The sequence below is a fragment of the Patella vulgata genome, chromosome 4, assembly GCF_932274485.2.
Source record: "Patella vulgata chromosome 4, xgPatVulg1.2, whole genome shotgun sequence".
Classification (NCBI taxonomy): domain Eukaryota; kingdom Metazoa; phylum Mollusca; class Gastropoda; family Patellidae; genus Patella; species Patella vulgata.
In genome coordinates this window covers 70226968-70299056 of record NC_065882.2, presented here as the reverse complement: position 1 = coordinate 70299056, position 72089 = coordinate 70226968, and the positions used below count along the sequence as shown (strand labels likewise).

Genomic DNA, 72089 nt, shown 5'->3' with positions numbered 1-72089 from the left:
CAGCAACACTTGACTGATACACCCAACCCTTGTATTTGATTAAAGCATTCTGTGATAAAGATATCCACTATGAAAGAAACGCAGTGTTACAATAACTTGTTAACATCAATCAGAAATAAAAGATTAATAGCTTAACCTTCCGCATGCAATTTCGATTTTCTTGCAACAGGCCACTAACAGCTGCTGTGCTGGGCTTCGTTTTATCCATACTGCGTTTTAATGCACACCAAACAGACTTGGTATCATATGAAAGAAGAATAAAATTGACTATTTGGCAGTAGTCAATGATTGATGGCTCAACTAAACATGGCCTGGTTTCTGGAGGTGTATTTCTACCATTGCTAATCAATCAGATGTCGATCGTCTTAATCAAGACGTTTCCGATCTGCACAGCTTCAATTAAAACTAGAAAAAATACCAGCTCGAAAAAACAAATGGGTCTGTAAAGGAATTGCTATAAAACCAAACGTCAGCTGTGGAACTTAATCAAAAATAACCATGGTTACTATGTTATAGACACATGGTGGGGATATTTTTCTGTCAATAGACAATGGTTCAATACCCACACTGCACTTTAATGATACGATCACATTCAGATTCAAACCTTTGGGTAATGTTTGCTAGATATGACTACATAACACCCAATCACCTTGTGTGTTGACAGAAACACGACATCCCTACTCACAGAAAATAAATATAGATTTACACGTGGTTAGAGTGTGTAACTACCAAATATAGACATAAAGATTTCCATCTCTTCTGCTTCTGGTCGTCTGGGCCTAACTAAAGCCTATACCACTCTAAAAGATTTTTCGTCGGATTGAGATATTTATCTGGCGGTTTATAGCTGACAGGGCGATTTTTGTCGAATGCAAAATTTCTATTTTAATCAGACACCAGACGATTTCTTATTTGAGTTACGTCAATCAAAGCAAAATCAGCTGGAGTTTGAAAAAAAAAAGGCCAATGGTTTTGTAGGTTATGGGCTTTAGCAACGATGGCGTGATTGCTGACCACAGACATCTTCATATGACTATCGACTATTTTGATCATTTAAGTATTGGTTCGAGTTCGTCTGAACCAAAATGTAGAAAGATCGCCCTCGTATCGATATTTATTTCCAATCTAGAGTGTTGATTGTGACATCTAAGGATCTACTTCCATTGTTTACAAGACAATACAAAACTTACGATCCATTGTTAAGTGCAGTTGAAATAGTATCAGATCAAATCGATGAGAAACAGAATCACAATGGTTTAATTCATATCAAGTAATTGCAACGCACTACATAATTTCAAGGAAGGAAAATACAATTATTGTAAATGGAGCTTATAACATTGTGATCAAATGGAGTCCGTAATCCCCGTAATCAGTATTTGGTATGGATCAACACAAATGTTAGCATGACATTGTTAAGTGGTTAATTTTACGTTGCTATTATTGAAAATGGTCATGTTCATACAGGGTACAAAATTAATGTGGTTAGTAAAACCAAACCAAAAGGATGCCAGACAACCTCAAGCTATTTTCCTGATTAATGCAGCAGTTATTCGTAATGCGAGATGTCCTGTACATGGAGAGAGAGGGAGAGAGAGAGAAAGAGAGAGAGATGGGAGTAGTAGGGCAACTATACATCTTGTCATTTACAAGATTAGTGAGGAATCGAAACCACGTCACTTGACTCAATCACAGATCTTATGATCAAGAGCGCACGTGTTAGACCATACATCTGTACATGCAAGTGGGTGCCCACTCTGTATAACACCTCATATCAATTCTCAATTGATAACAATTTTTTTCTGATCCTTTGTTGTTCTTTTTGTCTGGTAAATCACCACTTTAATTATCGATTCAATAGATACGTGAAGGGGGGGGTAATAATAGAACACTCGGTGCAACTTCTCATTGAATGAATTCTAACACATCATTTGTTATATTGGGGGTTGGGTGGCCGAATGGTTAACGCGTTGGCGCGTGCGCGTTGGATCATAAGGTATGTCATTGAGTCAAGTGACGTGGTTTCGATTGCCCGCTTGTACGGGACAAGGTAGGGTCGCCTGCCCAACCTCGTGGGTTTTCCGAATTATTGAAATTAAACTGGACCATATGTTAGTCCCGACACTGTTGATGTAATTTTGTTCAAGAATTTCACGTCTCCGAATTATCCGAATAGTATTCGGATAGCCAACAAAAGTATTTGGATCACAAATCTCGATCCGATAAAATTGAACCATGTGTTAGTCCCGAAATGACCTAGTTTATGCACAGTGGAGGTTAAACACCCTCTCTCTCTCTCTCTCTCTCTCTCTCTCTCTCTCTCATTTGTTATATCAATGTATACGAGTTGAGAGTCAAGCCTAATTTACAATAATAGATGTGTACATCATATGTGGTCCAGGTGACCAACTACAAACATGCTCTTTCCTCCATTTCTATCATTGTTCTCGTCTGTAATGGTTGTAAAGGTGATACATTATGTCAATGGAGGATAGTTTACAAAGTTTTATCATTCTGTGAACATGTGTTTATGATGATACAGGCATATTGAACCGTGCATAGACATGTTGGATCTTAACCACTCCTTTACATACAACCGTTAAACGTGTACAACATGGCGATGTTGATGTTACTAAACATCTTCAACTAAAAACAAAAAACTCTTCTAGTTTTTTTATGTCCAGATCTGCGAGAAAACAATACTTTTAGCCACTCCCATCGTAAGATAAAAACAGTTGTGTATACTTTTAGTACCTATATCACCTTTCTTTTGTTATATATGTAGATGTACAAGGATTATCGTTTCATCTGAAAGCTGCCAAAGATAAAACAGACCACAAGGATTGGTGTGCAAGGATAAATATTCATTTATATCTGTCATACTGCATGAGCTCATCCATACGTACAGGTAGATCAGATTTCTTGCAGACCTGACAACTAAAACGTGTACGTTAAGGAATATTTCTCTTATTGCCTACACTGACAATATCCTTGTTAAAGGAGCTAATTCTTTAATCTTTGGCACCTAGACATGGACACAAAGGGGTCGCAACACATATAATAATGTAATATGAATGTATATAAACTGATTTACATTCAAACGTTTCTGATTTTATTGTAATTTTTAATCCAAGAGTTCCGATTGAGTAGCATTCTTTGACTTTTGGGATATGCTTAGCCCCATTCATCGACTCGCGTCATTACAAATGGCATTCAAAAGCATTCTGGCACGTCATTTGTGTGCCAATTTTAAAATTTTAAAACGGTGAGATAACAACATCAATGTTGATATAAATTAACCAATAATTCGTGTTTGCGGTGTCAAAGACTGTGGATGATATTGAGTTAAGACCTAGCTACATTAATGTCCATGGCTTGATAGTTGTTTTGTGTACAGGCGCCTGTAACGTGGACAATTATCAAATAACTGGTCTGATTCCAATTTATAACTCAGGGGCAAATAACTCGTCTGAAACCGATTCTCTTTCAGTAGATATAATAATACCAAGGTGAGAAACGGATTGGAATTAAATAATTGGGATACAAGTTCAATACTCTAGATTCCGTCAATCAGTGGCAACACTCACTAAATTTCGCTAGGTAGACAATTGAGTCTACGATGACTTTTTAAAATTATCCATGTGACCCTCTTTAAGTCACGTAGACAATTTTGAAAGTCATCGTAGACTCGATTGGAATCAGACCTGTTATTTGATAATCTCGCTTACAGACTTTAGACATATACTTAGACATTGTTTGATGTTATTTTTGAAATATTTGGCACGTTACAGGCGCCTGTGGTTTTGTGTGGTGCGGTGTCTACGATCCTCTTGGGCTGAAGTCATTCATAAAAGACAGACGTATATACGATTTTTAATAACATTACTTTTCATATTCACGGCCTTAAAGTTTGTATTTAATCTATATTCCGGCATTTTGTGGCTTTTTAAAAGCGGCTTTAGACTTACCCTAGGAGAATATCTACGCGAATGCCTAAAATGTATTTGTATTTAATCAGACAAAAACGAACTAAAATCCATATCTAAAATACACCATCGTCGTGTGAAAGACATAATGTCTTAATTAGATTTTTTTGTTTGGTTCTAATATCACCAATATACCTAAGGCTAAAATATTATTGGGGCCTTTTCCTAGAAATGTGATTATATTATAGTTACGCTTCGCTTAGATTGATCCCACTTTGGCGACTATACAAGATACCGGTGACGAATTGGCTTCTGTATTGTACAACAGAATTACCCCATGTCCTGAAACACCAATCTGGCACCAATGGATGAACACAGCGGTTTCCAGTTGTTTAAAAATAGGTTACACTGATTCCTGATAATATAAAAGTCTCAGTGGTCGATATATAGATGTAGAATTATAGAAAAGAAAGATGTCTAGAATTAGCATGTAGGTTAGCACCGGGGGGACATTTCCTGTTTGATTAGTTAGACTGAGTAGGAGGGTTCATTAGGAAAGGCATATATAGAAATAGATTAATTATCAATGTATAGTAGTAAGTAGGTTACTCACAGTTTACCTTTCGTTTACATGATTTATACAATTATTGTCAGTATGGTAGCCTACTACTGGCATACGGTGTTCATCCCAATACCACGCCCCTTTCCTCCTTCGTTATATGAGGTTTGGGTGGCCCAATTGCTATAAGCGTACGTGTTTGATCATAAGGTCTGTCATTTAGTCATAAAGAGTAGGGTCACATGTCCAACCTCGTGGGTTTTCTCCCACTGCTAAAGACCCATAAACGCTAGCGTATCATTGAAATAGAATTGAACCATACGTTAGTCCCGAAATGACCTAGTTTGTGTCGAGTGGACGTTAAACCCCATTTCTCTCTTCGTTATATTGTCTCGTTTTAAGAATTTCCCTTCTGCAATACTGTTCAAAACACAGCGGAATTATTTTATTATATACAGCTGTGTTTCCTTAAGTGGGTTTTCGTACTATCCGAACAACTAGACACTGTGGCCTCCATCATACACCACTGACAAGGATAAACCACGCTAATAGCGAACAGCAGGTTTTTAAACCAAACAGGAGCCCCATAAAAACATCATTAACAGTAAATCCTTTTTATTCTAGTAAACACATAGGAAATTCTCTATAAATCAAGAAACTCACGTCATTCTTATTGTAAGTTTTGAATCTGGGCAAATCACAGAAATAGCACCGTGTAATCAGACATCAAATATTTGTGCTTGGTGTGGTTTGTTAGCTTTCCACAGCCCCAAGTAAACTCATTACTAGCCTTCTAATTATAAAGTAAATGAAATAATTGATTGTGGGAAGCTAGCTTTATGTTTTTATAGCGTAAATTGTGTAAAACAAATAAATACATGATTCTTTTGTGTGGCCAAAGTCAATCGGGAAATAATTGTACCGTGGGTTATCTCCCTTCTGTTCAGATCATAGAGGATGCTCGATTGCTTTCCGGAACGTTCCGAATTGACCGGAATGCAATCGTGTGACGTGGAATTCAGTCCTGTCACAATTCTGCCAGTCCCGACAACCGAGGTGTTGTAAGTAGAATCGTGACAATTAAACACAACGAATACGTTTCAGCTGTCATGGTTGGTCGAGATATTTTCTCATGCATTCGGCGCATGCGTTCTAGCCCCAAATTCTTATTTTCACTCGATTGTCATTATTTTTGGTTTTGGCAGAATTCAATTCCGGAACGTTCAATCAAGAAGGCATAATCAGTTTGCAAATAATGTCTTTAAATTGGATTATGAATCCAATACAAATTTACGAATTTGTATGATGCACTAGCGGTTTCAAATTTTCGGAAAACATGTAAAGCCTATTAGCTTTAGATTTTCTTAACAAAGAAATTCCCTTAAAACTGCGTAAAATGGTGCACCTTACTTTATCCAAGCTTATTTACATATTGGGTTTTTTCTTCTTTCATATTATGTTTTGAAAGCAAAAACTTTAAATGTCTTAAATAGTTGATACTTGATCCACGGCCGTTATATAGCCCACCTACATTAAGAACAAAGGATGTTTAAATTCACATGTCAAAACAGGCAGGTTGAAAAATAATATTGAACACATTTCCTCAGGAATGTTAATAGCCTTGATTCGCTGTTTCGTTAAAACATCACATACGATCCTGTAACATCAATGATATCAGATAATTAATTTTCAGTTAAACGTGGGGGACATTTTTTTATTTTGAGGTGTGGGTTTTAAAATGCAATTGGTCAAAGTTGGGTAAGAATATTTCGATGTAGGCTATCTAAGACCACGCCCCAAGTTCACACAAGCTTCTCGGACTTAAGTTAAGAATTTACTCAAAATTGTTCGTTTTATTTTAACTAAAATATAGCCCTTCATAAAATTTTTGTCGTTTTAATGTATCAAATACATCAATAAAAAACCATGTGCAAAGTTTTGTGTATATAAGATCTGTCATTGAGTCAAGTAGCGTGGTTTTGATCCCATATGAATGTACGTGACGAGTGAGTCAGTCTGACTGACCAGAATATGGGTCGAATAGATTCCCTGTCCCTGCTAAATACCACTAAGCGCAAGCGAATTCTTGAAATAAAATTAAGCCCTGTAGCCGTGCAATAATCCAGTTTGTGTCGAGTGGACGTTAAATCGCATTTCTTTCTACGCATACGTACTGACGTATCTGTTTTAAATCCATTCGGTACACAACGGTTCTGATTAATACTATCATAATTCAGTTTAAACTAATAAACGGAAACAAGGTATGTGGTACTAGAGATAACCACCTGATTTTTTCAACTTTTATTGAGTTTTGGTTGCCATCAATCTATAGTTATCTGGTTTGGTTGTCTAGAGGGGTGGATGGTCGCCATAGTGGTACATTAATCACGGATATCAAATTATACAAACTGGCTTAAATAAATGGCGACCGGGAAAATAAAGACAGTATTGAACACATGTAATCTATTCAAGTAATGGTAAGGACTGTCTGGACACAAGATAAATTGCACTTAATGAAATTGTCTCTATTTTGTCTTGCTGTCCGGGCGAGATTTAATGAAGGAACATTAACTAAACTCGAGTGGAACAGTTATTCAGACTATCTAAACATTTCTTTCTCATATCAAATTATTTAGCAAATATATCAAAGAATTAAAAACGATGTGCTTAGTAAGAACACCCTGTGTATAAATTTGAACTAAACGTCACCGGAAGAAACTAAAGTTTGGCGAAATTGAAATTACTGGTTGTGATTAGGCCAAAATGTAGCGCGGTGTTTAACGTTTTACCTTTTTGCACCGAGCGGTCTAATGAAGTCGGGGGGAAAATGTTCTGGACTATGGCCAGATTACTGAGTGACAATCAAACTAAAATGTACTGTAAATGACAATATATTGAATTTAACATGTTAACTTTTAAGCGATAGCCGCAGTGGCTCGGTGGGTAAGACCTAGAGGCTCCGCTTTCGATCCCGGTGTTGACCAAGAAAGTGCATCGTGGTTTTTCGCCGTGCCCCTCCTCCTTTTACCTCTTTGCACCGACCGGTCTGATGAAGTCGGGGGCAAAATGTTCTGGACTATGGCCAGATTACTGAGTGACAATCAAACTAAAATGTACTGTAAATGACAATATATTGAATTTAACATGTTAACTTTTAAGCGATAGCCGCAGTGGCTCGGTGGGTAAGACCTAGAGGCCCCGCTTTCGATCCCGGTGATGACTAAGAAAGTGCATCGTGGTTTTTCGCCGTGCCCTCCTCCTTGTCAGTGGTGCAGGATGGAGAAAGGCCTGGCAAGGGACAACGTATAGTCTTTCGGATGGGACGGAAAACCCATGTCCCGTGTACACATTTGAAATAAGAGTAGGTCGTAGCGCCGCTGTCCAGGCAAAATTTCCCTTATTAGCCCAGTCGGTGCAAAAAAGTAGGACGTTTTTAAATTTTAACTATTAATCACCAACCAGTCTAACGAAAATAATTTGGCCGCAAGTACTCCTTTCTCCGGGTTATTGCGCGCAAGTAATTATGCGGTTAGACACAACGACGCCTGGTTTTAACATAGATGTGAGACTTCTAGGGCGTAGGCTTTCAGAAGAAAACCCTGCTATGCTCTATACTGATCCCTGGGTTGTGAGACCCCTAGTTGAGAGGATCACGATTAGTTAACTGAACAGTCGATCTTTATTTCAACCTCATCTCACTTCCGTTGAATCTATGACAGATTAGGTAATTTAAAAAAAAAACGATGGGATAGAGTTTTTCTCACACTCTTTCTTTCTTTGTGTCCCTTATCCATCAAAAATGTCACTGCTATCAGTTATGACCTGTTGAAACAAGCGGATGACATGCAAGATACGCCCACATTTTGCAAGAAATGTATGAGGAAGAGGTAAGATCAATAGGGCTCATCCTCTCATTCAAGATCTTTTGATCCTTTACATATTTGTTAAGTTTCATCAGAATGGGACAATTATAGCCCCTCTAAAGGGCCTACAGAATTCATACATATTTCACATTTTACGTAAAAAGCTGGGGCCATAGCTCTAGAATATAAGGTATGACGCGTACCAAAGTCGAACTCATCCAAGAACTTTTGATCCTTAAGACATAGTTTAAAGATACATTATGGGAGATTAGAAAAAGGGCTGGCATTTCTCATTATAATAGTCAAAAACTAGATAATGTAAAGGGAATTTACTGAAAATTTCAGTCCAATTGATCCACTCTGAACCGAGAATTTAGCGAATGAATTTTGAACCTAGTCTCGATCATCATTACTGAAGTCGATGCAATAAAAAAAATAGTCTCGATTATCCATTTTTTTGATTTAATCAGCAGCAGCAGACCGGGTTCTCATCTAGTAAATATATCAGGCTAGCGATGACATCGAGAGTTGATTATGGTCTGGATAAGTTAATTAATTAATGTCTAATTAATAATTTAAATAACATTTCAGGCCTAAAGAAAGACCTGCACTTGACAGATTTAGCTCTTGCATAATGTATGTTTAAGTTTCATCTCATGAATTGGACAAAAACTGTCGCCTCATTTTTCACATTTTGCGTAAAAGGCAGGGGGCCAATGCGCCCCAATAGTGAACTCATCCAAGAACCAGTGATACTAGTTTTAAGTGGCATCTATATCGGGAAAAAATTGTGACCTCTAGATGGTCAACAACTTGGGCATTACATGCTTTTATACTATGTGCGTAAAGGGAAGCGGCCATTTGACTGAAAGTTTCGGTCGGACTTTCACGATTATTATGTAACGGTGATATATGTGAACGGTTTTGAAAATAGGATAAAAATGGATATTTCGTACAATCAAGGGTGATAATCCAGAAAGTTACGGTCCAATATCGAAAGGAACCCAGACCTTTGGGATATATCAAATTGGATGAAAATTCGAACCTCTGGGTCCGATTTTTTACGAAAATGGTGTAACGTTGGTATATTTGAACGGTTTTTACAAAGGTCTACAAGTGACGGTCCTATATGCGTCAATATCGAAAAGAACCCGTGATCTGTCGGTTATTAATATACATTGTCAGTTTCATCAAAATCGTATAAAAATTGTGATCTCTAGAGTGTCCACAAGCTTGGTATTATTATGCATATATTTGTCAAGTTCAGTGACGCAGGAAACTACCATCGACTGTATTTGCATGGTAAGGGATTTAGAAAAGAAATAAAATTCTACTTCATTGCTGAGTAAATCTATCGCGGAAATCGCCCAGAAAGCGTATCTGACATTCTAGACCCAAGAAGCTTCCGGGGCCTGGGCGGCCCCTGAACCCTCACCTAAACTCCTAGGATTGTAAATCCCCCCCGCCCCCCTGGACGGTGAAAATACTCTGGACTCAGTACCACTATCTCTTGGATGAACACAAAATATGGAATAGAGAATGTTTCTAAAAAAAAACCATACATGAACTCGATATTTTAAAACGAAATTTTCTCGTGGAAAATATGAGTTTTATTTGCTGACATATTATGTTAAGAAAGTCAGTATTTCTAGCTACTATTACTGATAAACGGCCCAATCCTTGTATTGTAAGGGTGCCACGAGTATTGAAGCTACACAAATTGCATCAATTTCCTATCCACTTGATGGTTACTGATTTGAATCAACGAGGGTCATCGGCTTCATTAGGAATTTTTCTCTTCAATACGGACCTTTGTGTGGAGAGAAAATACAGCTTGCCATATCCTTGTGGACTCAAATGGCCTCTATTAACTTAATGGTGCGAATTATCCAAATTTTCAAATACAAACCAAACAAGACGCAATGTCAATCGCTTGTTGGATCTTCTCTTTTGATTGATTGTCGCCATTTCACCAAAAAACTCCCCTCCGCATTTATCAATAGTTATTAGAGTGTAATGTGGCTTGACGCTCATATCATTAGATTCTATTGCCAGAAATAACCCCGCGTATCATAAAGTACGACACAATTTGTCATTTGCTGACTTGATTCTATAACGCTTGTTACATCCAATTCCAGATCATCTCTAGCGATATTTGTGTAATTTCGATTAAATGCGATCTTTTCCTTGTTGTTTACTTTAATCTTGATTGGTGAGTCATAATTCATTGACTTTCATCTCGTTATGTTTCCAGTGAAGGAATGTAACCCTACGGCGAATGAGTCCCGTCTTGATTGCGGGTCAGGGGTCAGACACACTTTCTTTTAAGCACGCGAGAGTAATACATGCATCAAAGATTAAGATACATGTAGTTGGTAAAAAGACAAGACATATTTATGAGTGATTTCTCAAAACTAGGCATGATAAAATCAACCATGAATAAATTTGATTATCTTTCTTGTAGATTAAAGAATGACAAGTGGAAAAAGTGGGAGGAGATGACCCATTATCGATCTATGGTGGTCGGTAGATTAACAGGCGCCATCACGACATGCAAGAATCTTGCACACTAACAGCCGTGTTACTGGAACATTTTAACACCATTCCCTTGCATCGGATCAGCTCAATGATGGGTGTAAATTGGACGTCCGTTGGGTCCATTAAGCTGGGGTCACACTGGAAACCTAATAGAAATAGGATGTTTGTTTACTTGCATGTATTAAAACGTGTTAAAAGTTATTTAAATAAATATTTGAAAATGAAACAGCAAGGCGGCAATTTTTCGATTTTTGTATCCAATTGGGGGATCATGAATACGATACATTTTAAGAGGGATCTTTGCATGGAACCAAACTACTTCAAGTAAAACAACAGAACCAAGATCCTTTCCCACCTGGGATAATGCCTGTGCCTGTACATATCTTAAAATTTCAGCAGCTTAGGACATTTCAGAAAGCAAACTAATGTCAGCAATCCTAATAATTAACAATACTGCTACAGTTCAGAATGTTTCTGGAAGAAAGTCACGCTAATTGTTTTAATGACTCCGACAAACATCCCAGAAAGACGCTGCTTTAAAACCCTTCCATATGCATGTATATTCATTGTTACTCATTTTTGACTGGCTAAAGTAAAAGTCCTCACTCTGTTGGTAAGAAATCTGATGATCATAAATTATTGCTAAGCAACACTATCTGTTTCTAAGATACATGACATTGCTTAGTTACTGATCACACTTCTTGTTGCCAGGAAACAAAGGGCAGCAAAAACATTATTTATTTTCAAAGACATTTATATTATTACCATATTTCACTTTCAGAAAAATAATATCCATAACATATACAAAACAATTATAAAAAATGTTCCCATCTTTAACTTATTTATAGAAAATAACAACCACAAACACTTATAGTGCTTTAAACATAAACAATTATCTATATAATATTAATGTGATTATATCTACATATTAACATGTAAAAGATAACAAGTTTTAAACCAATAATAATATTATATACACAGTATGAAACTTAATGATAAATAAATGTTAGTTATTGTTATAATAAATCCCACGGCCAACTGTTTCTTAGACCAGGAACTTGGCGCCAAGTGCTACTCATCTTGTTGTTCTTCTTGGAGGAAGACCTCCTCATAAAAAGCCTACGGTTCCATCAATTAAAGTATGGTCGACATGAAACTTGCCTGTTCCTTGGACAATTGCACAACGATTGACGTCATGATCGGTCCCTGATCTATATAGTATTATTTATAACACTAGTTTAATCCATGTTTTTACAATTTGCTGGCACCAAGACAGCTCTTTCAATTTATGAAAACCAATCCCGGTCAGTGACATTGCTTGATGTGACTACTTCTGTGTTTTTTAATCATCTCATTTATTCATCCACAAAAAAATGTTTATTTCCAGGCATAATAAGTTGGTTAGAAAATGAAAACAAATCGTCCAACTAAACAGTCTATGTTTATTTCCAGACATAATAAGTTGGTTAGAAAATGAAGACAAATCATCCAACTAACCAGTCTAGATATTACATTGTGTAAAAATTTGTCAGGTGTTCTCCTCAAGGAATGCAATGATAAACTCATTTAATATTTTAAAGCCACTTATGAAATAGACTACTTTTATCTAATCCTAATAATAGCCTACTTGGTATACGAGTAAAATAATGAAGCATAATTTTTTAATGATCATTTGCCAACTTGATTAATTCCAAATAAAACAATTCTAAGTTTATAATGATTAAGATCTATAACAGTCATCAAAAATAAAGCTAAAAGAAACCAGATGGAATTCTAAAACTTCAAATAAATCTTTGATAAAAATGAGACTTCGTAAATAATGAATCATTTATTAGTTGATATTGATACTAGACTAATCACGATAACACTGTCACATCTAAACAAAGATATTGTAAGTGCGTATAACATATACTTTGCTCATATATTAATGTATATAAAATGGACCAAGCTGTTTGCAAATTAATAATATCACAGATTAATACTAACCCAGTTTGTTCTATCCCTCAATAACTATATTTAAAGATAAACAGAATTTAAGGTTTCTATTTACAATGGATGTTACATAATACATACATTTTAATAAATTGATAAAGAAAATCTTAAAGCGCCTCTAATGATTAGTTTTGCATGTTTTCATTTGTAGTTTCTGAATTGCTGCAGCAGTTACCAAATCTGAAGAAAGAAAAGATATAATTTATTAATAATAGAAATATAAGAAATATACAAAAGTCAATCCATCTGCAAGTCATCCTTTAAAGATGGCTATAAAGTAGAAGTTCAAAGACAAACAAGACATTTTCTTGGAGAAAAACAGAATCTCATAATTTTTACAGTAAAATATTTCTGTCAAGAATTGCACACAACGATGATTGATATTTTCTTGTGGTAAAAAAAAAATGCTTTATTAAAATGTTGCATGATGAAAAATGCTGCATTAATTTATTTTCTTTTAAAAAAAAATCATTCCAGAAATAGTAGAGACAAGTTTGAACATCTGGATTAAGTTCAAGACCAACAAGTCAAAGTTCCACGTTCAGATCACAGAATACTTTATTTGTTCCTCTTTTTGTATCATTTTCAAACCAGTGATATGTTGTCATGTTGAGCCTACTAGACAACCAGAAGGGCTGAAATAAGTCATGACATCATGCTCTGCTACAGCAGAAGGTAATTTGTACTAATGCTTTCTCTTTTTGAAATATTCTGATGTGTGACAGACCAAAAGAGATGAAAGTTGCAGAGGATGACAAGCTAAAGGCAGGTCTTCTTCAAGATGAGAAGAAGCCCCTTGACAAATATGCCAAATCCATATTCATGGCAGAAATACATGGACACTGATCAATGTTTTTCAAATCATAATTTCAAAGTAAATCTGTCACATACAATTTCAAAGTAAACAGTTTGAATAAAAGCAACTGCTTTGTCTTGGGCCTCTTTGCAGTCAAAAGAGATTTCATACATCAAAAAGCCAAACAAACTGCATAATCTTCCTTTCTCCTTAATCATTTCAAATTATAAATACAGATAGCATTATGATCAATAATCTGTGGACCAATTGAGACTTTTGATGGATTCTATCAAATGTAACGAAATCAAACTGGTTTGAATAAACTGAAGTGAATAGAAGAAAATGAAATATTGGTAAGATTGTAAGAGCTAAAGATATCAGTATTTAGACAAGTTACAAACAAGATAGATTAATCCAGTGAATAGAGAAGGAAGAGGGGGTAGGTAGTATAACTTGACAAATAGCAATTCACTATATGCCACTTATATTGTAATGTAATGGACCCTTGTGAATTAAGTCAATCAAGTATAATACAGCCCAGACCTGCTGTAAATTATGGCCAATCAGGCTGAATATCTCCATCCACAGTCATTTTGACATCATGTAATTTAATTTGTCAAAACCAATAGCCATTTTTACCACTGACAAACCCCTCTCCTGCATTCCATGTACATAAATTTGATACCTAATCTCTCAGAATGCCCCTTACGGGGGAAATTCAAGCCCAGTCCAAAACACTTTTTGTTCATCATTTTTAGCTAAATAGATTTAGCAAACACAGCAAATAAGATCCATTTGGATGTTAATTTCAAAATAATCAGTTGAACATCGCACATATAGATATCAAGTTGTTCCCTGGAGTTAGAGTAATAGAGATATGTTAATACTAACTTCAAATTATTTCACATATACAGTTAGCAATGGTCCTATCAATCAAAGTGTTAGGTTATTAATTTCCTCATCTCAAGGGGAATAACTTATTCAAAATAAATTGAATATTCAATACAGTACTACCAAGTAGATAATGTAGATCTTTTTAACGAGTCATAATGATACTTATATTATTTTAATCTAGACAAACAGTCTAGGACAGAGACTCTATTATCTCCCAAATGCAATTAAAAAATTTGGTATGTCCTATATGAAAAAATATCTTAATGTTTTTTTTGAATATTAAAAGTTCAATGGGACATAAACTGAGATATACTGGCACCAGTAAAGACATTATGTTTAAATAAACACTTAAGGATTCCTTACTTTATCAAATTATCAGTTGTCTGAGATAACGAGGGATGCATCATATTGTCACCATCAGTACCCCTGCTTTCATCATTTGCATGGTAGCAACTATAGCCTTTTCAGACGCTAAAGTTGAACTGGTTTAAAAACCCTGGCAATCGTTAAACCAGTTTAACTTTGTCGTCTGAACGTAAAGGTGGGGCAAATAAACCAGTTTAAAAAGACTTTTTATTTTAAACTGGTTCATCTTGGCCGTCTGAAGGGGTTGGCTGAAAAACCTGGTTCCAGTTCGCTTTTGACATGTGCAGTATGTAGGGTGACCCACCATAAATAAATATCTCCATATATCTCGACAATTACGCCACAATATTTATATATATGCCAAGCCTCAAATCAGTTTCACACAATTATAGTCACTAAATAAACGATCATGTTGTACTTAATAAGCTATGACCATTAATCATGTATAAATAATAGACTGAAAACTGGTTCCAAGAGTCGTCCATAACATCCAGACACTTTTGAGTAAAAGATAGGTTACGTGCCCTTGTTTTGAAATTAGTCTCGCTTAACCAGTCTATCGACCATTCTACGTCTGATTGACAGGTCGGGATAATCAAGACTACTTTTTTTACGAAACGTAACAGAAAGCTAGAACAAGAAATTGAATTTAGAAATAAGCACGTTAGGTAGCTCAACAATCGTTTTAAGAAGCTTGTAAAAGTAAAATGAAACTACTGCTAGTATCATGTTCCTGCCTAACCCGAGTGATTCAGATATATTATTTGTACTAAACCAAAAGATGCCGCTCTTAACGGTACAGTTAATGATAAAGCGATTTAAAAAATGAAACGAACATAATTTCTAAATCTGCTGTAATAACCAAGAAGCTTAATTTAACTGCTATCCAAAATCGTCAACAATAAATTTTTTACGGCTGTAATAGTTGATAGATTTGTAGAGAATTGCACGTGCCATGGCTATTTATAGTATCATACTGTCAGAAAGTTGGTCTCGGCACGGCGAATGTGCACGCTTCAGTGGTAGTCTCGAACTATCAGCGGTGGACTGTATTTTTGTGAGTACATGGGCCACCCTACAGTATGCAGTAAGTTATGTTTCTGGGAAAATGGCGGCGTCACACAGTGCCAGTGTTATCGAAAGTCACAATAATATTAAAAATAATCGAGTGGTGTACATGCAAAATTTCCTTTCCAGAACCGATAAAAAATTTTATTCAACACATGTAAGCATTTTATATAAATCCCTGTTTTCTCATATTCTAGTATTTTCTATTTTCTGTCTGTCAGGAAAATGGGTACAAAAAGTCTGAAGATGTGTGCAAGACCGAGGATGTCAAAATAGTTAAACTGGTTTGGTTTATAGTACGTGTGAACGCAACACAATCCTGTCTTAAAAAAAACCCAGCGATTTTGAACTAGTTTAAACATAAGTGTCTGAACGGGGTATAAAATGAGATGACCTGATTCCATGTAATCTATGTAAACAACAAACTGCTCACTTTCTTTCACTTAGAAAACCCGAATTTCACAGTACATTTGACCGTAACAACTCACATACTCTAGTCTGATTCAATAGGTCAATACAAGGGTAGTCGTAGGAATTTCAAAATGAAATGCAGTGTGTGAAAACATCATTATAGTATTGATAAATAAAAAGAATTAAAAAAGTCTAAAACTGAAGTTATTTTGAAAGTATGATAATATTAACCATATAAGATGAGTTACTTTCAGCATTATTCACCAGGGGGCCAATTATTGGTTTAAAAATATTTATTTATAAAATATCCAATATACCATGACAATTATGATACAATAACAAGCTTAAACCTTTTTAAAAATTTGCTTTATATATGCCTATATTTACTTTGTGCTGACAGTGAGATTATGGCTTTATATATTGACTTTGTGATGTCAGTGATATTACAAGAATCTATTGTTATGTATTATACATGTATTATACAAGAGGTTCATGATAAAGAAAATTTAAAATAAATAATGTGAATAAATCAATAAATATGAAGCCATTAATCTTTAACTCTGTTCGCATAGTTCAAATAATTCAACATCCTTTCTTTCTCAGATTCAGGTGAATTTGACATCTTTATCATAAAGATAAATAACTGACTGACAGTTTATACCATTCCATGTGTAGTAGAGCATGACAAACAGAAGGTAACCTCATCTAATTAAAGCCTGGTACCTGTACAAGTCAGAGTATATAAACATATATACCACTCACAATAATACGGATTTATCACATTTTACAAATGGAATAACTAACTTACACTAATTGAAGAAAAATAAGAAGAAGAATGCCGTTAATTATGACCCAAGAACAACCTTCACTTGAACTCGGGGCTAGACATTTGACTTAACAGAACCTTTTCTTGTAGTCTTACATCATTTCTAACTGAAAACATTCGCTGAATCATGATTTACAATGGCTAATTATACTAACGAGATAATGTAAAGGTTGTGATGTCCATCGGGAACAATGGCATACATCTCAACTGCCAACAACTTTCCAAAGCAAGAATAGCAAAAGTGAAATATTAATGATGCTGTTAACATGTGCGAGATTTTTTTCGAACATATGGTACTGGCATTAGGGTGATAAAGTTACGCAGGGAATTCTGTACAATTCATATCTCATTTTTAACTCTTAATACAAAGTGAAACACATGATTCAAATTAAACACAAAAACCCACAAAAATGAGTTAACGGAATTCCTGGAGATGATTTTATCTGATGAATGCAATACATGAGGTAACATTAATATGGAATGTATTTTACACAGACTTGATTTTCGTGATGTTCTTTGTTACAAAACCGTTTTATATTCAGCAATTTTTCGCTGTAAGAATTTTTGTGGAGGTTGAATTGATTTCTTCTGTCAGTAAAAGAGGAAGAATAATTTGTCTAGTGTCCAAGCAATCTTTATCTACATGATTTATTCTAGTTCCATCTGTGTAATCACCAAAGATAAATAAATTACGCTAGCCATGTCACTAGGAACACCATCAATTTAAAACCAGCAGTCAAAACATCTCCCATTACCAACTCTACAAAGTAGAAAATGAAGATAATGAAAGATGTAGATATTGATTTAAAGAACTGATATTTTCTTCCAAAGAAATGAGATTTACTTCCTCCATCTTTCATGAGATAACCATCTCTCTCTGACAGTTTTCACACCATCACTCATCTCAACAACTGACCAATTTTTGACAAATTCAATCAAAAATACATCCAGTTCAGTCAGGCCAATTATATTTACTCAATTCCTGAGATTACAATTTTTGGTAAAGCAATAAGTTCTAGCGATAATATCATAGTGAAGACAAAATGATAAATATTGATAGATATTTACAAATGATGATTGGACATTAGGAACAAATTCATCCAACCGTTTATGAAAAATACTTATATTATTTCAACACTACATTCATCTTACAAGAGTGAAGCTCCGATCTAAAAATGACTGAATATTACCTTTAAAACAATTAACTCTCTGACTATAAAATACTTATATATCTTAATACCACATTCATTTTACAAGGGTGAAGCTCGGATCAAATGATGATTGAATATTACCTTTAAAACAGTTACCTCTAACTGATTATAAAATACTTTTACATTTTAATACTACATTCATTTCACAGGGGTGAAGCTCGGATCAAATGATGACTGAATATTACCTTTAAAACAGTTACCTCTAACTGATTATAAAATACTTTTACATTTTAATACCACATTCATCTTACAGGGGTGAAGCTTAGATCAAATGATGATTGAATATTACCTTTAAAACAGTTACCTCTAACCGATTATAAAATACTTTTACATTTTAATACTACATTCATTTCACAGGGGTGAAGCTCAGATTAAATGATGATTGAATATTACCTTTAAAACAGTCACCTCTAACCGATTATAAAATACTTTTACATTTTAATACTACATTCATTTCACAGGGGTGAAGCTTAGATCAAATGATGATTGAATATTAGGAACAAATTCATCCTTTAATACAGTTATTTAAACAGATAATAAAATACTTTAACATTTCAATACTACATTCATCTTACAAGGGCGATACTCGGATCAAATGGTTATGATTACAATAGTCCAGGTCAAACCCCAAAGAATTAAAATGAATTGGTTAGATCATGGAGTGTTGGAGCATATATTAAAATCTGTATTCTTATTTCTTGCGGGGAAAAATAACAAATATTTTAAAAACAAATGGATTTTACTTTAGTTCCATATTTTTAAAAATTTAAAATTAGAAACCAAAAAATTGTCCACAGACTTAAGTGACTTATTAGAGAGAGAGAGAGAGAGAGAGAGAGAGGAGGGGGAGAGAGGTGTCTTTCGCAGGCAGATGGGGGAGGAAGAGCAGATGGGGGAGGGAAGCAGATGATCGGAGAAAACCCACATACAAATGTGGGATCGAAAGCTTACCACTTCGCCTCATTGACAGACCTTATGATCCAAAGTGCAAGCATCTGTTATATCATTCGACCACCCAACCTCTGATTCAGCTTATAAAGTACCAACTTGTTTGTTAAAACACATACCGGTATATAAGTAAAAGAATCAACAGAAGATAATTAAATTACCTATCTCAAAAACTACAAATAGATGGAAGAAAACACACCCAGATATTCACACTTGATAAATCAGATTGTTGGTTCATCCATCTTGTTACCTCCAAAATATATTATTCTCTTTCAACATATACAACATGGCTACCCTCTACTGTCACTCTTAATTACACTACAATCATTCAGCTACTTATTCGTCAAAAACATGGCCCCACCAAAATACTTTTATCATGGCCTAAAATACATGGTTTCTTGTAAATATTTGCTACTTAAAACGGCAGATAGGGTGTGAGATATGCTAGATTTCTTAGTTACCTGACAGCTGCCAAGAGCAGATAAACAAGTTAATGTTTTCTAGATGATACGAGGTAAACAGAAGTAAACAATCAGCTCCCCATAGATTGAAGTAAAAAATGAACCTGTATCTTTTCTTATCATTGTCTTCATAAATCTTATTAAACATATTATCTCTCATCTGATGGTTTTTTTTAAGCGACATTGTCTAGATCTAACTGTATCTACATATATATAGAATACTGATAAAGTTAGGTTCACCATTAATGAGAATTATATAGTTGCACACTTTGTTTTTGTTTGTTTTTTGATACGTTTCTGCAATTTTTAATGGATCCAGACCACCATTAAACACTCTCATTTGGATTACCATGAATGTACTACATGTAGTTTCTATTTCTAGTCTTTTCTTCTTTTCCCCCTATTGTATTGTGATTTTTTTGTGACATTTTGGTGTAGAATTGAAGCAAAGGGTTTCAATATACAATTTCTGCAAGGTTCTGGTGAATATTCAGGATTTTGAGACTTAAGAGTTGTCTGTTTACTACTAATAGTACTAGGTTACTTTCAGTTTGTATATCGCAAGGTTGCCATGGTGAATTTCATGGGAGGCATAGTCAAATGTTTTGGTTAATTTTGGAACTTACATTTTATGTCGTTGTTAAGAGTTTTGTCATCGTCTGTGTTTTACTGGGCCATTAAATTGCTCTGTCAGGTCGCTCTCACTTTAGAAATGAATGCGAAATAACGCAGGTGCTCACGAAAGTCCAACAAGGGCAACAACTGTAGGCATAATTACTAATGTAAATAACATAATATATAAATTTCAAAATATCAGACGATAAATCTATTTTGTAGGGTGTTCACACGAAATTGTGGACAACAGACGACTGGTGCAAGGAAAATATACAATAACATTTCCCTGTGGGTATTTAAAAAGAAAAATCTATTGATGATTCAGAGAAGTTTTAATAAAATTTGCTGAAAACTGATTAACATCAGTGCTATAATAAATACATGTAACATAATTATCAAAGACACATATCGCATTACATATTATTCAATTTCTAGTCTAATCAAAATATCTCTTTAAACTTAATAATAATGGAATAATAATTAATAAAGATATCACCACATTTTGGTTTTCTCTAATTTAAAAAAATAGTATTTATTATTAATAACTGTTTTTAGCATCCGATTTCAAATAACTACTAAAGCAGATCTTTTGTTAAGAAACATCAGTCATAGGCTGAGTCATTAACAATAAATACAGAGATCTCATTTCAATTGCAAGTTAATAACAATGTATCGGTTTTGGTTTTATTTAAAATGAAATGAGGTGTAACATGCTACTTTTCTACACTAGCTGAGTTCATGAAGACCTGGCGTGATTTCCCCCTTGTCAGTGGTGCAGGACAGAAGGCCTGACACGGTTGGCTGTCTAGTCGTTAGGATGGGACCAAAAAACCATGTACTCATTGGCGAGCACGTATAAGATCCCTCGGCAGTTGTAATTTGATATAAGAGTAGGTCGTAGAGCGGGTGTCCGTGCAAAATTTCCCTCATAGAACAGTGTATGACGTATGCCTGTTTTCATTAGCCCCATCGGACGTCGGAGCAGAACAGTAGGACGTTAAATCCCATTTCATTTCAGTTAATGATGACAGGTGCTATGAGCGAAATTCTGTCCGAAAAGTGTACACAGAACCTCCAATATCTGTACCACCCAACTGACTAGATGCTGTTCCTTTTCAGGTACTCAAGCCTGCACCACTTACAAGGGGAAGTCAGGCTGATAAATCCTGAGCAACTTGCTCAACTAGGGACCATCTGAGCCAGTGAGTTATTGTTGTTTTATTCCCTGATACATGTAAGAGTTTGCAGTAAAGGATTGGGGTTATTTATACTTGTTTGTAATATCGATCAAATCATCTTTCTCACTGAGCCAACGTGGCTCCCTTCTTTTTTCTAAAGAAAACATGTAAAATAGAAAAATACAGGCAAATAAAGTTATATTTAAAAAAGCAACTTTACTCATCACATGTCGTTCGTTACCCTTTAATTAGAAATATGTGTTTAATTATCACAGCAGCCGGCATATCTACATGCAAACAGTCAAAACTTATCTCCTGCTTATCTACATACTCTATACAAATTTCTCTACTTATGCCAGATATATATGTCATAACAATTTCTCCACTCGACTCAGAAATAGAACATACTACACAAATATTCTAAGTGAAAGCATAAAATAAATTCACCAATTACATAACACCTGGCTTTTACATAGATTTGTTTTTTATGTCAGTCGTGTGACTAGATTCAGACAGTTGAAGATGACAGAATCTGCAGTATCAGTCTCGCACCAGCCACGCGCTACTTTAAGTCGACCAAACCAGACAAGAAAATAATCCAATAAGAAAATAACAAAGATTGCTCTAGTTTCTCTCTTAATGTTTTCTTGTTTTCATCATGCACAGCTTTTACAATTATTTTCATTTCTCTTGGTTACATTGGTGCCATGCCAAGATGCGTGTGAAGAGAAGATTTCCAATAAATACTTCACTCATCTGAGCAGTTTTTAATAATAAAATCAAACCTCTTTCAATATACCACAGCAGATGGAGAACACACAACTATACCAAAACAAATACACAGAAAATGCAATCTACCATTTGTTACCAGGCAGGCAAAACATGATTAAGAAATAAAATAGAATGGGGTTTAACATTCTACTTTTTTGCACCGACTGGGCTAATGAAGATAGGCCTATGCCAAACAGTGTGATATATGAGGAAATTTTGCCTGGGCAGCTGCTCTACAGCCTACTTTTATATCAAATTCCAACTGTCAAGGATTCTTCTATGTGCACAGGACCTTCGTTGTTTGTCCCATCCGAACGACTAGACAGCCAGTATTCAAGTCTTACAACTTGTCTACCACGGCTCCCAGCCTAAATCAAGGAAGTTTAGTTTCTTTCAGTCAAAGTACTTTTTGCAGCCAATACACTGTGAATGTGTTTGTAATGAGATATTCTGCATGATGAAGCAATTTGATACCACTTAGATAATATCAAATATGATGAAATCTTTTCTTTGTATGTAGGTGTCTTTTAAAAAGAATATTATTCCTAACATTACCAGAAGATAAATCTTACTAGAATAACAGTCACCACTGTGTAGTCTGTTACAAAGTCTATTAAACCACACAACTTAGATAGATCGTAACACGATTTATAAAGATTTGGCACCAAGATTCGGAGGTAGATAGATTGCGGTTTATTTGAGTAATGTAATAACAATTGGTTAAGAAAATAATCATAAATAAAAGTTTCTTGACAGAGAAAACAAAGGCTGTTGGCAGGTGAAAGACAGAACTGATTTAAGATTTGTAAATTATGTGCAATAACATCAGAAAATCTTTTAAAAAAGGTACCAAGGTCTGGCGCCTCTCCAGCAATTCCAAATTATATTATATACCATTTGCCAGAATGGTAGTGCTCTGTTAGTGTTACATAGAATTTTTCCATAATAGAAACCACTTTTTTACCTTTCATGTTGGTAAATGTTTTCAGAACAGTTATGATATATAGTCATTGAGGAATTTCAATTCCATATTTGATAAGTTTCTAATAAAATTAATTGATGCTTATCATATTTAATCATTTCCATAATGTTACCACTTAACTTGAAGAAAAACATCAAAAAAAAAAGGATTATACTTCACAAGTAAAACCCATTGGTCTTAATTAATGTAAAAATAAACTACTTCCTCATCTTAATAAATAATTTACTGGTAACGAAGTTTCCAGTAGAAATAAAGGTCAGTGTGTCTTTGACCATGATCCAAGTAACTCCCACCTATTGTTCACTGGTTCCTGTTTCTTTGTATTGAGTTTTCATGGGAAACAAGTCTACAATTTGTCATTATAAATATTACCACATACCTGTAGGTGTTAATGAGAACGGAATAATTTAAAGATGAAGAAAAATTCTTAAATGTCAATCACAACACAGCTGAGATCCAGGAACAGTTAAAGCTATTTATTCCAGATTCCCTTTAATCTATAAATATACTTTAGGGTGGGGGATTTTTTTTTTCAGATACCTTATTACAAAAGGGCTATAATATGTGTTCACTATGACCTACTTGCTACCTTATTACAGGTGGGCTATATGTGTTCATTATGACCTACTTGCTACCTTATTACAGGTGGGCTATAATTATGTGTTTATTATGACCTACTTGCTATGTAATAAAACCTATTACATGGTATATCATTACCTATCATGGAAGCTTAATTGAACAGAACTGTTTACAAAGTACCTTTAAAGAGACATTCTTGCTCTCACCACAAAAATAATATAATTAATTTTGAATAAAATCATATTCAAAACAACTTTAAAATCACCTAATTACAGGAAACATAGGTTGTCAGGCAATGAAACATAAACTCATGTTAAAAATTTCCAAAAGATAGGTTGCCAGTCAACGAAACAACGCCCACAGCAGCTAAGTCGTCCTGGCAGTCAACAAGGGTTGTCACATATTTTTTCTTTTGCCAGTAATGAAAACATTTATAAGACACTAAAATCTGATTCTGAGTAACAACCCATTAAGTAATTATCAGAATTCATTAAAATCTGTTTGGCTTCTAATAGTTCTGCCCTATACTAATGTTTAGTAATAGTATACAAAACATTTTATATCAAGGGTCATAACTCTTGAACCAATCAGATAACTTTAGCTTCTAGAACGTCAACAAGATTTTTCAAAGTGATCAAGGGCCATAATTCTGGCAGTAATTATCATAAATTGTTGAAAACCAATAGGCTTCTTCATCTCATGACTTGAAACACTGTGTACACTCTGTATGAATTTAAAATCATTTGGTTATTAACTTTAGCCTCTAGAACATTCACAAGATTTATCAAAGTGATCAAGGGCCATAACTCTGGCAGTAATGATTAGAAATTGTTGAAAATCAATAGACTTCTTCATCTCATGAGCCTAAACAATATGTATAAGTCAATAGGATATTAACGTTAGCCTTCTTTTTAAAGTGATCAAGAGCCATAACTCTGGCAGTAATTATCGGATATTGTTGAAAATCAAAAGGTTTCTTTGGTCTCATGACCTTAAACACTGTGTATAAATTTAACCTTGGCCTCTAGACCGACAGAGGCGACGACAATATACGATCACATTTCAATGAGGGCGTATAAAAATTAAATCCTAATTGAAGTCTCTAAGGTGCTAAAACAAGTTCCTAACAAAGGGGAATAAATCAATAGTTTTTTCTTTCAAATAGGATTAGAATACAACCAATATAAATTTCAGAAAAGATAAATGTAGGTTAACAACTACATCTTTTAAAGTTTGTAAAAGATTTAGGTACAGATGACAAGGTAATTATTTGATGTTGAAAATCGATTTCAGAAAGATACAGAGAATATAAATTGTAACCACTAGAGTACCAACAAGAAATTCACACTCATAAAAACTTAGCATTGACCTACACAATCATTAATTAAACTTCTTGAAAACCACAGAAAACATCTGTACAATCATTGATAGCGAAGACGTGTGTATCAGTGATGGTATCTAGATTTATTTAAACTTTGGAATACAATCTAATTTGAACATGCCCAACATAACTGGCTTAGTCAAATCACATAAAATAAATTTTTTTTAAGTTTTCTTCTATGCTCTCTGTATATATCTGACCTTGAACTTTAATATTGTGAAAAGTGAAATGAACTGAGGTTTATTAACGTCCTACTGTTGTGCTCCGACTGAGCTAATGAAGACAAGTTTATGCCATACAGTGTGCTATGAGGGTAATTTTGCCCAGACAGCTGTGCTACTGTCAACTCTTATATTGAATTCCAACTGCCAAGGGATATTTTACGTGCATGCCAATGTGTACCCGGGACCTTGGTTTTTTGTCCCATCTGAATGACTAGACAGCATCTTACTCACTTAGCCACATGGTTCCCATTGTAAAACATAAATAAATACCAAGACAGTAACCTACTGACAATTTATAATCAGAAGTTAATTATTTCTTTAGTACTAAGTAAGTTCAGTTTATTAGATCAAAAAATATTCACATATTGTAAAATACAACAGAAAAAGGAACCATTGCCACATATGAAAACTATTTCAACAAGGTAAAACATTCATAAATACCCCAGTAAAATCAAATCATCTCTACAGTAATAGAATTTAAATGTTTTCTTCTGTAGTTTTTCACATTGTCAATTACATGACCACATGACGTCTTAAAATGGAAAGGGTTATATGGTACTTTTTTTATTCTTCATTTTCTTATGGAATGCTAATATCGAGAGAATATCGTCGCTGAGGAGTCACAATGTAATAATGATAAGAGTCTCAGTCGATTTAAATTGTGCAATATGCATGCAGAACGATCACAACTGTCACAAAGTGAATGCTTTTATTCATTATAAATGTTTTTAAAGTCTGGATCTAAACATAACAATATCAATCATTCTACTCTGTTGGGGGCTTTGACCAATATCAAAAAAAAAATTTTTTTATTGACGTAGAAATACACCAACTACATGTAAATGAAATACGTATTTGTATTCTGTTGAAGCAAAAAATTTGGATTTCGTAAAATATGCCAGATACGACCTATTGTCTGCCAGGTAGACTCCACTCCCCAGCGTCGAAATATGCTTATTTTAGTTTTCAAAGGTTTGTCCCTTAAACATACATTATGCAAGAGCTAAATCTGCCAATTGCAGGTCTTTCTTTAGGCCTGAAATGTTTTCTAAATTATTAATTAGACATTAATTAACTTATCCAGGCCATAATCAACTCTCGATGGCATCGATGGTGCGGTGGCTGAAATTATTGCACACGTCTTGTCAAACCTTCAAAGGCTAATATCTTTGCTCGCAATAGAGTAATTTGAATGAAATTTTCTAATTATTCATTTTACATTATCTATTTTCAAACTATTATAGCAAGAATGGCTAGCTCTTTATCTAAATCTTACATAATGTATCTTTAACAAACGAATATACTTTAAAATAAACTCTTTCTTTTAATAATCTTGAAACATAATGGAAGCTGACAAAGTCAAACTTCTACTGATTGAACAACATAACAAAAGACCTGCCATTTTGTGTTTTTCTCTTCAACTTTTAAACGGTTTGAGACGAGTACATGTGTTAACTTTATCTAACTTTACATCTTCAAGTGCTTTAAATATTTTTTTTATTCACCTGGCTTGCATCCAGAACTAAACATGTCTGACCTTGAAGAATCTGTCACACTATCGTATTACAAATATCTAACAACAAGGTCATAGGTCAGATAATTCATTTAGTCAAGATGGCAAGTTTTGACAAACTACAATGAGATGCATGAGCAGCATGTATGTACATGTAAAATCTGATTAAATGAAGGAATTCAAAGTATCAGATGCATCACTGACAATCTAAAAACAACATTAATTTAAATAAATACAGATCAAAACAAGAGCTTTTTTAAATATAAACAAAACCTACCACTCCACCTTAATGCAAGCATACTTTTGAAAATATTTATAATAAACCATCTTGATGTAAGCCTATCATAATACAGTATTCAATTACACTAAAGGCACATTGTTCATAGTTTTCAACACATTTAATGATTACATAATACATATATATTTACATTATTCAGTGTGAAGTCATACTTAAATATTTATACACTTTTCAAAAATTCAAATTTGTACTTCAATATTTTTGTATTTTTTTCGTAAAACTACTTATGTAACATAATAGGTAGAAGGGTACATACTGTTTTTCTAATATTAGATAATCAACACCGATGTTCACATCAAATGCTCTTTTTCAATATCATATTTAAAAAAACCCAAAAAAAACAAAAAAATTGGTTTAGAATACTGTGAAACACTGCCATCATTTAATATGTAACATATGATATAGGTACAATTGTATCTATCTCTGGGTTTTCCTAATAAACACTGATGTAAGTACATGTATATGCAGGTACAAACATGATATACATTTATAATATTTTGATATACACCTGATATAGGTTAAAATAAAGTACACAAATTCTAAAATATTTCAAAAATCTTACACAATTTAAATTCTATCAAGTTTCAAAGCAAATTTTAGGTGTATGAACTTTTAGTTCCACATCAACTTGTTACTCCTAACAAAAATTGATATCTAAATGTCAAATTTTTGGATTATTTTGCACGTAAGAAAATCTGTAATATATATTTTCATTAGATCTGCAATACGAGACTTCAGACAAATAATTATTCAATGTTAAAGATAGGTTCCCAGAAAAGTATTTATCGGGTGGTTATTTCCAATAAAAGTATGGCAATTTTGGTATATATGGAAAGTAGAAATATCCAATCTTTCTAGAAAATACTGGATGCCCTGAAAAACACTCATGGCGCGCATACAGGACAAAACTGTAAAGGTTTCCCTAATCGACAGCCCGACGATTAGGAGTGTCTGCACGCGTGACGTCAAAGGTCGCACGTGGAGATTGAGCGCTTGATGTACATGTTGATAAACTTTATGAAGAGCTAGACGTACAAGAGTTTCTGAGTTAAAAACCACAGGGAAATGTGGGCAGTGGATAATACGAGAATTTAATTAGGCTTCGATACTTGTAATAAATAGTTAGCGATTAAAGACAACATCGTCTTGTGTATGCAATGAAATCTCCTTCGACTTCGCCCCCATTTCTATGTACTGAGAGAGGTAAGTCACGTGCGTGACGCAAACATGACCTCTTTTGATCGATTTTTTTATAGTAAGGGTATTCCTTGGCAATTGGAATATTTTGAGAAGAATTTGAAGCAAAATTATGATCAATTAATTAGTTTGAATAAGTTTTTAGTCCAAATATATCTTCAAATCACTCAGTTTGTATGCGGGAATGTATCTTTAATAAAAACAAAAAGAAACGGGGGGGGGGGGAAAAAATACAGATATAATGTTACCCACAAGTTGAGTCCTATTAAGGTCTTACTCTTAATCATAAAAAACTGACATAAATAACTCTAAGAGGGGTTTCAAGATTCAAGGCGTAGAGAGGAATGACAAATGCATTTAAAAAGGTCATCTAGCATATTTTCTTTTTCAAGAGACATTTAAAACAATTAAATATATTAGTAGGTTAAAAACAGAGTGACAAAAGTTAATATATCTTTATCACCTCTTTATAAAATCATGAAACAAATAAATGTTAGTCCATTCATCTACTTCACGGCTTCCATAAAACCCATTTACATTCCAACATAAGAACTACGCCTGTTATTATAGTCTTCTATTCAGTAATCATTTAAGTCTCTTATTAAAGAATTTTTGGACATAAAATCTTCCAAGTAGTATTTAAAGAATTAATTTATCTCCAATTTATCTTTTTCCTAGATATTATCAATTTAATTATTTTAATTTCAGCGTGAAGATTATTTATGAAATAGAGTTTTATAGCATTTCAATTGAGTTAATAAGGAGGGTCTGAATTACTGAAAGATCAAATCTAAAAAATACTATATATAATTAGACATCCAATATCTTTAATATCTTTTCATATTCTCTGTTGTCAAAAATGAACAAAATATCTATTTTGTGCAAAGCTTGAAAAGAGCAAATCCTGTAACATTTTTCTTCTATTGTTATTCATATTATTTCCTAAAAACGTAAAAACAATTAATTATATGATACTACCAGACACAATTTAATCGAAAAAATGGACACGTCTTGACGTGTAGGGGAATCCTATACGCAATCAAAAAATGTTGTTTGTCTCTACCACAATAGTTTTTTTAATGTGAGCAAATTTTGTGGGTATCAAAATATCTTATTTTTGAGACATTAAACATATCAATAAACAAAATGAGTTTACAAGGTGAAATTAACAGTCTCAAATCGTGGCTAAAAACAAACATCAGATTTGATCTCAATGTTATAGAAATGTTCTTGTAGGAAGGTTACAGTTCAGTATAAGTATGTTCTGTCTCCAAACTTCATTGTCAATTTCTCCTGATTTCATTTTTCGGGAATGGATTGTCCTAAAGACTTTCATTTCTGAGAAATAATTGTGATATACAGCAGATGTAATATACCGTTCAGACGCTTATTTTTAAACCAGTTCAAAATTACCGGGGTTTTTAAGACCAGGTCGTGTTGCATTTACACGTACTATAAGTCAAACCAGTTTAACTATCCTGACCTCTTCGGTAGGAAGTTAGAGTTAACTACGAATAGGTAGCATCATATTCTTTATTCGGTTCTCGCAAGCTTTCGATAACACTGGCACTGCATGACCCCGCCATTTTCCCAGGAATATAACTAACCGCGTACTGCGCATGTCCAAAGCAAGCTGGAGCCGGGCTTTTTAAGCCAAGCTCCTCAGATGGCCAAGATCAACCATCCCCGGCATTTTTTAAACCAGTTCAACTTAAGCGTCTGAACAGGCAGCCGCTATTAGTAATGTTGAAACACATCAAATAAACAAAATCTTTCATCGATCTGTCTCTTTAAAACACATTCAACAAATAATCCACATGCCACTCTACATGTTCAACAAAGCTAAAAATTGTTTAAAAGTCTAAATTCTTTTTATGTAGCTTATCTCCTCACAGGGCATGTCGGGTGTCACAACCTGTTATTAGGAAGGGGGTGTAAAAATATACAAAAACCAACAACCTCCCTTAAATCTTGTAAAACTACACAATGCTTCTTTATAACTAAACAAGTTAAAACAGATAAAAATATGAAGCTGCATTAAGAAAGGGCGGAGCAACTGTTTCAAAGTTTAATACACAGTTAAAAGAATTTTTTTAAGATAAGATGCTTGCTAGAATTACTGTTATCAGAGCAGTTAGGATATACAGAATTATACTATATACTATCATTACTTATAGTTTATCACTAATATTAAAAAAAACGTCTGCTAACTTGTCATTATTTATCAGATTTTTATATCAAATGGAATTACTGGGTTTTATCAGATGTAGACATTTTTTTACTAGATTAAATTTCAAACTTGTGAAATATGTTAAACCTGCTCCTAAACATTTTCTTAAAGCAAGAATTCTTGAAAAAATCCCCAAATAAACCTGGGTTTGGTTCTTCAAAACACATTTTGTGGTCTGTAGAATATTAGCTGGGGCAATTGGATATATCTATTGATCTATCAAGCTCCTAGTTCTAAAAATTACCTTAAAATATCCCAAAGGTGAAACTACTTTATAACTCACACTCTCAAAGCATATTGTGAATTTTTATTATAATTCCTTAACCCCAGGGTAATTCTTTGAAATTATGCCCTGAAGTGCGCACCTCCATGGGCAAGAAAGATTGTATTAAGATATATATTAAATTCTTTCGGGTTTTTTCTGTCTGGTGCCAACTGATTTGTACTTAAAGTCTGACTTTGTAATGAGGAAATTGTATTCCAATATGCACTTAATGGATGTTGAAAAAAATTTGGTTTGAATTTATGAATGTGAACAAAGTTATGTGATGTTCTAATATTACTAGGATTACGACTTTGATCTTGTATAAATTACATGTATATAAGAATATTGTTCCAGAAGGGCTGGGCTACAAACAATTCTTCCATGTCTACTTACAGCCAACATGTGTTCACTACATGTACATCAATGCATAAAGGATGCTATTATTGTCTTGAAAAGAATCTGATACATCTTACTACAGGGACATGCGGAATTAATTTCGGGATGCACCATTTTTTGTAATGTTACCTACCTGTTCGTAGGTCAAACAAACACAAAAGAAACATTTAGACTAGAGTATCGCTGGTAAAGGTCCACGAGTTTAAGGTGCAACAAAAAAGATGCTAGTGCTCTTGGCTTGTTGTGTATTACAATATGGATACACATGTCGAACAGATAGCAAGGCATGTTCATTATGGACGTGGTATATAGAATCGTAGTCTGCTCTTTAACATAAATGAAAAGCAAGGTAAACAATATTAAGTTATCATAATAACAGCGAGGGTATTTACAACACACAACTCACGCTTTTATTTACAAGAAAAATATTATTCTATTGAACAGCTGTGGAAAAAAACATGCCCAACCCATGCAACCTTATAATGGCACATGTAATAATGATCCCAAGCTCAGTCATGTCAATGTTAGATAAGGTCGAATTCTTGACAAAATAATTTGTCTATCAATGTTAAGTACTGATTGCAAGGAACCAAGAAATCAGATATATAAAGAAAATATCAGAATCGTATGTTAAAAGTCTTAATGCGTCATTATAACGCTATAGGAATCACTTGCAAACTATAATATTGTGTAAGTTTAACCTCTAATATGAATATCAGTCCAATAATGGTCCAATTCTGTTTAGTATTTACAATGTTATGATACATTGAAATGTCATTGATCTATGATGTTCGCTATAAACAAGACGCCCCTATCTTTTATTGGTAGTGGAGAAACCTGATGGGTGGAGTTTAAATCCGACTGCATCCAAGCCGGGAGATTATATAGTGTTGTTATTTTGATTTTGTTTTCTTAATTAAATGTTAAATAATCAATCTGAGTACATATTTAGCGTGGATTAAGCCATTATAAATTTGATATTTTAGCTAAAATGAAAAATGATGTATCAAATAATAACTTCATACACTCCTACATTATATCTATCTGTGTGTATAAGTAATAAAACAAGAACAGTCTGAATTCACAGAAAAAAATCTACTGGGAATAATAGAGAGAGAGACCCCTACACGCAAGAGAATTATTGAAATAAAATTAAACCATATGTTAGTCCCGAAATGACATAGTTTGTGTTGAGTGGACGTTAAACCCATTTCTCTCTTTCTCTCTCTTTCATTGGGAGCCACGGAGGCTAAGTGGGTAAGACACTGGCTCGCTAGCCTGGAGGTCGCATGTTCTATCCCTGCATCGGCCAAGAAAGTTCATCAAGATTTTCTGGCGTGTTTTCCTGTCTAGTCGGATGAGACGAAAAACCGAGGTCCTGTGTTAGCATGCCCGTAAAATATATCTTGGCTGTTGGAATTTGATATAAGGGTAGGCCATAGTGCCGCTGCCCTGGCAAAATTTCCCTCATAGAACACTATGGTGTATGCCCATCTTCATCAGCCCAGAAGGAGTAGAACAGTAGGACGTTAAACCCCATTTCATTTTATTTCATTTTTCTCTTTGATTTTAAGTTTATCAAGTAAATCCACTGATTATAATTTGAGGGATTTTGAATCCCTTGCAACCTAAAATATAGTGAAAGTTGGATGCCAAAAATACTTCAACAAGATGAATTGAAATTTCTGTTGGGACTCTTAAATCCAATTGAATCCAACACAGAGAGATTACCTGTATTTTGAATTTGTTTTTTTAATTAAATGTTAGATAATCAAGTTGAGGAAATTTCATCATGGATTTAATTTGAAGGTGTGGAATTAACACAAATCAATTTTATTGTCAGTCATATAAGACTGGTAGTAACTAGAGATCTAGTATACTGTGTCTAATTAACAAGACATAACTACTTACCTGGATATATCAAAGACAGAATGTCTCTGTAATTAATATCTCATCATTAATGTTTTATACCTGATCTATATATATAGTTTATATAGACCAAACACTCCTAACATTATCTACATCATGTGTAATAATGATGATTTATATACATATGTTACATAGACAAAACACTCCTAATATTATCTAGTAATCTACATCTTATTGTACTAATGCATGTTCCTGAAGCAATGACCGCTAGTTTTACAAAATGAAAAAATTGTTTTATGGCACGTCAGCACTAACCAGGCTATATTGCGCCAAACATATATGGTGAACGAGTTTTACAACGTCTAGACGTTGCTACACTTTTTTGCAATTCCCAAACATATAGCTATGTTATCTCCCTTTATCGCTAACAAGTGAACAGTAGCGTCAAATCAGAGGTTGTGACACAAATACACTCAAATCAAAAATGCCGACCTCCACGGAAACCTTGACATTGAACGAACCTTGAATTTTGCAACTTGATTATCACAGTTAGACATTTTAGCTGGAAAGCACGAGAATTGAGGAATCTCTGATAGACTCCCCAGCTGTGTCAGTAGCCAATCGAAAATAGTGCCGAAATATGCTTTGGTATTACGTGAAGGCCTTGATAAGATGTACTGAGTTAAAGTGAAATGAAACCTTCTATTGAAGATGGTAATAATGATGATAGATAACGCCTGGTATAAGTAATGGCAGACAAATAGGGGTTTAATGTCTCCTTAACACAATACTTCTCTCATTTTCAGACAAACATGTTCAGGGTTTTTTCTATTGCTCCAAGTGAAACGTGAGATAGGAAACCTTTGCTCGGATAGTGGTGTTTTTCTGCCTACCCGCCTTTGATTTCCAACTGTGTACCCCGCATCCACACAAACAGACACAGTTTTCTTGACAGCCTCACTGGTGCCAGTCCCGATAAGTGGTGGCTGGGCTTGAAAAATCTGGAAGGTTATTTGAAGCCCACTAGCAGTAAAGCAAACCTTGGGACATTCAAGTCATGAGCCCAGTACTCTGATCGTTTTACTACCCCCGCCCATCGTAACACATGTTCGATTCCTGCATTAGCAGGATTTTCTGGCATGGTTCCCCTTTGTCAGTGGTGCAGGAAAGAGTGCCTGGCAAGGGAGATAGTTGTTTCGAATGAGAATTAAAAAAAACTGAGGTCTGTGTACACATTGGCGAGCACGTAACACACTGTATGGCATATGCCTGTTTTAATTAGCCTAGTCAGGACAGAACAGTAGGACGTTAAAACCCCATTTCATTTATCCCTGCCTATCAGTATATATATGATAGTATGATAGACTAAATGAAATGAAATGAAATGAGATTTAACGTCATACTGTTCTGTTCCAAACTGGGCTAATGAAGACGGGGATACACCATACAGTGCACTATGAGGGAAATTTTGCCCAGACAGTGGCACTATGGCCTACTCTTATATCAAATTCCAACTGTCAAGGGATCGTTTACGTGCACACTAATGTGTACATGGGACCTCTTTTTTCTGTCCCATCCGAACGACTAGACAGCTGTCCTTGTCAGACCCTCAATCCTGCATCACTGACAAGGGGGAACCACACTGGAAAATCTGGATGAACTTTCTCGGTTAACACCCGACCTCCAGGATAGCGAGCCAGCGTCTTACTCACTTAGCCACCATGACCCCCGTATGATAGACTAGGTTATAATATTATATAAAAAAAATGTAAGGAAATTTCCAGGTTCCCATAAACAACACTACATGAACTGAAAGTATCTACGATTCCTGCAAGACTACAAATTGTAAATAATACAGTTCTCATCACACAACTAAATTTTCTTCCCCAACTGATCTATAAAACACATTTCTTTTACCCAACTAGACAGTTAGTTACACAAGGCAAATGCGTGATAATTAGGCTATACAATATTAGTCCTTTCATATAGGGATGTGCATTCTATGAGATGAAAAAAAAATACCACAACAAAAAATTATGACCAGCAGATAGTTCACTAAAAGGTACATAAAACTAAAAGAAAAAAAAAACCAGAATAAAATCATAATCCCTCTTTCTTAGTCACCCTTTCTTGTACTGTTGAGTTTGTGTTTTTAAATGGGTCCTATGTATTACTGAGTGTGTAATAATTACGACATGTCGTACAAAATTCCTAAATAATATATTAAACATTTGTATTTTTCACAAATTCATAAATAACATAACAAACAATTGCATTTTCCACCAAAATTGTAAGGAAAACACTGTTTTAAAAAAGCTTCACCATTGCTGTATCCCATTTCGAAAGGAATATCATGCTAACAAGCTGTTTCTCCTTCATAAATGATACATCTTAAAATATCCACCAAAAAATTAAACTCAACACATTGTTTATTCAGTGAAAATTATGACGGATTCCAATATAACTTGTGTTATTATAGGACGAAAAACTTTCTTCAAGTTAGACATATCGCTATCATTTAACGTTATTCTTGATAGAAATAGATGGGAGATGTTGCATATTGGGTAATACGATGTTAGATTTAGCGTACTTATAGCGGGCTCTGTCAACGTCAATCTCTAGAATATGTCTATCTTGAGTGTAAAGTTTCTATGTAAATACAAGCAGAACTATCTTGGATATCCTATAGCTCTTCTAACCTGTCACATATCAATTATCTTTCACACATATTTTATTTACCTTGTTCTAAGTAGGTATGAAATTTGTTTTCCTTTTAAACATGGAAAAAAATTAAACATGTCGACAATTTTTTCTAATTAGCTATGAAGAATTTATTATGACATGTTGGGACTTTTTTGTAATATTATGGAACACATGCTCTGTATAAACAAATGATAATTCCAGTTCAAGGGAGATAAATCCAATTCTCTTCATGCAGTTCAAGGCTCCATTTGTACTTGAATGTAACCAATGGCCCTGCTTTATTCATCCATACCGGCGAATACCGACTGACCATAGTTCAGCAATATTAGCGGTGAGGTCACTTGATTTATCCGGAAGTCTACAAAAGTTCGGCTGTGGTGTATACCAAATGCGCCGCTTTAGGTGGGATCGGCGAATATCACTTGACCGGCGTACGCCGTTTGCATACCGGCTCGCCTAGCGGTGGAGAAATCAAGCAAGCCCACTACTTCAATGTTTACTGTACTATGAAAAATAATTAGCCAGAAATTTTACCTTGACAACAGCGCTACAGACTACTTTTATTTCAAATTCCAACATCAATATGTTCATAGGACCTCAGTGTTCTGTCCCATCCGAACGACTAGACACTGTCCTTGTCAAGCTCTCAGTCCTGTACCACTGACAAGGGTGAAACCAGGCCTTGGGAAACTGTGAAGGAAGATCCTGAGGAAACTTCTCAGCCAAAACCGTGCATTAAGCCAAGACCTCCTGGCAAGCAAGCCAGCATCTTACTCTCAGAGAAGTGTTTATGTGGTGTTTTTTTTATGTAAGGGGTGAGATGTCTGAAGTGTGGCCGTGTGGAATTCGGTTGCAATGTAAAGTGTATCATTTTGTTTAATTCTTTTGAAATTCTCCAATATATAGGACATACATTAATTGATTGGCACTGAAATAGGATCTGATCAAATCTATGCTAATCAATGCTAAATTGTGAGCAGTAAATTGCTATGCAAATCCAGTAATAAGCTACCATTGGATACAAATACTAGAGAATATATCCAATTTAACGATACATTATGTTAGATTTAGAAAAAGAACTGGCCGTTCTTGCAATAATAGTTCAAACCTAGATAATGCAAAAAAAATATATTAAAAAATTTCATTCAAATTACTTTATTCTGGGGCCAAGTTATCAATGTTTGTAGTTTTGACAAGATATGTGCATTGATTGTTTATTATTGTAACCACAGTGCTGGTTATTTGAGGCTTAGTCTCACTTCTCCATTTTTAAATTAAATCATTAAATGGCCAAATCGTTCAAATCTATTTAAAATCAGAGCCATCCAACAGCTTCAAGAGTTGATTATGGTCTTATCATGTTAATAAATGTCTAATTAATAATTAATATAACATTTAAGGACTAAAGAAAGACCTGTAATATGTAGATTTAGCTCTTGAATAATGCATCTTTAAAAATAATAAAAAAAAGATAAATATTAAAAAAAAAAAACCCCCAAAAAAACCCAGGACTATAATTATTTCGGTACCTAGTTACTTGATAATGTGGTTTGAGCAAAGAATTTAGAATAATACTTACAGTAATTATTTGTAGATCATGATTTACCACCAATATTAGAGAACCATCTTGAACCCATACTTCCTAATTTATCTAGTTTATCATATAGAGAACTACTCATATCATTAGTTTGTGATGGATCTGGTAGTGTTGCCTGTACCACAGATGTTAAAGATGAATCCACTGACTAAAATAATAAAACAGAGTTATATTTAAAAAGTTCAGGAAAAAAAAAAGAAACAGGATTTACCTTTTATGCACCAACTGGGATAAAGAAGACGACCATGGACCATGAATTGGGCTATGATGCAATTTTTTTTCCAGACAATTAATTTTCTACCAACTTCACAGTTGAAATCTGAGACGATTCCTTTATCAAAGATACATTATGTAAGATTTATATAAAGAGCTGACCATTCTTGCTTTAATAGCTCAAAAATAGATAATGTAAAATGAAAAAATGGAAATAAAAAATATGCTACAAAAGTAGCGGTTATTAGATCTCAATCTACCCAAAACAATCATTATCTTAAGTTTTGAAAAAGACTTGTCAAAAATTGTGACCTCTACAGAACGGACAAGCATATTTATGATAATTAAAGGGCAATAACTAAGAAATAAAATAGTGATTGCACTTAAATTCAATCCCAACCATAGTGTACTCCTAAGAACCATTAACCTTAAGTTTTAAAAAGATTTTTCAACAAAAGCGAACAAGCAAGTGTGGACAGACTGACAAACCGACGGACAGGGTAACTACTTTGTGTGTGGGCGTATAAAAAGAAGTCATGTTTAATATACATACTCTAGACATTGTCTGTGAGAGAAGAGGTTGAGTAAACGCTGATTTATTCTCTTTAGAACTGAGTGGTAAAAGTGGGAATCTGTTGGGACATGATGTTAATGGTAGGACATTGTGCTGTTCTTGTTGTCCACTCATTGGTGTACGGCCAGACGACAACATACCATGTTTATCTAAACTTGTTAAAGCACCAAATATCACCTAAAATAGACAATAATGTGATATACATATATACAGCACCAAATATCACCTTCAGGTTCCAATAAAAATTGCAAAGAGCAATGAAATTCCAGATTGCTGGATCAAATATATTTCATACAATAAGACAATAAACTGACCATTTCAATACAACCCACCCACATAATATTGTAAAAAATTTAACTAATAAATATGAAACTTACAGCACATCTTTGTGTATGTTTAAGGAGATTAGATGAAATGTACGGTGTAAAAACGTTGAGATCAAACGGATCAATAATATCTTCTAATCTCTCTATTATCGATTCCACTTTCTTCCGGTATTTTTTACATGACTGAAACATAATTTAATACACACAGGTATATTTACAATATTAAACTGAGCAAAGCATGATCAATTAATATATGATCCTATTCATATATTGACAAAAGTCTGCCTGTAACTATATTAAAAGAACAGTAAATTTACATACACATCTTCAAAGAATTTCCAAAAAATGATAAATGTCAATACATTGATCTATACCGGTAATTGCTCATTTGTCCAAACAAGAAATAATCGAATATTGTTTAGAATAACATACAGTTAATATTGGAAATTTGAGTAGAAACAGAAATGATAGCATGTAAATCAGTTTATAAAAGAGTGTAAAAGAGTGGACTTCGATTTTCTGTTTCATCTGAATGACTTGGCAGCACTTTCCTTGTCAGTTTCACTGGCGCTAAACCAGTGAGGAGTGGTTAATGGGTATATATAGCCAAACAATATGTCGAATAACAGTGCTCAACGATTATCATGTAGTAACAAGCGTGGTGTAAAATTAATTTGAATATACTTTTTTCCTTTACTAATACATTCTAATTTTACCTCTTCATCATCTTTTCTTGGAATAATCAGTTGAATAAATCTGATGTTAAATAGAGCTTGTAGAGATTGTTGTTGTGTCAAGGGCACATCACTCTGTGAAGATTTGTTTTTGCCTCGATTTACCAGATGTTCAAACTCTTCAATTATACCATCACTGACTTTATATACTAAATCTTGTATAATGGATCTATACAAATAAAAGAATCAATGTAAATAATAAAATAACTTCATTAAGTTTAAAACACTATATATGAACTCATCTTCAACAACTTTTTCACTGCATACCTTGAGGCCTCTTTTATATCTAGAATGTTAAATCTATGCCCGGTGAATATGATTTTGTTAGAAAGAAAAAATCTTGTTGTGCCAACAGAATTGATATGTGGATATGTGATACATGTAAAAGACTTCAGATATACTACTTAGCCTCAGGTTCACAGATTTTCCATTTTACAAGCTTGTCTCATGGTAGTCAGAGAACTCAAACATCAGAATTTTATTGAAACCACAGAGTACGTATAAAGAAATAAATGTTCATACCTTGGTAAAGCTTGTCCACCAACTCTATTAATATCACGACATAATGTATATAACATTGATTGTACATACCATGAGGCCTGAAAAATACATATCATAAAATAACTTGATCATTTCATCAATAATCAAATAATCTGACATTCTATCTAACCTGGGTAACAAATTTCAAGTGTCAAATTTAGTAAGAAAAAAGAAAAGATTGGTGATAAGTGTCTCAGGAACACATTACTTTGGTCATTTTGAGATTAACAAATGATTTGTTTTTTCTAAAGCCATGTGGAGTGTTTTGTCTGTCGACTATTCACCGGATTCCAACTGTCAATGGGTTATTTCACATGGATGCCAATGTGCACACAAGCAGACATCAAGATTTTTTTAATCCCATCCGAACAACCAGTCAACATTTTATTTCCTAGCATAGCTAGTACTATCCCTGACAAGTAGGAACAGTGTTTGATCTGTCTCAGTCCATGTTGGGATTCAACCTCAGGATATACTAATTGAGAGTCTAATGCACTTATAAACCGTTCACTTAACACGGCCCCACGAATAAACCCAACATATTTGAATATGAAAGTGAAACCAACCTGCATAGGTATATGAATACTTGATTTGAGTTTTCTTCCTTCATCAGTTTCTTCCTGTATATTAACTTCTTCCCATCTCTAAAATAAATTCTACATATAATACAATATCATGATTCATATTCCTTTTAAGTGTTGAACTTTCACAATATTGTTGTTTGAAAGGGAACAATAGTGTCCTACTTTACTGCGCCCATCAAGCTAATGAATACTGCAATGTTGGAAATTTTGTACAGACAGCAGCGCCTACAGCCTACTCTTTTTTATTTTCAGATGTCAAGGGTTGTATTACCTATACAAGAAATCTCAATCTTTCGTGATATCCAAACCACTCGACACCACTGACTAAGGGAAACTATGCTGAAAAATCCAGAGAAACTTTCTCGGCCAACTACAAAATCTAACCCTTGAACTCTTACGCTTAGTTAGTGAGCTAGTGCATTACTCACTAAACCACTGTGGCTCTCAAATCAAATTGATGAACAATCATTTTATATCTTACATATAAATGTTTAAAATGATATATTAAAGACTACTTACCGTACATGTTTGAACAGTATCTGTCCAACTTTTAGAATGTAATGGCCGTGAAAAGTTTGTAATTATCTGTGATTTAATATAATCTATCCATATTCTGTAATTATATATAAACTTGTTATAAAATAAACTTTATATTAAAAACTTTTTATATTTTCTTTATAGGAGCTCGGTCACAAGGTCTGTGTGCCAAGGAGACATCAGATCATCGGACGCTACATACACTTTCCTTAGGTTCCAGTTACTAGAAATGGGGTTTAACGTCAACTCGAAAACAAACTAAGTCATTTTGGGATTAACTTATGGTTCAATTTTATTTCAATAGTTCGCTTGAGCATAGGGGTCTTTTAGCAATGGGAGGAAACTGGAGGACCCAGAGTAAACTTATGAGGTCGGACAAGCGACCCTACTACTTGTCATATACAACCGGGGAATCGAAACCATGATAACTGACTCAATGACAGACTGTATGATACACCCCGCACGCGCTAATCATTCCGCCATCTGACCCCCCGGAAGGTGGTAACCTTTGTGACCAATAATAAACCAATTAAGATTAAGACTGACAAAAATAGCCAATAACATTTTGAAGATTTTAAATTTGATGATTGTCACATAGGTTGTAAGTTTATAATAAATATATACCTGTATGAAAGTAATTTACATTCTTGTAATTTAGATGTTATAACCAACCACTGACTACTTTCAACCACTTTAGGTCCAGATCTAGTCTTTTTCAATGAGCGACTTAAAGTAAAAAGCATAAAAATCATCTTAAAAATTGAAAATATTTTTGGATAAAGTTAAAATATTTTTGCAAAATTTTAAAATCTTCTTAAATAAATATAAAACATTTGAAGAGCCCCGGGGAAGAATGATCTAAGTCACTTTTTCAACGAACCCCAGTTAATGGCGCCATCTGGTAGCAAATTGTATAAGCTTTCTGTGGAACAATATATTACAGGTAAAAACGATCAGAGTCACATCAAACCAAGGCCCTTCTGAAATGGCCTCCCGGAACAAATAAGTCCATCGTACCCTTTTATTTGACTTGATTTAGCTGAAAAGTGGAAGTCTGTTGTTGTACTGGTAATTATGATTTGTGTTAAACATCATTTTGAAGTTGTTATTAAACCCACTCGTTGTTCTGTTCGCGTCAAGCATTCTTGTCCAAAAGCCTGTTTTGCCTTTTATGCGAAAAGACAAAAATTGTTCTTCCCCTGGACTCTTCATTTATCTAATCATTAATTAGCTTTAAAAAAAAAAAATATTTCAAGTTCAGTTGTCCATCAAGGCATATTTTTTTAAAATGTATAATACCTAAATGATTCTTGAGTTTGAAATTCTGAAGCTCCTAAAACACATTTTTGTAAGTGAGGCACTAATTCACCTACAGCTGAACATAGACGTGCTACCAATAAAACTCTGTAATTACAAAATAAAACATTGATTAAAGCCAAAGTCTAACAAGTTCTATCCTTTAAACAAAACATGTTGATTATAAAGAAATAACATCGACAAGCCCCCTATACGCCAAATTAATAATTCCTGAAAATTAAAAAAAAAATCAGACAAGAGAGAGAAATGGGGTGTAACCTCCACTCGACACAAACTAGGTCATTTTGGGACTAACATATGGTTCAATTTTATTTCAAAGGGGTCTTTAGCAGTGGAAGGTTAGACAGGCAAATCAGACAAGAACTGTACTGTTGAGAGTGTTCACAAAGTAAGTTGGACAGACTTATGAGAATATTCCAATTAACTGTGGGCCTATAGCAAGACAACTATGTTCTAAGTAATGCTATCATTTGAAGGTGATAGATAATCATAAAGAAATGAAATAAAATGGGGTTTGACATTCTACTGTTACTCCGTAATCATATAGAAATAACACTTACTTATTTTCTGTAATAACAGAAGCTAGGGGATCTTTTATTTCTGTTAATGCTTTCTGCCAAAGTTTCAGTTGTTCTGTCAAATAATTTAATATTCTGAAGAAAGAGAAATGAGCTTTTTAAAAACTGTCAATTCAAAACTTACTTGTATTCGTCAACGGTTATCCCAAACTCACAGACATGAGCAGGAACCCTATATAAAACACTGGTTCCACACCTTAAAAGTCATTTAGTGACTGACATATTATCTTTATTTCAACAATTCACTTGCTTTAGCAGTGGGAGGAAACTGGAGAAACCCCAGTGTTGGGTAGACAACCCTACTACTTTTCACATGCAAACCTGGGGGCGAAACTATACCACCACTTGACTCAATGTTGGACCGTTTGATCCAAGTGCAGGTGTTAAGACAACTAGGCAACCCCAAACCCCTTCATGATGACACAGGGAACCCCTGATATAAGCAAAATTTGAAAATAGCAGGAATTTAATTGGTTTCTAAAGTCCACATTCATTTCAGTACTAAAATAAAACAAGCAAATTTTATTGTTTCAACTTACTCTTGAATACATTGACTACAGCTTGTTTCTACATAGGTCAATATAACAGCTGTATCTTGATATAAATTAAATGGTCCTTCAATAGTTGCTTGATGTCTATCTTCAGGATACAAATAACTCTCATTATCTTCTTGTAGAGATTTTAACTTCTCATCAATACTGTGACACAGACTAAAATAAAACATGGTATCAATTAAATACAGGTAAAATAAACATTAAAAATTACAAGATAATATTATTAATATCAACACTTATATATATACATGTTCCTGAAGCAACATCTGGACGTTGCTTGTTTACTTCACAATTCTGAACTTATAGCTATGTTATCTACAGATCCGTAAGCAGTAGCGTCCAATCAGAGGTTGTGACATCGCGACCTCCACGGAAATCTTGACATTGAATGAACCTTGGAACTTTGCAACTCGATTATCACAAGTAGACATTTTAGCTTGAAAGTGCGAGACTTGGTATTCGTGACGATCGAGGAATCTGATAGGCTCACAAGCTGAGCTTGTACCCGATCGAAATTAGTACCGAAATATGCAGGGTATTACGTAAAGGCCTAGATAAGATGTACATAGTTAAAGTGAGATCAAGCCTTCTATTGAAGATGATATATATAGCGCTTTATCCACCCTTGTGCTGCACAAAAAAGGATGTCTCCTATACAGAAAACAAAAATAACAATTAAGTCCTAACATATGCAGTTAAAAGGAACATTTTATACATAATATGTTTGCATGGATTAAGAAAGGAACTCCTTTGCTATGCTTTTATCTTATCAAAATGTTTTGTTAGTTTTCATATAGTATTTCAAGACTCTCTTCAAATTAGATCTTTGTGTAGACATGTGTTGAATTCCTCCTATCTATCATGGCAGATTCAATTAATTTTTTCAGATAATTTAAATACCAATATTCGATACTTAACGGTAATTAATCTACTAATATACAAGATCAAAATAATGATATTTAATAAAACCATTTCAATCTATTTGTAGTGACAGTTTTCTCTTTGATTGAACTACATACTGACAATCGACAGTCAGTCTGGGATATTCATAGCAAAAGACTTCCTTTCTCAGACCATGCAAAAATAATACTACAGATCTCAGACAATCCTTTCAACATTTCTGATGTAGTTTGTTTTTGTTTGTTTTTATATTGTCAACAGATCATGTGGTTAAATGACTTAAGTTCTAATGTTCATCAAACTATATAAACAAATTTTACCTTTGAACTGCAGGTGTAAAAGCTCGAGCTTTCAGTATAAGACCACCACTATCTGCCATTGATTTAGTACCAGATGTTGTCCATACAGCATTGGGAGATATATCACCTGCTGATTCCGACCAAATATAGCCAGCTAAATCCATTTCATGCACCATTCCACTGAAATAGTATTAAATATTTTAAAATAAGGAAAACCTTTGTCAGGAAATGGATAAACCTTTGAAAATCTTAATATAAATGAATGAAATGAAATGGGGTTTAACTGAAAGGCAAGGGACAATAAAGGGAGAGAGAGAGAGAACATATAGTTCAATTTTATGCGTAGGGGTCTTTAGCAGCGGGAGGAAACCGGAGAAAACCTACAAGGTTGGACACCTGACCCTACTCCTTGTCACATACAACCGGGGAATCAAAACCACGCCAGTTGACTCAATGACAGACTTTAAGGTACAGCGCGCACGTGCTAACCATTAGCCATCCAACCACCAGCAAGGGAAAATAAAAGAAATATCTTTATGTCTTCTGTGTGAAAATAGGAAATAATTTAAATCAAAAACAAATAAATTGTAAACTTGACAGAAAATAAAAAGTACATACCTATCATTATAAGAAGCTAGGTCCATCATGACCTTGGTGACATTACGTTTAGTTAATTCTGCTGTTGTATCCAGTTGATACTGATTCAAAGCCTTTAAAACAATACAAATTTTAATTAAAATAAACAAAAACCTAATTTTACAAAACAAACCAAACCTGCTGTTGTAATGCAAGATACCCCGACATATTGCTTGAGATAGATAGAGAATAAGCTAAAAAAAATAATAAAAAATGCGATTTTTTGTACAATCAGGGGCCATAATCCAGTAAGTTATGTTCTGAAATGTGGGCGTATAAAAGTTCCCTAATGAAGTGTGCTAAGAGTGTCTGTGATATCACCTTAGTGGAAGCAGACATTAAAGAACCAAGCTAGTAGTAGTGTGCTAAGAGTGAAATTTTCTCCTGCTCTTGGCCCAATTCCAACTGCCAAGGGTTATTCTACATGAACACCAACGTGTGCACAGGACATTAGTTTTTTCGACCTCTGTCTTGCACTACTAAGACCTGAATAGCCAGAGGAACTTTCTCGGCCAATACTGAGATTTGATGGTTAGTGAGCTAGCGCCTGACTTATTGAGTCACCATGACTCGCACTTCCGATTCTCTATATATATCTGATGTGTAGAGTAAAAGAAACATACCTTAACTCTATCTAAGAACAATGGTTTTAATACGTCTGTCCATACATTGAGTTTTCTATCTAATATACTATCACACACTTTTAACCAATTACTCTGATTTTCATCCTGAAAAATACATATTCATTAAATACACAAAGAAAAAGTTTAGCAAATCTGGTTTGCAAGAATACATCTTTGACAATAAGAAAACCTAAAGAGATAATCCAGTCTTAAGATTTTAATCATGACATTGATGACACAAATCATCATTAGTTGGTAAATTCGCCACGTGCCTCCAGTAAGTCATCTGATCTACTGAATGGGCAACTGTTGCCATTCTCTTCCAGGGTAGTACAGGTAGGTTCAGCAGATGTACTTGACAACCCAAAGATATCCCAAATGTTTTCTAAAGGGTTGAGGTCATGGTAACAGCACAGAAAGTTTCAATAAAAATATATGTATTAATAAGACTACAGTAAAGAATAGATCATATATCTAACCTCTTGAAGTAATTGCCATACAGCATCTCTAATGTCAGCCAATCGTTTTACAGTATTCACATAACTCAATAATTTACTTATACCACTACTTATATCTTGAACACACCTACAAAATATTATATTTCATGTAATATAAAATCTATACAAATATTAATTGTGACTGTCACGTTTTTTTTTCTGTCTGTCTGACTGTCCCAAGGCTGAAATTTGGTGTATTAGGGGTAGCTCGAACCAATAAGTAGCACAGGCTTGGTGGCATTGGACTACCACTTCCTGTTTCAGAGTTATGTTACCTCTGGTTCATGGTTATACCCGTGCTACGCCAGGTCATTCGCTAGTGTGATAAATTATTATACAAACTATTATATATTATACAAAATATTATACACCATACAAAATGTTATATATCATACAAAATATTATATATTATACAAAATATTATCATCCAATATATTACTTATGATAAAAAATAAATTTCTAACATACAAAAAATCATCATTTCTTTAAAAAACTAATTTTATTTTTTTAAAAAATATGTTATACATGTAGATAAATGTTATTTAAGATTATAACTCACGTTGTAATCCACTGTTGACAATTATCCTGTAGATGTTGTAATGATATGTTTTTTGCAACATTTCTTAAAGCTGGTCGAAAATCTGTAAATAATAATATTATCACCTATAATAACTACAATACAGTGATATGTAGTGGATTATAATACTTTATTAATCTAATAATATACTGCTACAGGACATACTGATAATTATATCACTATCAATTTACACATCGGATTTACGAGTTTCTGAACTATCCAAACAATTAAAAACTATTGGCTTGTCAGCTCCAATCGTGTTACTGCTTGTGACAATCATATTCAAAATTGTTTGAAGTGTCTTCTCGATATACACTTTCAAAATATAAGTAATGCTGCTAATTTGTATCTCAGCAAAACATAAATATAATATGTTCATACCTTTAACGGATTTTGGTAAACATCTTGATGATATTGAACCCTGTAGATCCAATAAACCAAAATCTGCAATAATTAGGTTTTAAAAATTAACATCCACAAAACCCAAAAAAGAACACAAGTTGGGTTTTATCTTTCAAATGTATTATGTTTAGCTCTAATTATTAAGATATTTTTGTAAAGTTCAACATTATTCCATAAAAAAAACCCATAAATTTAATTGTATTTATTGTGCTTTAATGTTAAATTCTTCGAAATAATAATGTAAATGTAGTGACAGGTAATTTCTCCAACCAGCCATAGTATTCGATCCCTGCATTTGATGAGAAAGTTCATCAGGATTTTCTGACGTGGTTTCCCCTTGTTATCAGTGGTGCAGGACGGGGGCCTGACAAGAAGGTCAGCTGTCTAATCGTTTGCATGGAACGAAAAAACAAGGTCTCGTGTAAACATTGGCGTGCATGTAAAAGATCCCTTGGCAGTTGGAATTCGATATAAGAGTAGGCCATAGTGCCGCTTGCCAGGCAAAATTTCCCTCATAGCACACTGCATAGCGTATGCCCGTCTTTATTAGCCCAGTTGGAGCAGAACAGTAAGACATTAAACCCCATTTCATTTCATTTCCAACCAGTCATGTCCACTGTCTGTCAGTCAAGACTGTCAAATAGAATGGAAATAAGAGGCCTGATGTAAATATTTATGATTAGCCAGTAGTGTAACTTACCATCTTGAGATTTGGTTGTAACACTGTTTATTGTTTCTAGAAGGAGATCACAATTTTCTGGAAAAAAAGACAAACAATATAAGATTAGACAAGAAAATTAAATGTTATATTTGAGAAAGGGATACCTTTTTAATGTTAAACCTTTTTCAACTGTTTTATAAAAAGCATATTATTACCTAGAGGTAATGTCATTAGCTCATAGCTATGTTATTGTTTTGGAACTTTTAAACATGTTTAATTATTATTTTTCAACAAGTTCGACTTTATTTAGTATACCCCAGGGAGCTTTATCAATATCGGGTCATGAATGGCTGAGGAACCCACTTGAAAGCTGAATGACCCAAATGGTCTGGTCTTGAAAAATGTCCTGAAGAATATTCAAGTCAAGTTTCATCCAGCTCCGTTACCAAACGGCCTTGAAATAAGACTTCAAAAAATTATCCACATGAAAGAGAGAGAGAGAAATGGGGTTTAACGTCCACTCGACACAAACTAGGTCATTTTGGGACTAACACATGTTTCAATTTTATTTCAATAATTCGCTTGCGGGTAGGGGTCTTTTAGCAGTGGGAGGAAATCGGAGGACCTGGAGAAAACCCACAAGGTTGGACAGGCGAACCTACTCCTTGTCATGTCGAAACCCCGCCAGTTGACTCAATGACAGACCGTATGATACAGCACGCGCGTGCTAACCATTCGGCCATCCAACCCCCCACTATCCACATGAAAGGGAAAGAGAAGGGAAAAAGATAATGCGGGCAAAACTCAGACCATGTGGGGCATCCAGCAATCCGAGCAAAATATGTAATATTTACCTGTAGATGATTGTGTGTTATAAAAGACAGCATATATCTGATGTATAGTATTAGTTAAAACTCTAACCACTGTACAAACTTGATCTTTTATATTAGACTGTTGATTGGGATGTAATATAAACTGTACTGCTTTCTAAAATATAGAAAATAACAAACATATATATAGATCATGTTATATATAACTGTCAAGGGTTCTTTAACATGCACATCAACAAGTACATGGGTGGATCTCAGTTTTTAGTCCCATCCAAATGACTTGACCCTTTTCGCTGCTAGGCTGGAAAATCTCGCGAAACTTTTTCAGTCAAGACAGGATTAAACCAGGGGTCTCCTGGTTAATGAGCAAGCACCGTACTCACTGAGCCACCTTGTGTTTATAAATATTAATACAAGTTACCATGAACATGAGATAATCATGAAATTAATTAAACATATATAATTTGGGCTTATTAAGAACTAATGTCCATTATCATTGAAAACATATATAGCTACTATAAATATATCTTACAGTTCTTGCAAGTAGAAATTCATTGAAAACTTGTCTTGGAGTACTATCTTCTAACAATAAAATAGAACATAAATATTCGGCCAATTTCTGAAAACATATAAAAGTAAAATGATATTAAAAAATGTCACAGATGTAATGGAACTGAAATATATGTATAATACCAAAACTTTGTCAGGCAATCTGTGCCTCCAAAACAAACTGACATAATAAGAAGAGGTAGAACAATATAAGAAAAAGGTAGACATGTCTAGAGCTGTTATCATTTAAACTAAATTAAAGCAAATATCAATACTTGCATCAATAATGAATGATATTACTGATATGACGAGTAAACAAACTAAATTATACCTGATCAGAAAATCTGGAATCAGAATCTTTTAACAAGTTTCTGCAACCCTGTAAAATAAAAACCAAATGAGATAAATTGCTTTTCAAAAACCACATTTTAACTCTGGTAAATTATGTCTGCCCAAATCAAAAAAACAAATTAAGAATCTATGAAAACATGTCTCTTGGAGGGGTTTTATCATCCCCAAACTACTAAATAACAGAAATCGAGTTGTTGACTTGATGCTTTGTCCAATTCATGAGTCTAAAAAAATTTGTACCTGCCTCCTTCAAATTTTAAGCTATTACTAACAACACTTCACACTTTAATTCAATGGCACCTGGACCAATAAGATTTTTTGTTCTCATAGATGATTTTTCCAGTTGACAAATTTTTACTGCCAACAAAAAATTGTCACACTTCACTCGAATAACCTGTCCTACCTATCCATAGACATTTTATATGAATGGCATGAGAAAGAGCATAATTTACCTGTAGTATGGATGATTTAAAGTGACTGATAGCCGCCCACTGTCGTGTTAATAAAGGAAACCAAGATAAAACAGATGAAGATCTCTGTGTATCAAGATGTAAACTTGTATTAATATGTCGAGCTAGTAGGTAAAGTTGTGTTGCTCTCAGATAATCCTGATTATCTACACTACTCCAAATCTGCAATTTAAAAATAAAAATTACTAACAACTGTTTAAAGAAGGAGATTCAAATTTTTAAGAGGAGCCTAAGTGGGTAAGATGCCGGCTCGCTAGCCTGGAGGTCGGGTGTTTGCTCCTTGCATTGGCCGAGAAAGTTCATCCAGATTTTCCGGCGTGGTTTCCCCCTTGTCAGTGATGCTGTCTAGTCACAGCACACTGTATGGCATCTGCCCATCTTCATTAGCCCAGTTCGGAACAGAACAGTAGGACGTTAAACCCCCATTTCATTTCATTTCAAATTCTTAATTGCATCATTAGAAATTTACATGGTAGGTTGTTCCATAAAATTGTTGCATTGTATCTGAAAAATTTACTTCCATTTAAATTTTGACATATCCACTGTTATTGGGAGCCAATGGGTTTGTGATGGTGTGTATGATGTATTATAATATATTATATATAATGCAAGTCCCTGTAAAAAGCTACTGAATGAAATAAAAGTCAATTACTTTCTCAGGCATGTCTAGCAAAAGTTTGATCTGCGAAGCCACACCATAAAATTCTACTTCTTCTTTCTTTCTGTAAAATATAAAATAATCAACAGAATTATTACATTTGTATAGTTCAAATCACAATTATAGTAATTGTAAACTGCATGAATGAAAAAAATATTTACAACGGAATTCCCAATTTGAAGTATGAGTATGTAAATAAAATCAATTAGACATCTAATTGCATCTTGACATCAATAAGAAAGGATTTAAAGTTAAGTTATTTACCTTCCTGCTGGTGCTTGTTTAGAAGATTGTGGAAATGAAACTCCTTTCACCATATGATTTTGTTTTAATTGTTGACACATTGTTTCCATAGTAGAAATTGATGTCATAACCTGAAATCATCCGAGAATATGTCAAATTAATAATAATCGCAGCACTATATATAAATAAAGCTTGACGTACAATTATAAAGAATGCAATGGGGGAACTGTTTTCACAATAAGGGGGTTGGGTAGGGGTAAGCTTTTCATCTGCAGTTTGTCACTGATTATATTCATTTGCAGTTTGGGGGGTACATGATAAGGGGTAGGGCCATCTACTAAACTGTATGAGTTATTCTAGGATCTTCCTATTGCTAAACAGCCCTTTGTGCAAGTGAATTAATGAATCAACATATGTTAGTCCCAAAATAATCTAGTTATGTGAGTGAACATTAAAATCTAGTAATACATTTCATTTCACATTAAATTATGTTTTATTTCTTTCAATTATCATTTATCTTGTTGACCTTTCAGTAGTCTATATTCAGACATCAATAACAAATTATTGAACCTATACATACATCTGTTACTCAATAATCAATGCTATGGGCTTATTATCTCTCATTATCACATCTAATAAAACAAGCAAAAAAAACCAGACATTTATTAAAAAGACTATCTTTTAAGAAAGAAATACTAACATTTTCGGCACTGTTCTTCATGTCTGTTATAGTATCTGCAGCTTCAATTAAATCTCTATATCGTTCCCTGCAATAACAAATACCAATCGTTTATCGTTTATCGTTTATCTGAAATTCAATACATGAGCTTGTACCAGAATTTTCCAGACAGGATGGGAAATTTTCAAAAATTCACAACGGAATTTCCAACCTGAAGTATGTCAACAAAATTCACAGACATGTAATTGCATCTTGGCATTGATTAAAAAGGAATTAAATTGGCTTACAGAGTTTGAAAAAGACTGGCTTCAAATGCAAAACACATACATTCATTTTGTAACTTTTTATGTCTTCGTACATAATGCCCATTCCCTGCCATCCATAATTCATTTCTGTTGGTATAAAAATGCTAAATAAATACATAATAATTCACACTTACCCAACCATAACTCTCAGATCTTCCTTTTTTCTTTCAATATCAGCCCTGAAATATATTATGGCAATATTTACATACAATAAACTAACCTGTCATACACTGTAATGGAAAATTTAATAAAATGACATTCTTTCGAGAACACAAATGTTATTTAATGTTTGATTTGTTGTGAATTGGAATCAGCCAGCTAAACATTGTTCAGTATCACATTGGAGGTACCATAAACATCATTCAGTATCACATTGAAGGTAAACATTGTTCAGTATCACATTGAAGGTAAACTTTGTTCAGTATCACATTGAAGGTAAACTTTGTTCAGTATCACATAGGAGGTACCATAAACATCATTCAGTATCACATTGAAGGTAAATATTGTTCAGTATCCAACTGGAACCGGAGTTAATAAATCATGGTGCACATACTTTAAATGGCACATGAAATTATTATAACCAATGTCAATATAACATCAAAATATATAAAAATTCAGAAATTTAGGTCAAGTGTACAGCAGGGGAAAAAAAAGACAATAATGTCTATATTCTTTTTAAGACTAACATACCCTTTTATTATAAGCTTACCTGTTCTTTTTTTCTTGTTCTCTGATTTCATCAATAGTAAAATTTTCAAACAAGGTACTATTGTTGGTTTCATCCTTATCAATGGCCATGCCACCTTCAATAAACAGAAGATGAAATTGCTTAATGTAAAATTTAGAGGCAGAATAAAATTGGTCATTATTTAAATTTTAGATAAATAAAACATACAATACATGCACATTGAAAAAAACCATAACAGTTCACAAAGTACATGTTGTACAAACACTAAATCTAAATGTAAGTTAGATAATAATAATATCCATGCGATGTTCAAACTCAAGAGTCAATCATCTAATTCATGAAACATTACAACCACTATTGACAGGTATCTTGCATGGGACAGACCAACGCAGAATTTGCTGCGATATGTATTTTAATTTTTAGTAATTGTTCTATGCCTGCAATGTACTAGTACTGTACTACAGTAATACTAGGATTTTCAATGATAGGTCTGTTAAATTTTTTCTGGGGTGAGTGGATGGCCGAATTGTTAGCGTGTGCGCATTGTATCATAAGCCATAAGGTCTGTGTTTAAGTCAACAGGGGTGGTTTCGATACCCGGTTGTACATGTACATGGTTTTTATCTGAGTACTCCTGTTTCCTCCCACTGCTAAAGACCCCCTATGCGCAAGCGAATTATTGAAATAAAATTGAACCATATGTTAGTCCCAAAATGACCTAGTTTGTGTTGAGTGGATGTTAAACCCCATTTCTCTCTCTCTCAATTTTTTTCCCCACATAGGAGAGCTTGGTCGCCGGGGAGATATTCCTCACGGGGTCAATCACTTTGAATTGCACATGACGTCAGAATTTTTGGACCAAACCCGAATTTTTGGACCAAACCCAACCCTAACCCTAGATGTGTGTCAGTGTCGCTAAAAATAAACTAATAACACCAAAGAGGCTGTCAGTCAGGCATCGATATTTCCGCGCACATGCGCACGGCATGCGCAGGCACATTTACTTGAAAAAAAATTTTTGCAGGCACATTTTTAAAGATGTAGCCACGCCGGGCGGCGCCTGTGCCCGGCACTTTTTTTTGCCGCCCAGCACAAAGACAAAAATCGAAAAAGGCCCAGTCGTATTTAAACCCCTTCATCCTTCTCTGTACACAAACTCGGCGCTCGAAATTTACCACAGCAATTAAACGGCAAAGCCATGGTAAAAGCCGACGTACGCAAACCATGTCTGTCACGGCATAATTTATTTTTGTGTGCCGTAGTACTAGTAGACCCTATCATCTCAAATTAGTTTAAAGAAATATGTATTGGTATTTTGTTTATTTATACTTAGAAGATGTGTAGGCCTAGTTCTTTTCATTTTACAATTATTCTACGGTCTTTATATTTGTTGTAAATAGGTCACCCAGACCAATTTACAACACTCCAATGTTAAAGGTTTGAATGTCATAATTGTCCAACACGTGCCTGCAAATTTTCACGATGATCTTATTTTATTTCTTACCTGTGTTGACCGTGGATTTGCTACGGCCCGAGAGTTGGACTAGGAGGACGACGAGAGCTTTCTCAGTTTCTGCCTGACCTGATTCTCATTCCATCGTAATAATAATAATATTCGTGAGACACGTACAACAACTTTACAAACATTGAAACAAGTCAAATAATACAACTTGTTTTAATTATCAATATCTACCTGTTGTCATAATTCGTTGTACTCAAATAAAACACAAACCCCGTTTTAAGAATCATTTTAATTTTTAATCTCAAAGTAATAAAGTAATATTTGAAAAAAACCCAACAAAACAACAAATACCGAAAGGTCCTTAACTTATCTATCCAGAGAAACAGAGTGGGGCGGGACAATTTTATGCTCGGTCGGGTGGCGTCAAAAAGTTTTTAGATCCCTGTATCATTGATGAAAATTAAGTGAATTTGGTAAAATTTGAATATATAAATGGAAATTTGATTTGCACTGAACCAAATACAAAAGGCAGCAGATGCTCTGAAAAAAACACCAAGAAGGGTTTAATTTTCATAAAAGACCACGCCCCCCTCCCAAAAAATATTTTGCCTCGCTCCGCTCGCCACATATATTTTAACACCACTCACCAAATCCTGACTACATCCCTGTGTTTCAGTATGACCCTGCAGGCACATTTTCAAGTGTGTGCACAGGCACACTCAACTTTTATAAAGCCCTGCTGTCATTAATACATGTAAATATTGTATTAAGACAATAGGGTGAGAACTTGTCTAGAAGATATCATCACCGTTTATGCTATTTCATTGTATATTTTAGTTCTAACTCCATTCGGGACGGAGGGCCTGACAAGGACAGCTGTCTAGTCCTTTGGATGAGACGAAAAACTGAGGTCCCGTGTAAACATTGGAATGCACGTAAAAGATCCCTTGGCAGTTGGAATTCGATATAAGAGTAGGCGATAGTGCCGCTGCCCGGGCAAAATTTCCCTCATAGCACACTGTATGGCGTATGCCCGTCTTCATTAGCCCAGTATAGGAGCAGAACAGTAGGACGTTAAACCCCATTTCATTTCATTTTCTAACTCCATGCGGCTAGGCCCTACCCGACACTAACAGTGACTGCTGTCACTGACCTGTGACTGACACATAAACGGTGTTTGTGGGGTTTGACGTACGGTGCCATGTCGCATTTTGCTAGCTCAGATTTTGCAGTATTACTTTTTCTCATAAAGTCGTCCCTAGCTATTAGTTTTGGGTGGATAATAAACTGCAAAACACTTCATTATTTACAAATACTTACTGCTTCGCGTGGCGGTGGCCATGTTGGCAATTCAGAACTCTTCAACAGTGAGGTAAAAATAGTAAGTAACAGTTCGAAATAAGGTAGTCGTAAAGAATTTATATATGTTTTATCGTCAATTTTATTACTATACGTTGTTTTTATTAACAGTGGAAAACTAATAGTATTTCTGAAGATTTTTATTATTATTTGTTAGCTTCGTTCGTTCGCTACTGGAGTTTAACGTACACTTCCATCTCCGTTGTTTTGTTTCTAAGTAGTGCCGCAACGATATCTTTAATGGAGTTATCTCCCATTATCTATGATCGCCGTAAGGGAAGGGTGAGAGGTGGGGTTTAACGTCCACTCGACACAAACTAGGTCATTTTGGGACTAATATATCGTTCAGTGTTATTTCAATAATTCTCTTGTGCGTAGGTGTGGAAGGAAACCTGAGGAGCCTACATGACGTACTTACAGGCGGGAAATCGTAACCACGCCTCTTGATTCAATCAATGCTCAATGATGAACGCGTTAAACAACGTCTATGGTCCTGGTTGTTTGTATCACTGCTAATGTTACCATTGGCATCTGGGCCTGATTAAGTGGGGTGGGAGTGACTGGGCTGCAGCCGGTGGTCAGAGGTTACAAAATTAGTTTTATTATAATTCTTGTGTATATCTAGGCCTACCATAATGACATACATACAACTTGCATTTGTGTGTGTGTGTGTGTGTGACGATGGCCAGGATATCCCCCTTTCAACTGTTGATGGCGCCTGTGAATGCGATATTTTGTTTTAGCCATCCCCTGCAAGGGCCACGTGCATGCTTAATCCGACCCTGGTACCATATAATAATTAGAGATTTTACCGCACCATGTCTTAATGACGCATAGCCTATGCATGTGCATATCTAACTAGGCGTAGATTACTAAGTTTATCAAAAGCTGTCATCAGTAGCTACAATGAATATGCATACAAATACCCCCATTTTATAAAACAATGCAGATCAGTTTGAGAGAACCTATTGTAATGCACACGCTGCATGATCATTTTAACCACAGGAATAAAAGCGCGAAATCCATTTTAATAGTTTCATGAATACTTTTTTTATATCCCACATTTTCCAAACGACCTATATCTCGAATTGTCTAATTATTTGCATAACTGATAGAGCACAAATTAATTTCCATTATTTCATTTACTGAAGTGCACTAAAGTAAACGGATAATACAATAATTACTTCAATTGTTCAAATAATTGTGCATTGAAATACAAATATCAGTTATCAGTAATTACCTTAATGTTTACCAAACAATCGCGTTTTAAAGGAATTTAACCGCAGGCGCGTCAAGTATAATTTACTGGTAGTTATATATATTCCAGGAGGCATGTATTGGGCCTATAGGCAATATGAATCTGACACTAGAAGCTTGTTGCTAAGAAACTAAACAGGAGATTATTTTAATTTATAAATAGATACATGATGAGTATAATTTAATTTACCGAGTTATTTTATATCTAAGAAAATTGATGCACGAAATTATCGATTCAAAACATTTTTAAAAAATCTGTAAATCTGCTAGTTTTTCAGTGGGGGCACCGAAGGTGCTAAGATCCTATTGGATTTAATGATCGGCATGGTCCCGAGAATACTTTTGTAGTTTTGGTCGTATTTCGCTCTTAAGATTCTTCGCGCCTTCGGTGCCTCTTAGAAACCCCCATAAGGAACCAAATGTCACTCTTATAATAGTCAATAAAACTTGTGCACATTGGACGCCCCTCCTAATAAACCCAATAGAAGTTAGGCGCCTTCCGCACCCCTGCTGTAAAGGATGCTTCTACAAATAGCTCGGGAAAGCAAAAAACAAATAATAAAATAAAATAAAATAAAAAATCGCAAAAATGTCTGGGTCTTGTTGACTAAAGAATGATAAATATTTGGTTCCTTGTGAAGTTTTATAGGGGGCACCGAAGACGCCAGATATGGGTTATAATGGAAAACAGAAATTAAACAATGGGGATGGTTTCATTGGCTAATCCCTCACGCCTTTAAGAACACAGTAAGTTCTGTCATGGTTCCACCTGGTCCATCAAAAATTGCACAACTTTCCCTGACCCGAGGTGACCTTTACAAGTAAGGAGGCCTCGGCATCTTCACACATCAAAATTAAACCAACGCCAATAACTATCATTTATTAGACTACTATTTAATTGATGGAACCACCATTCGTGCATCTTTACTCAAACAGGCTGGAGAGGGAGTGACCCAACTTACCTCGAGGATCAATTTAAGTCACCCCATCTCGCATAGACAAAACATTTTCAATACCAGTCCAATGTTGCGTAACGAAGGATAACTATCAATAATATTATACTTTAAAATGCTGGGCCCCGTTTCTCGAAATCTTAACTAAAGATAAAATCCAAATTTTAGTAGATACTTCAATTTTGATTGGATTACTAAAATTTGGATTTTATCTTAGTTAAAATTTCGTGAAACAGCCCCCTAGTGTAATTACAATGACGATCATTATTCACTTTTTGCACGTTATTAAAAGATTTACGTCATAGCCCTAATCTATACACACAATCCTTAAGACCGTATGAATACATGCTAATTGGACATGAAATGTCAGTTGAAAGTAAAAACAAAACAAATTCTATAGTTACCGATTTACTAGGCCTACTAATTTTTCATTATTTACAATGAACTTAATGTACATACAAGTAGATTTAAAATAGACATACTATCATTGTGTTGACTTAAAAAAATATCGAGGCCATGGCACGTTTTAAAATCTTTGTCAATAAATAGGTAACCTATTGCTTTTGTTGAATGGATTTCAGTTTTAATGTGATTAAAATGAAAACATTGCTCTCTTCTATGTTAGGAAATTAATTTTTAATTTGTTTGCAACCACTCGAGGGTATTACCATGGACCTTATAATACAAGGCCCATGGTATCACGACGTGAATAATCGCTGAAATACGTATTGCTTCTTAAGTCCGGACAAGATCGATCATACGTATTTGTCGAAAACAGCATCATACACTTTGTATGACGATATCCTGACTTGATGGAACTTGTTGTGGATTTTAGTATTGTTTGACATTTGTGTAATAAGTAAAGCAAAAAACAAATTGGCTGGAAAATACTAATGACACGATGTCCCCTGAGAGGTTTTCCTCGTGAAATTCTATTAGATGGGGTAGTTGTCTCAGGGAAAGTCCGTTTCGTTTCTACCCTGGGGGCCTCTTAGTTAATTTCTTGAAATGTTGTGATGTTGTGAACATTTGGTGTTTTGTTTTGTTTTGGTTTTTTTTGTTGTTGGTTTTTTTTTTGGTTTTTTTTTGGGGGGGGGGGGGGGGATAGGCAGGTAAATATTTAAAAACGACTGTTCATGATTAACCCTAAAAATAGATAACCGAGACTTTGTTTATCATCGTAACAACGGTAACAATGACAATCGCGGTTCCATGTTTTTGAAAGTCGGTTTTCTCGGCTTAAGAGTGAAGCAATTTGACCGAAATTTTCAACATATTCTCTTTGCATTATCTATATACATGTATAATGTTAGCTCTTTATCTTATTTTCCATGATTCCCCTTTAATTCATGAACTTTATGGTGGCATACACCGGATCCTCTCCCGAAAATCTAAGTCCATTAATTTCAGTTCTGTTAAACAGATATTACCATGTAAATTAATAAATAAAAAGTCATTCTTAACTTATTGGAAAATGTATTTTTTATTTTTTTTATAATTTGGTAGGCAGATCTAATCAATTTGGAAAGAAAATAATTGCAGCGCTCGATTATTTCATAAGATAAGTGTTATCTGTTTTCGTGTTTATAAGATGGTATAATATGTAATATCGACTTTCAGTGTTCCATTATTTGTCGTTACGGCTGCAGAACATCCGTAGATCTATTCGACAATATTAATTTTGGGTTAAAAAAGCTAATGAACACGAATGCGATCACGTGAATCATAAGGACTAGAAAAATTGCTGGAAGCATGGGTGGACCCGTTTTATTGTTATAATCAGTATAATGGAATTGTCAATATTTACTAAAGGAGCTGTACCGGGTGTATATACTAGTGAAATAAAATGAAATGGGGTTTAACGTCCTACTGTTTTGCTCCGAACTGGGCTTATGAAGACGGGCATACGCCATACAATGTGCTATGAGGGAAATTTTGCCCGGACAGCGGCACTACAGCCTACTCTTATATCGAATTCCAACTGTCAAGGGATCTTTTACGTGCACGCCAATGTGTACACGGGGCATTGTTTTTTCACTGACAAGGGGGAACCACGCCGGAAAATCTGGGTGAACTTTCTCGGCCAGTGCAGGGATCGAACACCCGACCTCAAGGCTAGCGAGCCTTAGCTACCGTGACCCCCGTATATACTAGTGAATCAAACGGATTATATTCTGTGTGTAAGACTCCTCCAACTGTTTCAAATTCCATGCTATTCTCAAGTCCAACCTCGTGGGTTTTCTCCAGGCTATCCAGTGCCAGGATATCCATGTCTTCTTATTTATTTACATGGCGTTATATTGCTCGTTGCGATTACCAAGTAACTCATACAACTGACCAGTGGCGTTCTTTAAATAATTTACGTAACCCACAAATCTAGCAGTAACTTCCGAGCAACCTATTATTTTGAACTGAATATTTCTAATTAATTCAACTTTTATCAATTGGTACCCCGTGACACCAGGGACTTCCCCTTTAATATTGGTAACTCTATTGCGCTACCTATTGATAAGCTCGACTTATTCATTAGTTTAGGGATAGACAGCAATGTTTCTTCAGTCAAATTATTGATTAGGTGATGTGGTTTTATTGATTGATTTCACCTTATGGTGTATCTTTTCTACCTTACTATTTTATCTTTATACGATAATTATCTACATCGGTCATTTTAATCATCAACGTGTGGCCTTTAATCTTATTGACTTTTGATTAACCGAAAGCGTTAGCTTAGCACTTGTATCATGAAATTTGTTAAGCCGGACAAGAGCTTTTGGATGTAAATAGAATCTCCCCCAGGAAAAGTCTCAGTATGTTAAATTAAACTCCGAGCATCGATGTCCATTTTAGTTTGTTTTCTTGCAAAATCGCGAAGGTGTTCTGATTTCTTAAGGCTCTTGGTCCAAGGGTCAAGTAATATTAGTTGACGATAGGCTATAGCTAGAATGGCAACATGCCAGAAGTCAAATATTCAGTCCAAACATAATCAAAAATAATCTTATAAAAATAGTATTTGTTCAGCTGCATTTTGTTATTATACATGTACATGTAGTATCTATTGGTTTTACATCGTCACTTTTATACATCGGGGGTAAATAATAATAGTTCTAATAACGTTTTCATTTGTGTACGAGGATATAATTATATCAGATAATATAACATTTCTTCAAACAGAGTGTAAATAATAATAGTAGTATTCGTAGTGTGTGTGTATGTGTCTTGCTAATGATATAACGTCTGTTTTGTACGATAAGGAATAAGCAAAACCATTAGAATATCCTATTTTCTCCGGGGCACTGCTCTACCACCTCATAACCCAATCTAATATCGTCACTAATAACAGTGAATCTACTAGTACCGCCACCACTAACAGCGAAACTAGTACCGACACCACTAACAGGGAATCTAGTACTGACACCGCTAACAGTTAATCTAGTACCGAGTGAACTAACAGGGAATCCAATCTGTTTCACAGAGAATTATGAAAGTGTTCTAATATCTCTGTAAAAGATGACCGCCTTCAACACGTGGCTTCACAGTACGCGGCGTCAATCATTGGCTCAATGGCGCGTGCATTGTTTACATAAGACGTTACTAGTTCGGGCAGAATGGTGAATTGTACTCGTTTTAATACCCATTTACACTAAATCTATATATATATTTGTGACTGTCGTTTGTCTGTCTGTCTGTCTGTTCGGGGTTGGCGGGTACACTAGGTCTGCCCCGAGTCTGAAATTTGGGGTATAGGGGTAGCTCGGTCCGGGGAGTAACATAGGCCAGGTGGCGTTAGTCTACCTCTTCCGGTTTCGGAGTTATGACCCCCGAGCGAAGCCGGTCTGTTCGGGGTTGGCGGCTACATCTGCCCCGAGTCTGAAATTTGGGGTATAGGGGTAGCTAGGACAGGGGAGTAACATAGGCCAGGTGGTGTTAGTCTACCACTTCCGGTTTCGGAGTTATGATCCCCGAGCGAAGCCGGTCTGTTCGGGGTTGGCGGCTACACTAGGTCTGCCCCGAGTCTGAAATTTGGGGTATAGGGGTCGCTCGGACCGGGGAGTAACATAGGCCAGGTGGCGTTAGTCTACCACTTCCGGTTTCGGAGTTATGACCCCCGAGCGAAGTCGGTCTGTTCGGGGTTGGCGGCTACACTAGGTCTGCCCCGAGTCTGAAATTTGGGGTATAGGGGTAGCTCGGACCGGGGAGTAACATAGGCCAGGTGGCGTTAGTCTACCACTTCCGGTTTCGGAGTTATGATCCCCGAGCGAAGCCGGTCTGTTCGGGGTTGGCCCCGAGTCTGAAATTTGGGGTATAGGGGTGGCTCGGACAGGGGAGTAACATAGGCCAGGTGGCGTTAGTCTACCACTTCCGGTTTCGGAGTTATGATCCCCGAGCAAAGCCGGTCTGTTCGGGGTTGGCGGATACACTAGGTCTGCCCCGAGTCTGAAATTTGGGGTATAGGGGTAGCTCGGACCCGGGGAGTAACATAGGCCAGGTGGCGTTAGTCTACCACTTCCGGTTTCGGAGTTATGACCCCCGAGCGAAGTCGGTCTGTTCGGGGTTGGCGGCTACACTAGGTCTGCCCCGAGTCTGAAATTTGGGGTATAGGGGTAGCTCGGACCGGGTAGTAACATAGGCCAGGTGGCGTTAGTCTACCACTTCCGGTTTCGGAGTTATGATCCCCGAGCGAAGCCGGTCTGTTCGGGGTTGGCCCCGAGTCTGAAATTTGGGGTATAGGGGTAGCTCGGACAGGGGAGTAACATAGGCCAGGTGGCGTTAGTCTACCACTTCCGGTTTCGGAGTTATGATCCCCGAGCGAAGCGGATCTGTTCCGGGTTGGCGGCTACACTAGGTCTGCCCCGAGTCTGAAATTTGGGGTATAGGGGTAGCTCGGACCGGGGAGTAACATAGGCCAGGTGGCGTTAGTCTACCACTTCCGGTTTCGGAGTTATGACCCCGAGCGAAGTCGGTCTGTTCGGGGTTGGCGGCTACACTAGGTCTGCCCCGAGTCTGAAATTTGGGGTATAGGGGTAGCTCGGACCGGGGAGTAAATAGGCCAGGTGGCGTTATTCTACCACTTCCGGTTTCGGAGTTATGACCCCCCGAGCGAAGCCGGTCTGTTCGGGGTTGGCGGCTACACTAGGTCTGCCCCGAGTTTGAAATTTGGGGTATAGGGGTAGCTCGGACCGGGGAGTAACATAGGCCAGGTGGCGTTAGTCTACCACTTCCGGTTTCGGAGTTATGACCCCCGAGCGAAGCCGGGTATCCTGCTAGTAGGAAATAATTTTTACCTACAAATACTTCAAACGTCTTTATTTATTTTTCTAATACATAAAAAAAATGTTTTAGAATTTAATTTGTCGGTGGAAAAAAGTTAATATTTGTGACTCATTAAGTCGCATCGATCTCATCCTTATTCACTGCTGATCAGTGTGCAGTTAATCTAGTACCTAGTGAACTAAAAGGGAATCTAGTACCGACACCACTAACAGTTAATCTAGTACCGATACCACCAACAGTTAATCTAGTACCGACACCACTAACAGTTAATATGGTACCGACACCACTAACAGTTAATATAGTACCGACACCACTAAACGTTAATCTAGTACCGATACCACTAACAGTTAATCTAGTACCGACACCACTAACAGTTAATATAGTACCGACACCACTAACAGTTAATCTAGTACCGATACCACTAACAGTTAATCTAGTACCGAGTGAACTAACAGGGAATCTAGTACCGACACCACTAACAGTTAATCTAGTACCGATACCACTAACAGTTAATCTAGTACCGATACCACTAACAGTTAATCTAGTACCGAATGAACTGACAGGGAATCTAGTACCGACACCACTAACAGTTAATCTAGTACCGATACCACTAACAGTTAATCTAGTACCGAGTGAACTAACAGGGAATCTAGTACCGACACCACTAACAGTAAATCTAGTACCGACACCACTAACTAACATCATGTAATCTAGTACCGACACCACTAACATCGTGTAATCTAATACCGACACCACTAACATTATGTAATCTAGTACCGACACCACTAACATCATGTAATCTAGTACCGACACCACTAACAACATGTGAACTAACAGTTAATCTAGTGCCGAGTGAACTAACAGTTAATCTAGTACCGAGCGAACTAACGGTAAATATAGTACCGACACCACTAACAGTTAATATGGTACCGACACCACTAACAGTTAATATAGTACCGACACCACTAACAGTTAATCTAGTACCGACACCACTAACAGTTAATTTGGTACCGACACCACTAACAGTTAAACTAGTACCGATCCCACTAACGGTTAATCTAGTACCGAAACAACTAGCGGTTAATCTAGTACCGAGTGAACTAACAGACGGGTACTTTTTTATTCAGCCATTTTTCTATTCACTCTACTGTCGGTAACTGCATTAATTTTTTTTTTTTTTTTGTAGATTTATGATCCAATGAACTACGAGGGCTGACTGAAACGTTCTAAGCCTGAAAAGGATAGATCAATAGGGTTGCAACAAACTTCTACCGCCAACAAGTACATACATTGAATGAATCATATATACTATTCAAAAAAAGTAGGGGATATTTGATTTTGGGGGCATAATACTAAAATATGCAAATGACTACGAAAAAAGTCACTATAGAACCTAACAGAAGAAACATTTCCAGTTACATGTGACGCCCAAACGCACCAATAGCTACCGCATGGAATGCAGGTGATGCTTGGGATCATCATGGGGGTCCAACCCAAGATTTGCACGACTCTGACTTTGAATGTTACAGTCATTGTGGCATTGAATTCCAGGGTGGAAACATCAGTTTAATTGTTTTAGTGACCAGAAAACAAATTTTGATATGCGTCGGCTTACCCAAAATGAAAGGTTACGTGCCCTTGGCATGCTACAGATCGGCACAACACAGGCGGTTGTGGCGCGGACGATGAATGTTTCTCAGTCTGTCATAAGCAGGCTATGGTCCAGATACCGTGATACACAATCTGTACAGGACAGACCACGCTCAGGTCGACCAAGGGCGACAACTCAAGCCCAGGATCGATTTATCCGTACCTTGGCCTTGAGAAATCGTGTCATCACAGCAAATCAGATCAGCGCTCATCTTCAAACAGACACTGGTGTGAGAGTGAGTGGCCAGGCGATTCGAAATCGACTGCATAGGGGTCACCTTCGCGCCCGATTTCCTCGGGTGATCCCTTGTTTGAGAGATCATCACATTCAGGCAAGACGTCGTTGGTGTAGGGATCGTCAACACTGGGATAATCGACGCTGGAGCAATGTGATGTTTTCAGATGAGTCAAGGTTCACTGTTGATTTTTTGGACAGACGTAGGAGGGTGTGGCGTCGTCGAAACGAGCGCTTCCAAGACGTTAACGTCATCAGACATGATCGATTTGGGGGTGGTTCTGTTATGGTGTGGGGAGGCATCACTGTTGCTGGAAGAACGGCTTTACATGTTGTTGCAGGGCGTGTTACAGGCCAGTACTACCGGGACAACATCTTGGCAGTCCATGTTGTGCCGTTCGCACGACGTCATGGCCGCCGTTTCATCTTCCAGGATGACAACGCAAGATGTCACAGGGCCAGGATCGTTACAGGTTACCTCCAACAACAGAACATCACCACATTACCTTGGCCAGCACTGAGTCCCGACCTCTCCCCCATCGAGCATGTCTGGGACATGCTTGGACAGAGGTTACGTCAACGTCAACAACGTCCTGCCAATGTCCAAGAACTTGCTGCTGCGTTGCAACAGGAATGGGACAATCTGGACCAAAATGACCTTAGACGTCTCATTAGGAGTATGCCACGTCGGATCAATGCTTGTTTGGCAAACAGAGGAGGATTTACCCGTTACTGACTTGGTTGTGATGCTGTGGTAACTTTGCTGTTTGACCTCGGGTTTCATTTTACCCTTATAATGGTCAGTCTGTGCCTTACTTAGTCTAACGATCATTTGGAATAAATCGATGAATGTGAACTTCATTTCATTTTGTCATTTGTTTCTTCGTCAGTTTCATTAGGTGACTTTAATAACACTTAAAAATCAAATATCCCCTACTTTTTTTGAATAGTATATATACATGTAGTGTTATTACTGTCTTATGAACCTACCCGTTAAAATCACAAGAAATGGACAAAACTGGCTATAGGACCGTCATCAAGGACTAACACCAATACAGATACATGTACAAAATTGTATGGCAGTCTTTGGCGTCTGATTATTTTAGTCTACACCGTTTGTATTCTCCTGTCGGGTATGTTTAGCTTCATTACATATGGCGCTCGAAAGCATACTGGCTCGCGATTCGTGTGCCAATTTTAGAATTTTCATTTTGTCTTAAGGCCCGGTCCCAGTGGCCGATGGACACAAAACGTATGCAAAAAGGACACAGCGGACGAGCAAACTTTCGGGGTGGCTCCATCCGTTTTCATCCGCTCCAGAAATGGACAAAACTGACGAAAATTTGCGAAAGCAGAACGGAAAAGAACGAACGTGGGAAGTATGTGGCGGGGATGTTAAATGGATGTTCATCGGAAGCCTAGGGGATGAAAGCGGATGGAAGCGGATGGAAGTGGATGACAGCTCCGACATCCTTCAATATACCAGATACATCCCAGATACAAACGCTTTGTCATTTTTGAAAACTTTATATACGAGATGCATACGCTTACATCCTTTCTATTTCCGTGCTACTAACGATGTATAGACGTTCCTTGTACCTTATCTTTCCTCCCCCTTTCCGTTTTCAGCTGGAGCGGATGTGAGTTGCGAGGATGCCCAGAGGATGCAGAGAGGATACAGCGCAATGGACGTTTAACGGATGATAACAGACATGGAACGTTTGGTGCTCGTATATGTCGCGCATTTACATCGTACACAGCAGAAAGTTCATCCGTTATAAAGTTTTGTGCAGCTCAAAACTTTTTGCGCGGATGAAATCAAAGTGAACAGATGCTCGATGGATAGAGCGTATGAAACACGTATGCAATGAGTACACAACGGATGCATGGCGTTTTCAAACGGAGGGCACGTTTTTTCCCCGTTTTTCATCCTCTTTGCATCCGTAAGTGCAGTGGGACCGGGCCTTTAAATATTGGATATCAGAAGCCCATCGTTTCACGGTAAGATAACAACATCAATGTTGATTTAAATCCGTGTTTGTAATGCGGATGATATTGATCGAGTTACCGACTTGCCACCTTTAAACGTGACAGAAAGAGACTTGACGATGACCCGCGTCCTGGAAGACCGTCAACAGCAACCATTCAAGAAAACGTTACCCGTGTGCATGACATGGTGATGGCTGATCGACATATTGCCAGGCCTTGCAACATCGTTGACAAAAGTGTGTACATCTCGAAAGGGACTATGTAGAAAAATAAATGGAATTAGAACTTTTCAGGCAGTCTTCGTCGTACCTTACCTCGTAACTCGCGCTGTCTTTATACACGGTCTTTCCAATGTGAATGCAACCTAGCTACTAAAGGCTTTAGTGATTAAGAATGGGGGTAAGACGCTGACCCACAAAACAGGAGGTCCGGGGTTTGGCAGAGAAAGTTTCCTTCGTCAGTGGTGTAGAGTGGAGCGCCTGACAAGGAACAGCCTCAAGTCGTTCGAATGGAGCGAAAAACCGAGGTATAGTGCACGCAAACGAAGGTTATTTACGTTTGCAGCACAATTTATATTTCGCGAAAAGGAAAATGTTAAACCAATATATAGCCCACCCGGTGCAAAACATTGGGACGTTAAAACTAAAACTGTTTTCATGTCCTAGCATGTTGAACAACAATAGGGTGCATCCTCTTATGTCCCAATTTAATGTTTAGCATCCGGGTTGATGCTCCGACTAAAAATCGGAAGGTCGCAGAACCCTGACAACCCCATGGCCCGATGCTTCACACCAAATCTGAAAACTGTAGAAACTGTAAGCCTCTAGTCATGTTAACAAGATTTATGGATAAGCAGGCTGGGGATAGAACATCATGAAACGCTGAATATTGACAGGCATGTCCTGTCATGAAACCAAAGTTTATGCAAGGTTTACGGGAAAGTCTGGGTGACTCAGAAACAGAACGTCTCAGAACGATGAAAATCAACAAGGGTTGTCCCTTCCTCTCACCCAGGACCCCAAAGCTTCAGCCTAAATTTGAAATTAAAATCAGCTTCGTTTTCAAATGGCCGAAGGTTCTAATTCTAACATCTTTCGGCATTCGCAGTTCGACAGATTAAAATACCCGGATATATATTACAACGAAACGTATAGGGTCTACAATGTACAATATTGATCTTTAAGGGGCATTTAGTAACTGGATAGAGCAATAAACTATAACACATACTTATGGAAGAACAATTACTAATTTATTTAGGCAACGTTTCGGAGAGTACAATATCTTGTCCGATGGAAGTCTGAGCTAATCTGAATAACATTCTTTCAGCTCTTCATTACATTGTATTTTAGATCTTTTTAAATAGACACAGCAGTTTCCGGAGTGCCCCCCCCCCCCCTTGTCGGTGGTGCAGGGCGGAGGGCCTGGCAAGGGACAACGTATAATCATTCGGATGGGACGAAATACCGAGGTCTCACGTACACATCGGTGTGCACGTCGAATAAACCTTGACAGTAGAATTCGAAATACTGTTTAAGCAAGCCATAGTATTATACTGCCGTTATCCGGCCATGACAGTAGAAAGTTGCAAATGGATAAACACAGGGTTCCTAAACCAAGAAGCAAGTTAATTACAATATATGAAGTAACATACATAGATCTTTATTAAAACAATTTATATACACAGAAAATTGCAAAATTTAACAAGCAATAATTATAAGTATCACAAAACAAACGGAACATATTAAGAGATAGATATGTATATATATATAACCTGGGCACCATCATGGATGCATGTATTACCATGGATATATATATATATATATATGTTTGTTTGTTTGTAAATTAATTTACTATACTTAATATAAAGTGATCATAAATAATAAGTTCCCATCTCCATAGCCCAATCGGAGCAGAACAGTAGGACATTCTTAAACACCATTGCATTTCATAAAAAACTTGTCGGAGATAAATACTGTTTTTTAATTTATTTTAAACTCTGATGCTTGAAGATAGAGATAAATACAAATTATGTGTAACCTGGTTTACGACAGATGTATTAACATAAATGTATATTTAAGTATAACCTGCTTTACATCACCCACAGATGTATTACCATAAATGTATATTTATGCTTGGAAAATATTATTTTCTTAAAACAAATTTTAAAATGACCATAATTAACGTGTACGGCTATTAGGATTTCAATGTATAGACTTGCTTGGAGAGTTAGAATAGTGCAAAAGAATTTTGTTTACTTTTACTAGTAGGCCTAAACAGTTTCTGTGCTACTAGCCATACTAGATAATTCTGGTATTTCTAATTATGCAGTTGTTTTTATTTACCAATGTATTAAATGTGAACAATGTGCAACTGTCTCCTATGGGTGACCTATATATAAACCCACAATAAGACATGTTTTTAGTAATAACTCATGCTATAGAACTGTTTTATCACAGAATAGTTTCACCTAGTAACTTCTCCCTCAAGCAACTTATATGTAAAGACCAAACCTGCTCTTCTAAAAGCAGAAACCTGGAAAGCCTTAAACCATTCCGGTTTACAGACAAAGAGATAAATAAATAATAGCCCATCCTACTTAAATACACCCAAAACAATGGGTATTGGCTTATCCTTTGTCCTTAGGTTATATCTGGCACCGCACCCACCTACCTATTCATCACAGTCTTGGAATATATTCAAATATCCGAGGCCAAATTGTTGAAATAATTCAGTTACTAATACATATAACTCATTAAATAATTTTATCATAAATGGATTTTAGCCCACAGTATTATTTATAGTTATGTTCAGTTATATACATACTTATATCTCCAGACAAAAACCAATAAAATATTTGACAGACCATCTTTTACAATCCATTGAGGAATACATGTATAATGTCTACATTAGCAAGACAATTATAGTAAATGCTCACACCATCGAACATCTACACTCATAAAGAATCAAAGTTATCATGTTCAAAAGCACTGACCACGCAAATGAAATGGGGTTTAACATCCTACTGTTCTGCTCCGACTGGGCTAATGAAGATAGGCATACGCCATACAGTGTGCTTTGGGGAAAATTTTGCCCGGACAGCGGCACTACAGACTACTCTTACATCAAATTCCAACTGTTAAGGGATCTTTTACGTGCACGCCAATGTATACATGGGACCTCGGTTTTTTGTCCCATCCAAATGACTAGACAGCTGTCCTTGTCAGGCCCTCTGTCCTGCATCACTGACAAGGTAGGACCATGCCGGAAAATCTAGATGTACTTTCTCGGCCAATGCAGGGATCGAACACCCGACCTCCAGGCTAGCGAGCCAGCGTCTTACCCCCTTAGCCACCGTGACCCCCCCCCCCCCCCCAATGCAAATGGCTTGTATGGAAGTATAGATATACTGAAACTATAACCTTGTTGCATTACCCTCACCCAATTTGAATCAAAGTTATCGCATTCCAAAGCAGCGACAAATCAAGTTGCTTATTTCTGCTTATCGTAAGCAGAAAATGCTTGTCATCCATCTCGTCCAAGAAATATACCAAATGAATATCGTTCGGTTTGAATGTTCTACTTCAATTAGATCCATTTCTGCACCAACTGTGCTAATGAAGACGGGCATACTTGCTTCTATCTAAAAGTTATAAATGACTCGAAGTTCATTTATGTCATCACAAAGTACTAACTTAAACTCAATCATACCTTAAGATTATAACAAATTTGCATACAGCAGTGGTTCTTGTGAACATTTGTAAAAATTGGTAACTTTTTACCCTTTCGATCTGCTCAGTACATAAGAAAATTGGTCAAAATTATAAATTGCTTACGCAGGCCAAACCACAGACTGGAAAAGCGGCATATGTCCTTTGGGCTATATGGCATCAGGGCTATTGCAGTTTGATTTGCTATGTATGTCGCCAGATGTCTGGAAATCGTAGCTGAATAATAGCGAAATGTCATTTTATTTCTTTTGTAACAAGCTTAATAAATATCTTATTTCTCCTGAGGATTAGAAATGTGATATTTTAAAGATAAAATTTTTTAAGTATAGTTGAGATCTCATTATTAGAAAATCAATATAAATAAAGTATTCAAGAACATATCAAGAATATTAAATGAGACAAGATGTTGCACATCTATCACTATAATTAAATCTAAAGGGAAAACTCATCTGTTAAAAAGCTTTATTAATTTTAAACTAAGATGTATAATTATTACTTTTTATTTACCATCTTGTCTTTATATGTTGATATTGTATGTACAGAACTTGCAACATGTAATTGTTGTATTATCTACCTGTAAACCACACCTGGGCACATTATTCTGTGAAAGTTGTTTTGTATAAATACATAATAATAATGATAAACAAATTTTTTTAAATAAACCAAACTACATTAATGTAATAAATTAATGTGAAAAATAACAATAATACACAAAAAATAAATAAAATATCAGTATTTTTTAACATTTTGGTCCGTGGATTTTTCAATAATATTTTTGGAATAGTTTGATATTTTGATTATATCATTATCGTAAGTAACAATGATAATTGTCATGATAAGTGCAAGAAACAATAACATATAAACATCTGTCATTGTTTTTCTATCTTTAGGAAATACAAAATAATATCATAAAACTAAATACATGTCACATTAATATCACATAACTTTAACAATATATACAGAATATCTATTTATATAAATTTAAATATCTATAAAAAATTAACAGTAAAGGTATCACAATTGAAAATGACTGGAATACTACATATTAAGTATACCTATTGGTATTTACCATCCAGTAGTACATTAAAATGAAATAAGTGAAACTATAAAAAAATTCTATCTTCGAAAAACTTAACATTATACATATGGATTTGATCACTGTCTGAAATTCATAAAAGAACTTCTAATACTAAACAATTGCAAACG

General features: G+C 35.4%; 1 protein-coding gene across 1 annotated transcript; it reads right to left on the bottom strand.

Annotated features, from left to right (window-relative positions):
* Positions 1–20833: 20833 nt before the first annotated feature.
* On the bottom strand, positions 20834–55840 carry LOC126818706 (conserved oligomeric Golgi complex subunit 1). Its single transcript, XM_056100295.1, has 28 exons — positions 55762–55840; positions 53001–53094; positions 52426–52470; positions 52008–52074; positions 51329–51438; positions 51059–51128; positions 50389–50568; positions 49917–49964; positions 49569–49655; positions 49061–49193; positions 48246–48302; positions 47525–47587; positions 47126–47207; positions 46549–46654; positions 46070–46174; positions 45429–45520; positions 44832–44990; positions 43597–43767; positions 43040–43132; positions 42462–42566; positions 41787–41888; positions 41145–41238; positions 40608–40685; positions 40024–40100; positions 39484–39670; positions 38819–38950; positions 38653–38667; positions 20834–20839 (listed from the first exon to the last, which is right to left on the bottom strand). Exons 1-28 carry the CDS (start codon positions 55781–55783, stop codon positions 20834–20836), a joined length of 2580 nt encoding a protein of 859 aa, XP_055956270.1. The 5' UTR covers positions 55784–55840.
* Between the last annotated feature and the right edge of the window lie 16249 nt (positions 55841–72089).

Excerpts from the sequence above, each read along its gene's own strand:
- LOC126818706 (XM_056100295.1), bottom strand. The coding sequence starts at position 55,783 with ATGGCCACCGCCACGCGAAGCA. Across the intron at positions 45,521-46,069 it reads TGTTCTTAGATAGAGTTAAG|GCTTTGAATCAGTATCAACT; the intron begins GTATGTTTCTTT and ends ATTGTTTTAAAG. Across the intron at positions 42,567-43,039 it reads TCTGTTATTACAGAAAATAA|AGTTTTATTGGTAGCACGTC; the intron begins GTAAGTGTTATT and ends TTGTAATTACAG.